The sequence below is a fragment of the Arachis stenosperma genome, chromosome 5 (assembly GCF_014773155.1).
Source record: "Arachis stenosperma cultivar V10309 chromosome 5, arast.V10309.gnm1.PFL2, whole genome shotgun sequence".
Lineage (NCBI taxonomy): Eukaryota > Viridiplantae > Streptophyta > Magnoliopsida > Fabales > Fabaceae > Arachis > Arachis stenosperma.
Window position 1 is genome coordinate 8,904,299 of NC_080381.1, and position 72,089 is coordinate 8,976,387.

The following is a 72,089-nucleotide window of genomic DNA, read 5'->3' on the forward strand; positions in this document are numbered from 1 at the left end:
AAACATAATATCAACATACAAATAATTAACTAAATTTAGGAGTCAAAAATAAGAATTTAGTACTAGAATAGATATTATATCAGAATCTAAGATAGTAAATTAAATATAATGAATAATCAAAATTTAAATATCCTCTAATATTTCTATTCATGTATATCGAACTATTAACGTAGATCATTATAATTAAACAAGATACGAGGTTCATTTAATAAATTAACATATGAAATAAAAGATCCAAATTAAAAAGAGATTTTTATTACATCTTTATCACAAGTTTATTATGAATAATAATGTTTTCTTTTATTACCTTTTTGCTTCTCATGGAGGTTTATTAGCAATTTCATATGCTGTCCTAATTTCTCTTTTTTTTAAATATTTGATTATAAAAACTAACTTAACTTTAGCAACCATAAAGACCGGTCAAGGTAACACATACACTGTGTAGTTATCTAATATATCCCATATTACTCTTAATTTTATGACATATGCTATTTTTTGTGTTTATTTTCAATTTTTGCATAATAAAAAATTCAGAGACTAAATCTTTTTAATTAATAATTTTTAATATTTTTTATTTTTTTAAAATTTCTTGTCATAAAATTAAGATTCAATTGATAAAAAAGGATAAATATACTTTTAATTCTCAATTAGAATACGTCTCACTTTCAGTCATCTCTTAATTTCAATTCTTATCTTCTTCGTACTTAGCTCTCATATATATACCCGCCATTATCATCAGTTTCATTCGGTCTTCTTCTTGCGCTACTATATTCTATTCTCTGTGCAAAATCACTTTTCTATTTTTCTGTTCAATTTTTTTTTTTTTTTTGCGCAGCCTCACCATCTTTTACTTTGCTTCGCGTTATCACTGTTACGGTTTTATTGTTACTGAAGTTTGCGTTTTTTCAAATCTATTTTCGAAACTCGTCTATTTCCAAGTTCATGTCTTCCAGATCCGTTCTCTTTTTTTTTATTAGATATGTTGTGGTGATATATTGATTAATATTTCTCGTGCCTAAAGGTATTGTTTAGATCTATTGTTTGAATATATATTATACATGATATTTAAATTTATAAGTATGTTAATTTTCGTTGACCAATGATGATAGAATTTTTTTTTCGATTTTGTTCAGTTCAGTATCAAGTTAAAAATAGGGTTGATTCTCTTATTTTGAAATTCTAAATTAAAATATATTGTGTAAATGTGTGTTCGGTCTGATGTAGAATTATTAATTTTGATTCTAGTTTGACTGATTTTAATTTTAATAATTTTAATAAATTTTTTAAGATGATAAATTAAATATATAAACAAATATATTATTTTTATTCACAATTAGACAATATGTGATGCTCATTTAATAAATTAACATATGAAATAGAAGACAAAAATTAAAAAAAAAATTGTTACATTCTTATCATGAGTTTGATTTGAATAAAAATGTTTTCTTTTTATTATTACTTTTGCTCCTGATACATTGCTCCTGATACAGGTTTATTAGCGATCTCATATAGTGTTGTAATCTTCTCTTTCTTTAAATATTTGGTAATGAAAACTAATTCAACTTTTGCAACCATGACACCATACTAGCTGTTACCTACTATGCCATTACTCTTTATTTTATGACTTATATATGCTATTTGTTCATTTTTAATTTTTTTACAATAAAAAATTCAGAGACAATCTTTTTATATCAATAATTTTTAATATTTTTTATTTCTTAAATTTTTATCATAAAATTAAAATTAAATTAATAAAAAAGACAAATATCCTCTTATTTAAGATTCTTTGCATTTCATTTCACATATACCCTCCCTTAATATATCATCAGTCTCATTCATTCTTTTTTAATTCTCGCATTATTATTCTATTATATTTTTCTATAAGGTTATTTTTCTGCTTTTCTTTTGCTCAATCCTTTTTTGGTTGATTTTTTTGTTTTATTTTGCCACTGCTTGTTTTGCATAGTCTCTATTGCGCCTTTATTTTGTTTTGCATTATTGTCACTATTACTGTTTTATTGTTATTGAAACTGGTATCTTTTTAGATATATTTTTGAAGCTCGTGCTATTGCTGAAGTTTATGTCTTTTAGATATGTTCTTCTGTCATTTCTTTTGCTATATCTATTGTGGTAAAATATTGATCAATTTTTTTGTGGCTAATAATATTGTGTAGATCAATTGTTTAAATATATGTTGTATATGATGTTTAAATTTGTATATAAGTATGTTAATTTTTATGTTGAGGAGTGATTATAGATTTTTTTAAGATTTTTTTTCAGTTGAGAGTATGGTTAAAAATATAGGGTTGATTCACTTACTTTAAAATTTTAAACTAAAATATATGATGTGTTTGATTTGTGATACCACTAAAAATAATAATCAACAAGGTCAAGAAAACAGGCAAAGACACAACACAAGGGAGAATGAGAGTTTTTACTACTCCTTCATCAACTTTTGGTACTGGTGGTAATAATAATTCGACACTATTTTTTGAAAGTTTTTCTTCCTCAGCTATTGTCCCTAGGAAAAACAAAGAGACTTCTATCATGCTCCCAATTAACAATAATAATCCTGCTGTTGAAATAATCTACATCAATGACGAAAAATCAGATCTTCAATTATTATTGTTAGAGGTCAATTTTAATTCTTTCTCTTCAATTTTACCAACAATAGAACAAATCAATCAATATGTCTCAAATCTTTTAACATTACAAAGAAATTTGAGAATCAACACTGCCAACAACAACAACCAACAAGATGGTGTGTCACTAATATTAAGAAGAAGCACACTTGCCTTACGTGAAGGATATGCTTCAATTCACTTTATAAGTTAGACTTCTCACTAGGTTCACATTGTTCATAGATACATAGATATACTAAAAGAATAAAAGAGATACAGTGTATTGACGAAAAAATCTCTAAAGTTTTCATTTTCTGGTTTACTGTCCACCAACTTTCTTATTCAATATATATTAATTCTTTTTTATGTAATCTCCTTATTTTTGTGAAAGATAGTGAACGATACATACATATAGTCCAGTGTAGTAGTGAGATATATGGGTGTCGATCCTTTTCATTAGTGTTTTTCAACTTTTTAAAAAAAATTTTCAATCTTTTTTTCTTTCTTGATATATATGTTCTCAACTCTTCATTTGTGTTTCTAATTTTTTAATATTTTTTTATCTTTATTAATAAAGATTAACTTTTCATTTAAAACACAATTTTTTGAAGGCTTTTAAAAATAAAGTATTATTTTTAAAAACAAATTATTTTAACATTATTTTTATACACGTTTTTTATGAAAAAAAGTTAGGTAAATCTATCTTAATTTTGGACAAAATCAAAATAGACCAACTCCAATTTAAATTGTAATTGAGTGAACATATAGTTTAATCTTTTAAAATGTTGTCATGGTAATGAATTGACTAAATCGTGTTTGATACATTTTTATTTATTCACAATAAAATAAAATAGTAAAAATACTAGTTAAAGTATGAAGGTAGAAGAAAAACTTTTATGAGTTAAATATATCAAATGAGAGAAAGTTTATAGTGATTAGAGTGTACAAGAAATAAGTGAGTGGATCCAATCTGAATTAAAATTGAGCGATAATTCTTTTAATTCTAGCATAAAATAAAAAAATCACCTGAATAATGCTAAAATCAAGAAAAGTAACTCGATTTTTTTTAAATCAGAAAAATTCTATCTGATTTACTCTAAATTTTAAAAAATATATTTAATAAATAATGTTAGAATTATTTTTTAAAAAAATATTTTATTTTACTTTATAAAATATTTTTGATTTAATAATCTAAAAATTTATTAGTATTTTTATTTATTTTTATTTTTTATTTACAGAAATACTACATTTAAATATCTCTCAAAATTGATTGTATGTCACATTTTTTTCGTTGACCATACATAAAATTAATGGTGTGAAATTATTAATTTTGATTTTAATTTGACTAAATTTAATTTTGATAATTTTAATAAATTTTTTTTAAGATGAAGAATTAAATATATTAAAAAATATATTATTTTTATTCACTTTAATTTTATGAATAAAAAATGTTAGAAAATCATTAAATTTTATTGTTTTAATTTTGACCATTACTTAGCCATCACACAATTCATTTTCTATAATTTTTTTATTCTACCAATTCAATAATATATTTATGACATATTTTTAAATATTAATAGCTAATTAATAGTCAAAATTTAAATAATAAATTTTGATATTTTCTAATATTTCTATTGATGTATATTAAATTATTGACGTAGATAATCACAATTAGACAAGATGCGAGACTCATTTAATAAATTAACATATGAAATAGAAGACCCAAATTAAAAAGAGATATTTGTTACATTTTTATCACTATGTAATTACCTAATATATCCCATATTACTCTTAATTTTATGACATATGCTATTTTTTCTGTGTTTATTTTTAATTTTCGCACAATAAAAAATTCAAAGATAAAATCTTTTTAATCAACAATTTTAAATATTTTTATTTTTTTAAATTTTTCGTCGTAAAATTAAGATTCAATTGATAGAAAAGACAAATATCCTTTTGATTCTCAATTAGGATACGCCTCACTTTCAGTCATCTCTTCATTTCAATTCTTATCTTCTTTATATTTAACTCTCACACATACACCCGGCCACCGTCATCATCAGTTTCACTCGGTCGTCTTCTCACGCTACTATATTCTATTCTCTGTGCGAAATCACTTTTCTATTTTTCTGCTCAATTTTTTTGCGCCACTTTTTGTTTTACATTGTCATCACCTGTTTTGCATAACTTTTTGGAAAGATGTTTATTATCTCTAGTACTCGGATGGCTATTCTAGATAGTATGGAAGATGTTCATTTTGTAACTCAATAGCCCATTGTACACATTGTACAAATAGTCCATTGACTCCCTAGCAGGACTCATTTTCAAAACTCGTCTATTTTTAAATTCATGTCTTCTAGATTTGTTCTCCTCTCTTTTTTTAATTAGATCTGTTGTAGTGATATATTGATTAATTTTTCTCATGCCTAAAGGTATTGTTTAGATCTATTGTTTGAATATATATTATACATGATATTTAATATTTATAAGTATGTTAATTTTAACGTTGACCAGTGATGATAATTTTTTTTTATTTTTTTCAGTTCAGTATCAAGTTAAAAATAGGATTGATTCTCTTATTTTAAAATTCTAAACTAAAATATAGTGTGAATGTGTGTTCAAAATATAGATTTAATTAATAGAAAAAGACAAATTTTTAATATTTTTTCTAACTAAAATATAGTTAGAAACAAAATATTTTTAATCAACAATTTTTAATATTTTTTATTTTTTTAAATTTCTTGTCATAAAATATAGATTTAATTAATAGAAAAAGACAAATTCTTTTTAATTGTCAATTAAGATACGCCTCTCACTTTCAATAGTCATCTCTCAATTTCAATCCTTATCTTCTTTGAATTTAGCTTTCACACATACACCAACTATCATTAGTCTCACTAAGTCTTCTTCTCGCACTATTCTATTCTATTCTCGGTGCTAAATTATTTTTTTGTTTTTTTGCTCAATTTTTTATTGCACCGCTTTCTGTTTTACAGTATCACCGCCTATTTTACATAATCTCACCGTCTTTTATTTTGCTCCGCGTTGCCACCACTAGATCTATTTTCGAAGTTCATGCTATTCTTGAAGTTCATGTCTTCCAAATCCGTTTTTCTCCTTTTTTTTTTATTAGATCTATTGCGGTGATATATTAGTTAAATTTTTTCGTGCCTAAAAGTATTGTTTAGATCTATTGTTTGAATATATATTATACATGATATTTAAAGTTGTAAGTATGTTAATTTTAACATGGACCAGTGATGATAATTTTTTTTTTCAGTTCAGTATCAAGTTAAAAATAGGATTGATTCTCTTATTTTAAAATTCTAAACTAAAATATAGTGTGAATGTGTGTTCAGTTTGTGATAAGAGTCAAGGAAAGAGGCCAAACAAAGCAGTACAAGGAAGAATGATGAGATCACTATTACTTCATCAATTTCTGGCACTGATAATAATAATGCGGTAATGTTTCTTCTTCAATTGCTGACCCTAGAGATCACAGAGAGGCTTCTATCATGCTCCCAATTAACAATAATAACGCTGGTGCTGAAATAATTCACATCAGTGACGAAGAACCAAATCTGGAATCATCGTTGTTAGAGGTCAACATTAATTCCGCCCCTTCAATTTTATCAACAACGGAACAAACCAATCAACCTGCCTCAAATCTTTTAACATTACAAAGAAATTTGGGAATCAGCACCGCCAACAACAACCACCAACAAGATGGTGTCTCACTCGATTTATCCTTACACCAGTTTGGCGGTGATGGTGGTGGCAGCTCTTCTACTATTGATGTCACCGATGGCGGCCCTGGTAGTGGTGGTGGAGGTGGAGATGGTCTCTTGAGGAGCGTTCTCAACAATACTTCTACTAGGCGCATCATGCCTATCAAAAGAACTGCACCTGATTATGCTCGCCGAGAGTTTACGGTGGGTGAGAGCTCAAGTGCCGGTGGTGCTGGTGGTGAATCTGTTGCTCAACCTATGGCAGCCCCCAAGCGCCGCCCCACCGCTAATGAAAATGCGGCGCTGCGCATTTCATCATCATCTAATACCTGCACTTGTACCCCTTCTCCCACTTGCGCTCTCCATGCTTCCGCCAATAATAATCTTTCTTCATCTTCCAGGGAACAACCCCATGAAACTGCTAACAACAACAACAACCCCCAAAATGTTGTTTGTGTTCCTTCCAGTTTGTCGCCAATTTCTGAGATGCAACGAGCTCTTCAGTCTGATAGCTTTCAAGTCCTTCAACCTACTACTACTACTACTCCTCCTCCTAACAACAACAACAACAACAACGCAACACTTGGTATTCTGCAACTTGATGATGGTTCCTTTATTTACCCGCAACCTGTTTTTGATAGTAGCCACCACCACCAACTCCACCATGGCCATCAGCACGCGCCAATTAATTCGCTTTACCACCATGGCCATCAACGTTATTTCTCCTCTGCTGACACTTCTCCATTCTGCCCAGCCTCAATCAATTACATGGAAAATCTTCCTCATCATCAGTACGCCGGTTCTTCGTCTTCGTCTCCTTCCCCTCTTCCTTGGAGCACCGTGATTAGGCCAAGGGCTATTCCCTCTGTGTCTCTCCCTCACCGAGTTGGAGGAAGTAATACAGAATCTGAAACCGGAAACAACTATCCATCTGGAAGGGGAATAATCACTGAGACTCACAATCGTGGAAACTCATCATCATCAACACAGCTAGTGGAAAGCCTTGTACAAAACGCTGGTACCCCTTCTGCATTTCAGCACCTGTCGGACGCTGCTCTTGCATGGATTGGAAGGCTGAACTCTCATGACGAGAATGTCATCATCTTCTACCACTGATAATACTCATCACAGGCCATTGCGAGCTTCTGCTATTGCTGAGACCTATAATTTGCCTACTTATTTTGCTGATGATTCAAGAAGGCTTAGAAGAGAGGTACATATATAATAATTAATAATGTTGTTTCAGTAATCTATCGCGAGTCGCTCTATTTATTATTTGTCATTTATTGAATTACTCTTTATAACAGATCCGCAGTGCCATTCAACATCTACCTAATGGAGACTCCGTTCGACTCGAGGTACGCTAGTTAGTTAGGGTTTATATATCTTAATATAAACAAGTCGTACTTCCCTCCATCCGCGGACAACAAAATTTGGAATTCGATAATATAACTTCTCGATCCATTTTATTCCATATAATCTTAATTTTTGTAGTACATATTCTGAACATCAACAAGATTTATAAAAAATCTGATAAAGACGCTCAATGGATTCTTACCAATAAACTTTGTTCCCGATAGTGTTTTTCTTTTTAATCGTGTTGTAGTGCACAAAAATTAGAAAACTCTCTTAACTAGCCATTGTGAATTTACCTCAATTCAACACTCCACGTTATGATCCTATTTATATAGCACACGCTTCAATGATAAATCGATTAAATCAAATCAATTTAATCATATGCATTGCTTTGCTAGTAAACTGAAACTATTAGACTCGATTTACCATGCTCTACTCCTTGTGTAAATCGAATCATATATATTCGAATTATATGATTTAACATCCAATGTAAATCGAATCGTGTTGATTCGAATTATATGATTTAACATTTTTTAACATAAATCAAATCATATTGATTCGATTGCCTTAAACTCTAATAAATCAAATTTATTTCGATTTACATAAAGTGAAAGTAATCGAAATAAGTTGCTTCGATTAACATAGAATTAGCTCATACACATAATATTTTTTATTTTAGAAGATCCATGTAATTTTGAAGTCCAATTCGTTTCTTTATATGATTTGCCCTTGAATTTACAAATGTATGTGTCTTGTTTATAGGAGCTTTTAATCCTCGATTACTCCATTTACAACTTGCTTGCCAGCATTGAGGAACTGGAGGATGCGAATTTGCCGCAATATGAGGTGAAAGCTATAAATGAATTGAGCTTATATTAGTTTGTGCTTTTGTAATACAAACAACTTTACTTGTTGGCTGGACGTCGATTACAATTTGCAAAAAATGATTTTGATAAGAACTTAGTCATCAAATGAATTGTGTTTTTTATTTGAAAGCTTTTATGATATGATCAATTTTGTTTAGATAGTATTGATAAAAGTTACTATTACATTTAATATTATTAAAACATACAATATATTTGAAAGATTATATAGTATTAAGTTAAAAAGCGGCTTAATTAGAAGTAGGCCAAAGTCCATTTTTGCTTAAAATCACTATTACTTTCACTTAATAGAAAATATTGTTTGGTGATCTAAATCCACATTGTCATAATGTTAGACCATAAAGAACGAAAAAATCGTAGAAGAATACTTGAACTTATGAGTATATGTATGAATGAAGCTTTGGGGTTTGGAAGTTAACTTGAGTACTTGATTTTGTCTAGAGGTAGTTTTCCGATTTTCATTCGATAAAAGTTTCTTGTATTTTTGTTTATTAGTGTTGAACAACAACGTATTCCCATGGATCGGATAAGAATTGTAAAAACGGCTATAGTACGGAGATTGAACTCTAAAATGACTTTATATTTGATTTTATTTTTATATCATTTGACTACTATCAAACTATTGAATTTGCAGCCTCTGGCAGACGGGCAGCGAGTGACGAACCCCGATTTAAGACTGACAGAAACCGAGGTTGCAGCATCTATTGGACGGGAAATTTTTCAAACTGTTGGTGAGCAGCCTCAGAACATTGATGCATGCGGCATATGTCTGGTGAGAGTGACACCAATTACGTTCCATTCTTTACAAAAGCTCACTCATTAAATAAATCTTTTATAGGTATAAATACATGTTAATTACATTTTTTTTTGGTTTAGACATGTTAATTACATTATCTATATTAAAAATATGTAATTTTAAAATAAACTGATTTGTGTTTCATAATTTTTTCAAAAGTAATTTTAAAAGAAAGTAACTAATTATCACTTGTCTCTCCCCAAAATCAAAATAATTTTTACAATTATACGTGCAAAGTGCGTATCGATCTGTGATCTATATATCTACCTCTTGATTTATTATTATTTAATAACATAGAATTTCTGTAACCATTTTCAGGAGGACTATGTTCACGGTGAAGAGCTTGGGAGATTGGATTGTGCGCACAGATATCACCTTTCTTGCATCAGGCAGTGGTTGCTCATCAAGAACAGATGCCCCGTTTGCAAGAAAATGGCTCTCACCATCATAGACTTGGAGGATGACGAGTAACATACATGAGTTTATGAAATTAGATCAAATCAATTTTAAATTGAAAAATTTCAATGTCTCAAATTTTTCTGTTAATTAAATTTTAATTTGATCTAATTTTATAAATTTATCATATTAATAGTCAATTTAGATCTTTATATGTTTGTTGTAATATCACTTAATGTGCCACATTAATAAATTTTAGCATCGTCAATAAAAAAAATAATAGAAGAACTAATGTGATTAATTTAAAATTTTTAATGTACGAATTAAAAAATCTTTTGAAAACTAATTTAGAGAACAATATATTCCAATGTAGTAAGATATATGGGTGCCGATTCTTTTCATTAGTGTTTTTTAATTTTTCAATTTTTTCCAATTTTTTCTTCTTCCTTGATATATATATATGTTCTCAATTTTTCAGTTGTGTTATCAATTTTTTAGTTTTTTTCATCTTTATTAAAATAGATTAACTTTTTATTCAAGACACACTTTTTTGAAGATTTTTTAAAATAAAATAAAATATTATTTTTCAAAACAAATTATTTCAATATTATTTTTATATCCATGTATTTTTTGGATAAAAAAAATCAGGCGAATCTATCAAAATTTTGAACAAAATTGAAATAGACCAACTCTAATTTAAGTTATAATGGAGTGAACTTGTAATTTAATCTCTTAAAATTTTATCATGTTAATGAATTAACTAGAATTCTATTTAATGCATTTTGATTCACTCACAACAAAAATAAAACAAAAATAAAATAACAAAGATATAAGTTGAAGTATAAAAGTAGAAGAAAAAATTTGATAGGTTAAATGTATCAAATGAGAGAAATTTTATAATGATTAGAGTACACAAGAATTAGGTGAGATGAGTCCAATCTGAATTAAAATTGAGCGGTAATTTTCCTAATTTCAGCATAAAATTGGAAGAAAGATACTTAAAAAATGCTAAAATCAGACAAACTTAATTCGATTTTTTTGAATTAAGAGAACTCTATCTGACATTCTAATTTTGTTAAAAGAAATATTTTAATAAATAATGTTAGAATTATTTTCTTTAAGTATTTTATTTTATTTATTTAAAAATATTTTTTGATCTAATAATTTACAAATTCATTAATATTTTTATTTATTTATATTTTTTATTTACAGATTATAACATTTGAACATCTCTCAATATTGATTGTGTATCATATTTGTTTTCATTGACCATTCATAAAATTAATGATGTAGAATTATTAATTTTAATTTTAGTTTGACTGATTTAATTTTAATAAATTTTTTAAGATATAAAATTAAATATATTAACAAATATATTATTTTTATTCACGATTAGACGAGATGTGAGGCTCATTTAATAAATTAACATATGAGATAGAAGACACTAATTAAAAAAAATTTGTTACATCCTTATCATTAGCTTGTTCTAAATAATAATGCTTTTTTTATTATTATTCTTACTTTTGCTTCTCATGCAGGTTTATTAGCAATCTCATATGGTGCTGTCCTAGCTAGCTTCTTTTTCTTTAAATATTTGGTCATGAGACATAACTCAATTTTTGCAGTCTTAAACAACCGTTAAAGTAACACATACATCATGATGTTGCCTATTATGTCTCATATTACTCTTGATTTTATGACTTATATATGCTATTTGTTCTTTTTCAATTTTTTTACAATGAAAAGTTCAGAAACAATCTTTTTTATCAACAATTTTTAATATTTTTTAAATTTTTTATTATAAAATTAAAACTAAATTAATAGAAAAAGACAAATATCCTCTCATTTAAAATTCTTTGCATTTCATTCTCAATCATCTTTCAGTCTTAATCTTTATCTCCTTTATGTTTTATTATTATTCTTTCAGATCTGTTTTTTTTTTCTCTTTTCTTTTTTTACTAGATCTATTGTGGAGATGTATTGATTAATTTTTTTGTGGCTAATAATATGTTTAGATTTATTGTTTAAATATATATTATATATAATGTTTAAATTTGTATATAAGTATATTAATTTTGATGTTGAAGAGTGATTATAGGTTTTTTTAAGTTTTTTTTTCAGTTGAGAATCAGGTTAAAAATCTAAGTTAATTCTCTTACTTTAAAATTCTAAACTAAAATATATCATGTGTTCGGTTTGTGATACCACCGAAAATAATAATAAACAGGGTCAAGGGAATAGGCAAAACGCAGCTGAAGGGAGAATGAGAGTTTTCACTACTCCTTCGTAAATTTGTACACAATAAAATTCAAAAAAGACATAAAACCTTAATAACTAATGAAATTCTAATTAAAATAGATATTAAAAGTTTCAACTAGCATTTTAAATACATATATTCATGTTTGCCAATAAATCTCATAACAATTTGTTGAAGATTATTAGGATGCATGGTTGAAAACTCATCAAAACCAAAAACAGAAGCTGCTTTCCACTTTTGAAGCTCACTTCATTTGTATGCTAAAGAAGATGATTGGGGTTCTTTCATTCTTTTCCTAACCCTAATTTAAGTCAATGATATCTGACACTAATTTAGATCTGCTCATCTTTGATGGCTGATCAGCACAGCAACTTGAACTCCTCTTTCTCCCAATAATAGATTCATCTTCTTGTTCCTTAGATTCTTTGAAGAGTGGCAACAATTCAAGTGAAGCAGTATTAGTAGTGTTAGTACTATTAAGCCTTTGATAGATTGAGCTTTCAGAAGATGTCAAAGAACTTTCAATTTCAAGTAAACACATGGTTCCTCTGTTCTGTTTCCTCTGCCCACAGCTGCAACTGAACCCTCGTCTTGTTTCTGTTAGTTCCGAAATCGGAGGAGAACCCGGGCTGCCATTGTTGATCATTCCTACAAGTGTTTCTTGTGCCTTGTGTAGTACTGATTGCAATTACTTCCCTTGTGCTTCAATCTTAAGCTGCAAATGTCTTTGCACCTGAAAAATCATTATCCATATTAATCTTTAACATATCCTTGTTATGCTTCCATTTTAATTTAGCTACCTACGTCAATTTGCTCATAAAGTTTCTTCTGCACTTCCATTTGCATTTGGAGAGCCTCAGCAATTTGCATGCTTCTGTTGAACACAACATTTGATCAATGAAATTTTTAATACCAATTACAAAAGCATTCAACTAGTTTGATCAATTTTCTAACTATTATAATTATTACTCAATCATCTCATTCTGTGTCCCAATACTTTCTTTCCTTCTGCTACAAGGACTTTCACTATTCTTCATTTCGATGCAATCTGCACCAAAGGGGAAAAATGATCATTCATCGGAAGAAGTTATAATAATTGAGAAACCATAACCAAGTTACCATCAGGTTTGTTGTTGCCAGAACAGATTTCAAGTTGTGGTTGGCTTTTCCCAAGTCTATATTTCTGCAATGACTAGAAAAACACAGAAAATATGTTGGTAAAAGAAAAGAAGTCCATGATATTTGGAATGAGTGAAAGCAAGAAGAAGAAAGGGAAATGCCTGTAAATGGCTCTTGAGATGAATTTGCAAATATTGTAGCTATGAAAGCAAACCTACAAAATTTGCAAAAAGAGAGAAGCAGAAAAAAAGAAGTGAACGTAATTGGAAGCATGGCGAAAAACTTAGCGCTAACTCAATTGAACTGAAAGAACTCCCAGCCAACTCCAACACCTACAATAACAATGAATCCATTGTGAAATTCCCAAATTGAGATTTCACCAACAATAATTAAATTCCAAGCCCTAAAATTGCCATCATTTAGTGATTAAAGCAGAGGCAGATAAATATATCATAACAATGAAACATTGTAGTGATTTTACAGGACCAGAATTAATTAGGCAGTAATTTCTCATCAAAGAAGAAAAAATTACAGAACCAAAATTTCTCATCAACTTCAGCCATAACAAAATAGAACAGAGCAAGGATCCAAGAAGACGTCGAGAGCAGAAGGCGACGAGAAAATTAGAAGCGAGAAGACCAAAAACCAGAAGCTTCAAATGCGAGCAGCGATGAACAGATGACGACGCGAACAGGGACGAACCCAACAGCGAGGCGAGGCAAGCAGCGACGAACACGATGGAGACGCCAACAGCGATCCCAGCAATGAGGAACACAGGCAATGACGAGGAAATCAAATAGAGAAGAGTAAATCGCGAGCAGTGACAAGGAATGCGAAGAGAAAAGAGTAAATTGCATATCAATCAAAATTCAAAGTGGTTGGGGTTAGGGTTTCTAATTGAACACGGTTGGAGTAGTTTTTTTATTTCAACAATTTAACCAAATTAAACCACTAGTAAGTAAAATTTGAGAGAAATTTTTGTCATGCCTGAGAGACTTGAGAGGAAGATGTGAACGACACCACGGCGGAGCAAAGCGAATGTTTCATAATGGTGTGAGCCGAAGATCGAAGATGGCGGAGTAGAGCAAAACGCGATGCCAGAAGAAACACATGACACGAGCAGAGCAGAATGGGATGTGAGCAGAACACGACTCGAGCACAGCAATGAAGAACACCATGACGGCGAGAGAGAGGAATGTAGAACGCGAGTCAATGTTGTGAAATTGCGGAAATTGAGCTAGGGTTGGGGTTAGAATTTTGATTCTAAAATGGTAGGATTTAAGTTCTGTTTCTAAGTAATAGACTAATAGTACTGAGGGCAAAAAACGTATTTAAGCCATGGGAGTGAAAAATTTACCGAAATCAGCCAAATTGAATTGCTAGACACCATTCAACTAGAACAAGATTATTATACAATTCGAATCTAATCGATTCGAATTATACTCTCATGTAGTTCGAAACAAATTAATTTGAATTACAAGGAATAGCATCAAGTAATTCGAAACAATATGTAACGAATTATAAAAGAGTAATTCGAATTAAGTTAATTCGAATTACTATGATAGGCTGAAATATCAGATAATTCGAAAGATATTGATTCGAATTATTGAGGAATTGTAATTCGAATCCAATTGATTCGAATTATATATATATAGTGCAAATTTAGATAATTCGAATTACAATGAACCGGAGCTGTATATATATGCTGTGAACTCATGTTGCTCTCAACAAAGAGGTGAGATGGCTAGTGAGGATAGTTTCCTAGTGCTGGTACATCACAGAGGGTCGATTAAGAGAAAAACTCGGTCCGGCGTTGACGATTGGGATTTTTGACGGTTCAGAATTTCTCAAATGAATTCTCGTTGTAAAGTATAGTTTCTAAACCAACAATAATCCTTTCGTACAAAAAGTTGTTTGTCACTAGTACAAACCCCTGAAATTTATAAACCGAAGTATTTAGACCTCGGGTCGTTCTCCCTAGGACTTACAATAAAGTGTCTTGTTATTGGTTGTGAATTATTTTGGGGTTTTAGATGAGAAACATGAATAGTAAATGGTAAGAAAACTTTATTAACAAAATGGTCTTGGCAAGATTTGGTTGTCAAGGGTCTTCATCATTATCACTAGCCACAAGTATGGTAGTTGCAAGGATTAATCCCACTTAGTCATCCTTAAATCAATTAACAAAGGAAAGTCAAGTGAGTTATATCAATCCTAGTCCATAAGTCCTAGCTTTCCACTAATTGGATTAATGAAGGCTAGAGTTAATGGCTATCAACTAGCAATCAATTGGACACTAGTGACTCAAGAAATCCTAAGTTACCTTCTCAAGCCAAGAACATAAAATCCTACTCTAACATCCTCTCAAGCATTTCATCAAACACTTGGAGGGTAATGAAAGAAAGCATTCTTATTTGTAAGAATAAAAGGAATCAACAACTAACAATTACAAAGAATTAACAAAACAACAATCAACAACATCACAATCACATGAATTACCTCAAATTGCATTATTAAAAGAAAACAAAAGAATAACACTAGATCCACAACAAAAATGAAGAATTGCAAGAATTAAAGTATATAACTAGAGAGAGAGAGAAGAGAAGAGTAAGAATTAACAAGTGAAAAGTAAATCAAAGCATGAATTAAACCTAGATCTAAGGAAGGAGATTAACCTAAACCTAATCCTAATTCTAGAGAGAAGTGAGAGCTTCTCTCTCTAGAAAACTAACTAAAATTCCTAAACTCAAACTAATGGTAACTAACATCTAACCTCTAACCTCTAACATCTAACATCTAACATCTAACATCTAACATCCCAAGTCCCTTTCAATCCTTGGCTCTTATATGCATTTTGGCGCCAAAAATTGGGTTCAGAAACCCTCTCAAATCGCCAGGCACGTGTTGCATCAATGAGGTCATGTGCCATCATCGGCGCGTGCGCGCATGGTACGCGTGCGCGTCCTTGGCCTGTTTCGCAATGTGCGCGCGAGCGCCTAGTGCGCGTACGCGTACATGGCCTGGATCAGCTCTTTTGGCTTTTAGTGCTTCTCTCCACTTGTATGCTTCCTTCCTTGCTTCCTTTGATCCATGTCCAGCCTATTTCAATCCTGTAATTACTAGCAAACGCATCAAGGCATCTTGTGGAATCAAAGAGAATTTTAGAGTTCATCAAAATAGGGTTTAAAAAGCATGTTTTTACACTTAAGCACAATTACGGGAGAGATAACAAAACCACGCTAATTTATAGGCTAAATGTGACAAAAGGTTATCAAAATACTTTAAATTCAATACAAGATAAACCCTCAAATTGGGGTTTGTCAACCTCCCCACACTTAAGCCTTAGCATGTCCTCATGCTAAAATAAGAAGGAACTAAGGGTTATGACATTTATTTGGATGCAACTAAACTATGTGAGTCCTATCTAAATGCAATTATTTAAAGCAAATGCAAATGCTTAGCTCAAACAAATCAATTCCCAAGAGAACATGTGTAAGCATAATAGCTAGGCAATAGGAATTAAGTCCAAACCACAATTGTATTGAATTATCAAAAAGAGTTCAAACTTGCAAGAATATAGATAATATGGGTGAACACATGTGATTGAACTTTTGAACCCTCACCGGATGTGTATCCGCTCTATTCACTCAAGTGTTTAAGGGTTAATTCACTCAATTCTCTTCTAATCATGTTTTCCAAAATTTGATTTTTCTTCTAACAATCAACACTTATTCAATGCATGCATACATTCATCATGAGGTCTTTCATTTAGGTTGTAATGGGGTTAGGGTCAAGGTAGGATCATTTATGGTTAAGTGGACTAGGATTGAATCTTTGATTAGCATAGACTTTCCCACCTAACCTATTTAATGACCTATACAAATGCAAGCTATCCTAACTACCCATTCTTCACTTTTTCTTACATACTCATGCATTCCTATTTGATTCATAACACATATGCATTGATTCCTTTTTATTGACTTCACTTTGGGGCATTTTGTCCCCTCTTTATTATATATACTTTTTTTTTTCTTTTTCATCATCATATTTTTTCTCTTTTCTTTTCTTTTCATTCATTTTTCTTTTCTTTATATACTTTTTTCTTTTTCTTCTTTCAAACTACATATAAGAACATCAATGCATAAGGTCTTTACATTTAATCAATACATGAATATGTACCCAATTCCTAAACATGAAAATGTACTACCCCTTTTATCCTATCCAATGTTCCCAAGCCTCACCAACTTGAATAATAAACACTCTCACCAGCCTAGGCTAATCAAAGATCCAAACAAGGACTTTTGTTGGTTTTTCGCCTTGGGCTTGTAATGTGCTAAATTGAGAATAAGTTGGTTAAACATAAGCTCAAAATTGGCTAACAATGGAGTATAAAAGGGTTGGCCATTTGGGTAAGTGGCTAATGAAGTAATGGCCTCAATCATATAAATGCATAAATGCAAGAAATAATCGGATATATAGAATCAAGCAAATCAAGGATTACAATCATAGAAAGAGAATAAATTCACACAAGAATGGAAAATAAGTGGTTATAAAGTGTAACCACATCAATAGGCTCAAGTCTCACAAGCTTGTGTTCTTAGTTCAATACATGCTTCACAAAGTATGAAATTCAAGCAAGTTTTCAAAAATTCTCTTTCAATCAATTGGGTTAATGCCCTATATTTAAACTTCTTGAAAAATCTCAATGTTTGACTAAGCATTGTTGTGATTGAAAAGTTCAAAATTTTCTTAGTTCACCCTTTTCTTTTTCATTTAAAACCAATATATCATGCAAAAGGGTAGCTAAATATTTGCAATTCGAGTATGATTCTAATCACAACTACAAACTAAAAACAAAGATAAACAAAATGTATAAAGAAGAATCCAACTAAAAGTATGGAATCTATCATCCAAAACATCTAAAAATATCCAAAAGCATCAAAATATCTAAAATTCAAAATAAGCAATAAAAGTATCCAAATCAAACTAGAAATGCATCAAAATATATACAAAGTGTGCAGAATAAGATAACTAGGCTGAAAAGTTCACCGGTTCCCAAATAATGCTACCGGTGCCCTCCCCACACTTAAAACCAAGCATCGTCCTCGATGCTAAACCGGAGGATCAGTGGGAGGTACAACGGCAGGCTCTGGCTCGGGCTGCGGAACCGGCTCCTCCTGAGTCTGTGGTGGCACTGTAGTGTCCGGGGCATCAGGCTGGGCTGGTGCCTCTGCCTCCTCCGGATGGTCCTGCTCATCGGAAGCCGGAGAATCGGGAAGCGGAGGTAGCTCAGCACCCAAAGAAATCAGTGCCTGGTCCATCCGATCCAAACGGCGTCTGACATGGCGTCTCTCACGCTCTAAGAATCGGAAAAGACGCTGGACCAGGAGATAAGTAGGCTCAGGGACTGCTGGAGGAACAGTAGATGATGAAGGAGCTGCAGCTGTAGAGGATGATGGGGCAGCTGTAGGGGCAGAAGGTGAAGGCGTCCCCACGACAGCTCTGGCCCGAGATCGGCGTCTGGCAAGTGGCCTCTCATGTACCCAACCACCCCAGGGAATAGTAACCTCCCTGTCATCAGCATCAGGGGGTGGTGGTCGCACATCCTCATCCAGCCATGGGACGTCAGCTAGGGCCGCCATACTCGTGACCAATGTAGGAAATGGTAGTAGGCCACGAATATGCGCCCGCCACATACACTGCCTGATCAGCCTAGGGAAAGAGACCTCCTTCCCCTCCATGACACACCCAATCAGTAGAAGCATCTCCATAGGAATCTCAGAGAAGTGGGTGGTGGGAAGGACGTAGCAAGCAAAGATCATCTGCCAAGTCTTGGCCTCCCTAGTCAGATGAGTGAACAACAACCCCTTCGGCTTGGTGTTGCCCGCATCCATAATCCATGTGGCATTTGGTATCCCAATAACAGTCCTGAGTGCCTCATAATCAAATGTCATGCTGTGTATGGCTAACTCAGCCTGCTGATGGGCACACAGCTCATCCGGGACATGGCGACACTGTAGCGCCTCCTCAATAGCAGTCTCAGTAATCATAATCTTCCTACCCCTCACCTGAACCGAATCCAATGTCGGACGGAAGAAGTTGCAGTAAAATTCCTTCACCCAAGTAACATTGATATCCCCCAAATCCCGGTCAACAAAGTCTATACCCAAATCGACGATCCGACCGGAAATAGAACGTCTCACATCCATCGGGAGAAGTAGCTTCTTCTCAATGTTGAGCTTTGTAGTCCGATACTTTGAAAATCGGAGCTCACAGTAGAGATTAGGGAATTTGTCCGGATTGGTGGAAGGTAACTGCTGATTTTCTTTTTCTTCCTCACTTAACGGGTTCTTAGCATAATGCTTGTAGGTGGATGGAATAGCAGGGGTAGAGTGTTTTCTCTTTCTTGAGGTAGTGGCTACGGCTTTGCCTTTGTCTGACATCCTGAGAAAAAAATATGATAGGATATATAAGACATTTAGCATTTAACAAAGAAAGCATGTTCAGGAGACAATTATCAAAGAACAATCATGATGTTGCAATGAATATGCCAAAGTGAACGAGTAAACCAAAAGAAATGACAAACTTCATTAAAATCAACAACTCATATTCAAAAGGCAATAGTATCATCATATGCTTTAAAAGAATTGTTAAAAATTGGTTAAAGGTGCATGGAAGTTAGTTGGTTAAAGGAATTAGTAAGTTAGAAAAGTAGATTAGTGCTATGATGATATTGATGCTTAATGAAGAGAGAAGTTGTGGTTCATGTTCACAATGAATAATGCAAATCCGGGAAGTCAATGAGAAACGGTATTTTGCCCAAAATTGGATTAAAACCAAAATAAACTAATTTCCTTGAAATTCGGGCAGCATTCCGGCTTAAAATTGGACGTTCCTGGATAGCAGAGTGTCACAATAAGCATGGAAAACAACATCAATTAGGCAAAGGGACAGTGATGTAGCATTCAGGCAACATGAATTGCATAAAAATCAGTCCAAAAGTCAGCATGTAACATCCAAATAGCACAGCAAAAAGCATGAACGGAGCACTTATCAGGCCTAAAATCCTCTATCCAGCCCTAGCTACCTAACCGCAATTATTTCTAACTAACCTAACATGCAAAATTTGAATTTAACTGACTAACCTACAATTAGACTAACTAACATGCATGAACACTAAAAGGAAAAACAGAAAAAGAAAAACAGAAGCGGAGCCGGAACCTGGGGGCAGAGAAACTGAATGTGGAAGAGGAATGGGGATTAGGGCAACAGAACCAGGGGTTGCGCCGCCGTAGACGGTGGCGGTGTAAGCTGCCGGCACGGTGGTTCTGCCGGAGGAATGAGGGACCGAGGGGGAACGAGACGTTGATGATGAAGCGGAGAACGAGAGGAATGAGCGGGAAGGGAAAAGAGGTGGTGAGCCGCCGGCAGTGAGGTCGGAGTAGCGGCGGAGGGGTCGGTCGCGATGATAAGCGGGAGGAGTGAGAGAGAGGGTGTGAGCGAGTGGTGGTGAAAGAGGGAGAAGAGAAAGGGTTGGTGGGAACAGTGGCGGAGGTAGGTGGAGCTGCGGCGGCCGGCACTGCTGCTGCGACGGACGTTGGAGGAGAGAAGAGGAAGAAGATGAAATGAGGAGGGGGAGAAGTGCGCTGCGGCGCAACGCTCTTCGCGTATTAGGGCTCCCATCTTTTGAATCGGCGCAAGCGCGCACCATGCGCGTCCGCGCCCATTGAGTAAACTAGAGATCTGCGCGTGCGCGTAAAGCGCGCCTGAACGTGGATGAGCAAAATGGGAAAGGACGCGTGCGCGTACAACACGCGCGCGTGCATGGAGTTGGGCTATAGGCATAGAGTTGGCCCAACTCAGGCCTAACTCTCTGGAGAATGGCCTGGAAGTGGCGTTATCGGATCGGCGCGCACGCGGCATGTACGCGTCCGCGCGAATCGAGAGGAATGGAGATCCACGCGTGAGCGTGCAGTGCGCTCTAGCGTGGAATGGCAGAAGAGGTATGGGCGCGTGGGCGTAAAGTGCGCGCACGCGTATAGTTGATTGGGCCTGAGGCTTAGAGTGGGCTTGAGGCACGCCCAACTCTCGGGTCCGTGGCCTAGAGTGGTGGCAGCACGCATGGATGCGCGCGCGGCGAGTGCGCGCTCGCGTAAATTGTTAAGGTATGCATTGGCGCGTCGGCGCGATGTGCGCGCTCGCGCATACCGAGTTGGGCCTGGGGCTTAAAGCTAGCCCAGAGCTGGCTTAACTCTCTGGAATGTGGCTCGAAATCTTGCGGCAGCAAATCGGCGCGGACGCGGCAAGTGTGCGTCCGCATGAATATCCATGTTCTGAGATTCATTTTTTATAAACCCCTGAAAATTTATAAACCGAAGTATTTAGACCTCGGGTCGTTCTCCCTAGGACTTACAATAAAGTGTCTTGTTATTGGTTGTGAATTATTTTGGGGTTTTAGATGAGAAACATGAATAGTAAATGGTAAGAAAACTTTATTAACAAAATGGTCTTGGCAAGATTTGGTTGTCAAGGGTCTTCATCATTATCACTAGCCACAAGTATGGTAGTTGCAAGGATTAATCCCACTTAGTCATCCTTAAATCAATTAACAAAGGAAAGTCAAGTGAGTTATATCAATCCTAGTCCATAAGTCCTAGCTTTCCACTAATTGGATTAATGAAGGCTAGAGTTAATGGCTATCAACTAGCAATCAATTGGACACTAGTGACTCAAGAAATCCTAAGTTACCTTCTCAAGCCAAGAACATAAAATCCTACTCTAACATCCTCTCAAGCATTTCATCAAACACTTGGAGGGTAATGAAAGAAAGCATTCTTATTTGTAAGAATAAAAGGAATCAACAACTAACAATTACAAAGAATTAACAGAACAACAATCAACAACATCACAATCACATGAATTACCTCAAATTGCATTATTAAAAGAAAACAAAAGAATAACACTAGATCCATAACAAAATGAAGAATTGCAAGAATTAAAGTATATAACTAGAGAGAGAGAAGAGAAGAGTAAGAATTGATAAGGGAAAAATGAATCAAAGCATGAATTAAACCTAGATCTAAGGAAGGAGATTAACCTAAACCTAATCCTAATTCTAGAGAGAAGTGAGAGCTTCTCTCTCTAGAAAACTAACTAAAATTCCTAAACTCAAACTAATGGTAACTAACATCTAACCTCTAACCTCTAACATCTAACATCTAACATCTAACATCTAACATCCCAAGTCCCTTTCAATCCTTGGCTCTTATATGCATTTTGGCGCCAAAAATTGGGTTCAGAAACCCTCTCAAATCGCCAGGCACGTGTTGCATCAATGAGGTCATGTGCCATCATCGGCGCGTGCGCGCATGGTACGCGTGCGCGTCCTTGGCCTGTTTCGCAATGTGCGCGCGAGCGCCTAGTGCGCGTACGCGTACATGGCCTGGATCAGCTCTTTTGGCTTTTAGTGCTTCTCTCCACTTGTATGCTTCCTTCCTTGCTTCCTTTGATCCATGTCCAGCCTATTTCAATCCTGTAATTACTAGCAAACGCATCAAGGCATCTTGTGGAATCAAAGAGAATTTTAGAGTTCATCAAAATAGGGTTTAAAAAGCATGTTTTTACACTTAAGCACAATTACGGGAGAGATAACAAAACCACGCTAATTTATAGGCTAAATGTGACAAAAGGTTATCAAAATACTTTAAATTCAATACAAGATAAACCCTCAAATTGGGGTTTGTCAGGCGTGAAGTTCACTGATAAAGATCCCTTATGTATTATCGTGAGGCCAACAACCACCTACGATGCTCTTGTTAGCTCTGTGCTGGAGAAGCTTGGTCTCGAAGGAGTTAAAAGGGTTAAGAAGTTTTTCTATCGCATTCCAACAACGGTGCTCCATGACACCGTGAAGTATGATTCTTTCACGATCGGTAGTGATGAGGACTTGCAGGTTATGTTTATTTGTCGCAGGCAGTTTCCCGAGGTAAGGAGACCAGAGTTGTTGGCAAAGTTGGTTGATGTGGTATATAGCTCTGGTGGTTCGAACCGGAATGCCAATACTATAGCCGCGGTTGCCGGCTCGAGCTCGAGACCTGTGGTTGCTTCATCCTCCGTTCCTGTGTATGAGCCACCGATGCAGCCTGTTGCCTCCCCTTCGTTTGCCGTTGATCTGAGCGCCAATGCTGGAGACGAGGTTAGATATGGGGAACATCTTCCCACCGAAGTGCATTGTCCTACACCCGCTGGTGTTGGTGAGGATTTGTTTGATGATCCAGATGACGATGACGTCGAGCCGGATATGATCGCTGATGACAGCGGCGATGATCTTGGGACTACTGATACGAGAAGGGCTACAGGTGGATCTAGTTCAGGAACACAGCAGTACCCACCCCATTTTTCATCGTTGGACCTAGATGCCATGCGGCAGGACGAAAATCCTGTACAGGCCTCTGGATTTGGCGCTAGAGATACCGAAGGGTCTGCCGGTATGACCGAGTTCCAGGTTGGTCAACAATTTCAGGATAAAGATGAGGCGCTGTTGAGTGTGAAGACGTACAGCATCCGCCGAGGGGTCCAGTACAAGGTCGTTGAGTCTGACTACCGCAGGTATGTGGGAAAGTGTTCTGAGTTTGGGAATGGGTGCACATGGTTGATTCGGTTGAGTCTCCGACAGCGGAAGGGGATCTAGGAAGTGAAGCGATACAACGGACCGCATACCTATCTCGCCACCTCCATCTCCAGCGACCATAGGAGTCTGGACTACCATGTGATAGCGACATTCATTATGCCGATGGTTAGGGCTGATGCCGCCGTCAACATCAAGGTGCTTCAAAATGCCACGGCCGCACACTTTGGGTTCAGGCCAACGTACAGGAGGGTATGGATGGCGAAGCAGAAGGGCGTTGCCGTCATATATGGGGACTGGGATGAGTCGTACAACGAGCTCCCTAGGTGGGTTTTAGGAGTTCAGCTGACGATGCCTGGCACTGTAGCCGTCCTAAGGACTTGCCCTGTTCGAGTTGGGGGACAGCATGACGAGTCTCAGGCTTATTTTCATAGGATGTTCTGAACTTTCCCCCTTGTATCGAGACATTCCGTCATTGTAAGCCGTTGGTGAGTATTGACGGCACCCATCTATATGGCAAGTATGGGGGAACGTTGCTAGTCGCGATTGCACAGGACGGAAACTCCAACATACTCCCCGTGGCATTTGCACAGGACGGAAACTCCAACATGCACCGGTACAACCATGCTAGTGCCGCCGACCCCCAACTGTAGCGACCCATCTCCTCAAGCCGAGCAACATAGGGTAGCCATTTGATGTGTATACGATTGCCGGACTTGTCGGCAAACAGCTGCGTGCCCAATAACATCATGATATAGGCACGGGCAAAGCGCCTAACTGTCTCCTCATCAGCCCCGTCTGGACACTCTCCAAATGTCTCCTGGAACCAGGTGCAGTTGACTGCGAATTTCTGCACCTGGTTCTCGGGAGGTACAACACCGAGCAACTCACGGAACCACTGCCAAGCTGGCCTCCCACCCTCAATGTAAAGGTGGAAGTCTGTCAGGTAACCACTGACGTAATCTCCGTCCACTGGCAACCCCAGATGGTATGCGACGTCCTGAAGCGTGATGGTGCACTCTCCGAACGGCATGTGGAAGGTGTGCGTCTCAGGCCGCCACCTCTCGACGAATGCGCTGACTAGGGGCTCGTCTAGTCGGAACCATCTGTCGTTCAGTCTCGCAAGATGGTACAATCCGGCCATCTACAAGTACGGAACGTACCTTTCATCAAGACGCATCCCCTGCTGCCGCCTAACGCTGGATATGCAACGACGAGGCTGGCCAGTACATAAACTGCATAATTAGAACAGATGCACAAACCAGTAACATATACAATATATTTTCATAAGGAACCAGAAAATAAATCGTTCAACATAACATATATGAAACAAGCGAGCAACATTTTATTCTCAAAAAACGCTTACAAAAAACAATTTCACTAAAACCACTATCCAAAACCGTTCACTAAAACCACTATCCAAAACCGTTCACTAAAACCGCTTGCTTAAACCGCTAACACTAAAATAAACTGCTATAAAAAACCATTAACAAGATCCACTAGCCTACACCACCATCCTAAACCACCATCCTTAACCGCTAACCATCACTAAAACCACTATCCAAAACCATTCACAAAAATCGCTTACAAAAAACCATTTCAAAAACCACTAACAAAAACCACTGGCCTAAACCACTTGCTTAAACCGCTAACACTAAAATAAACCGCTATAAAAAACCATTAACAAAAATCACTAGCATACACCACTATCCTAAACCACTATCCTAAACCAATAACAGTAACATAAACCATTATCAAAAACCATTATCAAATACCATTATCATAAACCGCTTTCATCAACCACTAACAAAAAACACAATCAACAGCGCAACATCTTAAACCACTAACCTCGTCGTTGATCACACCGGCGATATGAGCAACTCCATCCAAACAATAAAGCCTCCCCGGATCGTCCCCCATCGACTGAAAATGCCGCTCTGGTCTTACTCGGCCCGAATGTTGGTCGTTTTCTCTGGGATTTGGTGGGGTTGGAGAATGACAAAGTGATTCGAATGAACTAGGTTCGAACTCCTTATATAGCCGAAACCCTTGTAATTCGAATCAACTTGATTCGAATTACTTAGTGGAACGAAATTCAATTAATTCGAATCAACTTGATTCGAACCTCTCTCTTGTGCACTTATCCATCTAATTCGAATTAATATCACTCGAACTAGCCTTTCATAATTCGAATTTATTTGTTTCGAATTACTAGGGTGGATTGCATGCTTAATTCGTTTTGTATTGATTCGAATTAGCTTATAGTTGTTTTTGAGAGTAGTTCGAATTGATTCAATTCGAATTACATGTAAATTTAATTCGAATCTTATTGATTCGAATTATATATAAATTGGTCCTGGTGGATTCAGGTATGGAAGTTTGATTTGGCTGATTTGGGTTATATTGGCTCTCTCCTTGGCTCATTTGGGTTTTTTACCCTAGTAGTGAGGAAGGTGATGAATCAATTATTGCTGGTGTTTCCTTTCCCGTTTTTGGTTTAGGAGGGAAAGTAAGTTCTGTTAAAATATTTGGAAGAAATTAAAATTTTGATGAAAATGATTTAAGCAACGGTTACAACAAGAAGTTTATTATGTATTTAAAAGCAACTCTTATAAAAGGGTGAATATCAGTGAAGCTGGGCTATGTTACTAGCATCATCTCAGTTGTTGCATTCAACTTCATAGTACAAGATCCAAGTGGAATGTGGTGTTTCCTTTGCAACTGTTGGCCCAATCATGTTAATCTTACATTCTGGACAATTCCATGGTCCTTCTGGTATAGGCATTTTCATAACACCAATACACCTAGAGTGATAACTCAGAATTGTTTTAATATATAACTATAGTTCTATTATAAGAAGAAACAACACTTATGAACCAGAAAAATAGAAGAAAAATGGAATCACTGATAAACAATTGAAACAAAGTTTCCTCTAACATATATCAAGTACAAATTAAAATTAAACTTCATTCAAATTCACACAAAAATTGCCATAGAAAAAGCAATAAAACAAAATAAAGTAATTAGAATCTGAGTTTGGAAAGAAGCAATCAAATATATATACAAGAGATAGGGTGAAAATGACACCTAATAGAAAAGCGGATTGCGCGGCGGCGGGGGAAGCGGGTTGCGCGGCGAAGATGAGCGGACGAGAGAGACGGAAGAGGGAGAGGAAAAGACAATAGCAATAGTGGTTGAAAGAAGAGCAAAATCCTAACAGAACAAATGGCTCACTTTGAATCTGAGATCAAAATTAAAAAGAAAAAATGTGTAAAAATTAATAAACATAGGGGTCAATTTTTAATTATTATTTTTTAAAAAAATAAAAAATAGGGTTCAATTCATAATTATTTTTAGGTGAGTTAATGATACTCCCATCTCAAATGTGGAGTAAGGAATCCGTGGCCAAAGTAATATGTGAATATTATAGAGGTTGTTCGTTTAATTTACTAAAGCAACGTTTTTATTTTTTTTTTAAATCAATTAAAGAGAACGTGAGTTATTCGGTGAGTTCTAAAGGGAGAATTTTAGTATACAGAGCCAAAGTTGGTACAGATTTAAAGATTTGTCTACACCACACTTTCTAAAGCCACACTTTAAACCGTAACTCTTCATAAAGAAAAGCGTCACCTAATGGAAAAAAGTAAATTAGAAGATTTAAGAGAAGAAATAATCAAGTTATCAAAATTAATAGATCAAAAATTAATGATTTTAACTAATGTTAATTGTAATGACACCGAATTCTTAAAATCAATACAAAATAATTTTTCTCAAAATCTTTATTTTACTATAAGTTTTATTGAAGGACTTCAAAAACCTGAAAAAACTTATTTTTCACACGGAATTTCTAAGAAATGTTATCATGGAAATGATTCCCCACATCTTTATCATACTTTTAACCCACAATTAAATTCTATAGTAGATATGCTTGAAGAAATATTAGTATCCATAAAATTTCAAAGAAATAAAGAAAAAGAGAATCCCAAAGAAGAAAAACTTCAAAATATAATCAACATAACAGATCTAAAAGTAAAACCACCACTAAAATTATGAATATTGAAGAAAAATTAGAAGAAGTTACAATGCTTTTTAAACAATTAAAAATGGCTCAAGAAAATAATATTATGGAACAAGGATTTCAAATAGAAGAAGAATTAGTAAATTCTGAAAACATAGAAAATGAAGAACACATCCTAGATTATTCAAGTGACGAAGAACCAGCAATTCCAATACAAGTAAAAAATGAAGCTGGAACATCTAAAGATAACCAATCTCAATATAAATGGGAAACAGGTTTTGATAATTATGCTTTTAAAAAAGGGTTTATAAATAAAGATTCAAAATATACAAAAATACCATCAAAATACGTTCCTAAAATCCAGGAAATGGAAGGAGAAAGAATGCTTGATTTAGACTGTAAAAAGAATGAAAAAGAAATTTTCGAAAATTGGTTGAATTCCTTTTTCTTAGAAGCTTTTACTAATCCAAAGCTTAGCGAATTGTCTGGAAGAGATATTTGGAATTACATAGGATTTCATACTAAAGGAACTATAAGAGATTATATGACATCAATAGAAAATCAAATAATAGAAGATTTAGCAACAAAAATAACAGCTTATGATAAGATATTATATATAATGATGATTCTATATAAAGAATTTTTTGAAAAAAATATTATAGATCATAAAAACAAGAAGTCTATAATAAAGAATATCAAGAAGCAAAAAACCATTTAGCTAATATCCAGATATATGATCTATGTAATGTGGAATCTTATATATGTGAATATAGAATACATTATTACAAATTAAAAGAAGAAGATAAAAATCATTATCTTAGTATGTATATAACAAAACTTCCATATCCTGCTAATGAATTTATAATGGGAAGATTTATAAGAGAAATAAATAGAGGGACAATTGAAAATAATTTTGGCGGAGCAACCGCTGCAATAAGAGAGGAAATAAAAGAACGTTGTATGCAAGAAGCAACTCAAAAAAGATTTGCAAATATAATTAGAATCTGCTGTCAGGATAATGAAGAGATACCCCAAAAATATGGGCTTAATAAAAATTTTCAGAGAAAGAGAAAATATCAATTTAGAAAAAGAAAATACTATCCAAACTGGAGAAAAAAGAGGTATTTTAGAACAAGAAATAACAATAAAAATAAAAGGCAAAAAAGTGACTATTGCCCAAATAAAAAAGAAAACTGTAAGTGTTGGTATTGCCAAGAAGAAGGACACTATGCAAATGAATGTCCGAAAAAGAAGGATAAAAAATATCTTACTAAACAAATAGAAATTGCTAAGTCTTGTTTTATGGAACCTTTAGAGGAATCTGATGATAACCTAGACTATATTTTTGAATATGTCTCAGAAACAGACTCAGAGACTGAGTAATAATGCCACATTTATTACTATAAAAATAACAGAAAATTTTATAAATGCTTTTATAGATTCTGGAGCAACACAATGCTTTGCTAGTTCAAATATAAAACTTGATTGGAAAAAATTAAAGAAACCATTAAGAGTTAGAATAGCTGACAAATCAATACATAAAATTGACCAAAAAACATAGATGACTAAAATTTTTATTCAAAATTATAGGTTCATTGTTCCATCTATATATATGTTAGATTCTGGAATGGATTTTATCATAGGAAATAACTTTTTAAAACTATATCATCCATTCATTCAAGAATTAACATACATAGTTTTAAAAGCTCCACATGATTCTTTAATAAATCAAAAATCAAAACGTATAAAAATACCAACTACTACTATAGATAAGATCTTAAAATTTAAAATATTTTCTATATTAGAAACATGTTATTTAAATTTATACTTTCAGATAAACATTAGAAAAAAAAATCTTGAAATAAAGATAGAGGAACTTTTGGATGAAATTTGTGCTGAAAATCCTTTAGATATTAAAAATACAAATAACGAATTAGTAAGCATTAAATTAAAAGATTCTACAAAAGAGATAAATGTTCCAAATAAAATTCCTTATTCCGCAAGAGATAGAGAAGAGTTCTCTTTATAATGTAGAGATCTTTTGGAAAAAGGAATTATAAGATTAAGTAAAAGTCCTCATGCAGCTCCAGCCTTTTACGTCGAAAATAATAATGAAATTAAAAGAGGAAAACGAAGAATGATTATTAACTATAAGAAGATGAATGAAGCAACTATTGGTGATGCTCATAAACTTCCAAGAAAAGATTCTATTTTAGAAAAAATAAAAGGAGCGACTTGGTTTTCATCTCTTGATGCAAAATTAGGATATTGGCAACTTCGTTTAGACGAAGAAACAAAGAAATTAACTGCTTTTACTTGCCCAACAAAAGAATCAACAAGTGTGTTACTCTATGAATGGAATGTATTACCATTTGGATTAAAACAAGCTCCAGGTATTTATCAAAGATTTATGGAAGAAAATCTAAAAGAATTAAATGAATTTATTTTAGTGTACATTGATGATATACTAATTTTTACAAAACAGGATAAAGAAGATCATCTTCAAAAATTATTAATAGTTTTAGAAAGATGTAAAGAAAAAGGACTAGTTCTTAGAAAAAAGAAAGCAAGAATAGCAAAACAAGAAATAGAGTTTCTTGGATTAATTCTATCCACTCAAGGAAAGCTAAAACTTCAGCCAAATGTCCTAGAAAAGGTAAATTTATTTCCCAATAAAATAGAAGATAGAAAACAATTACAAAGATTTTTAGGATGTATAAATTATATTTCTGATCAAGGATTTTTAAAGAATATAACAGAATACACTAAAGGCTTATTTCCAAAAATAAGTACTAAAAAAGAATGGAAATGGGATGAAAAAGACAGTATGCAAATTCAAAGGATTAAAGAATTATGTGAAAAACTTCCAGAACTTTATATTCCAGAAGAAAATGACTACTTAATAGTAGAAACAGATGCTTCAGACATAACCTGGTCAGGATGTCTAAAAGCTAAGAAAGCTATAAAAAGTTTGGAACAAGAAAAAGAATCACTAGATTCTAAATATTCCCCAAAGGAATTACTTTGCAGGTATATTTCAGGAACTTTTACTCCAACAGAACGGAGATATACCACTCATGAAAAGGAAACTCTAGCAGCAATTAAATCTCTTAAGAAATGGAAAATTGATTTACTACCCAGAGAATTTACATTAAGGACAGATTCAAGTTATCTAACAGGTTTCGTACGATATAATTTAAAAGTTGATTATAATCATGGACGATTGGTAAGATGGCAATTATTTTTGTTACAATATCCAATAAAAATTGAATATATTAAGGGTGACAAAAATGTTATTGCAGATACATTAACAAGAGAATGGAGTTCGTCTACAACGCATTAGATCAAGAAATTCAGAAATACGAACAAGAACTCGAAAAATGCAAGCATTGTCAGCAAATAAGGACACAGATCCAATCCCTCAAGAAAGCCATCGAAGCAATGAAATCAACACAACAACCAAAACCATCAGAGTTCAGCCAGCTAAGCGTGGTGGACAAATCAGGTGAAGAAAAAATTCCAGAAAATAAAACAATTGCTGAAATTATCAAAAAATCCACCCAAGATAAAAAATATTATGTAATTTATAATGGCCCCATGAAAGGAGAATATGATGCCTGGGAAAAAGCAGCACCATTTACACATCAATCAAGGATAATTCATAAAGGAGGATTTTTAACACTAGAAGAAGCAAAGGAATTTTTCAGGGAATATGAAGCTCTTCATCCAGAGCAAACTCTAAAAAGAGCAGATAAAGCTCCAATTCAAACCCAGAGAACAGGAATAATAAGAAACATTCCTACAAGGGCTAAAATCAAGGAAAAGAAAAGGGTCTGTAGATCAAATCTCAGAGAAACCCTTAACATAGTCCTAAATTGGACTGAAGAAAAAAGGGCAATCTTGGGATATTATCCTATTGCCAAAGAACAGTTAACAAAGCTGGTTATATTTCCAGAAGCTTCCCCATCTGACACCTATCAGTTCTTCCAGTATAGATTAATTGATACAATTTTAATTTTTAATGATTTGAAAATTATTAGTGAGTTTCCTGCAGGATTTGTTGATGCAGTAAAGAGATTTAAAAATATGATTGACAACGTAAATCCAAGGGATATATCCCTAAAATTTACGAATAGTCAACCTATTTTTAATGAAGAAGAAGAAGGCTTGGTTCCAGCACATCAAGTAATCTTCATGTCCGTCTTCCCAGGAAATTTTCAACCAATTGATCAAGTTCAAGATTTAACAATCTACAGTCATGAAGGAAGACTAGCCAGCACACTAGCAAGGGTCTTCGAAAGAACTCAAAAGATAACAAGGGAATCTCACACAAGAATCAATTATAAAAGCAGAAATACTTTGCTTGTGTCTAGTAAAAGGAATTGAAGAAAGAGAGATGAGACTCTTAGTGGAATTTGAATCAGCATTCTACAACTTATCTGGACTCTTAGAAAAGCTCCCCGAAGGGATAAAGAGGAATCTCTGCTATTTGATAAAAGACAGAGAAGACCACAAGTGCCAGCTATGTGTCTCAGAGTTATCTGAAGAAAGCAATAATGAAACGGAATCAACCCACATGATAAAGGAAGGAGACAACGCATCTGAAGGCCACATAATGAAAGAAGAGGACAGCACATCTGAAGCATCTCTCAACATTATTGCATAGTGACGTAAGCGCTTAGGTCATAAAGCACCAACAATGTAGCTGGTTGGTGCACGAAATTGCAATAACACTTTTTGCAATCCCGCACAACTAACCAGCAAGTGCACTGGGTCGTCCAAGTAATACCTTGCGTGAGCAAGGGTCGATCCCACGGAGATTGTCGGCTTGAAGCAAGCTATGGTTATCTTGTAAATCTTAGTCAGGATATCAGAAATTATCAGAGTTGAGTGTAAAAAGCAAAAGAACATGTAATGGTTACTTGTATTGCAGTAATGGAGAATAGGTTGAGGTTTAGAGATGCTCCATCTTCCGAATCTCTGCTTTCTTACTGTCTTCTTCATCAAACACGCAAGTCTCCTTCCATGGCAAGCTCGTGTAGGGTCTCACTGTTGTCAGCAGCTACCTCCCATCCGCGCAGTGAAAGCTAATGCACACACTCTGTCACAGTGCTGCCAATCACCGGTTTGGTCCCCTCCCCTACCGGAATAGAATCACTCTTTTGCGTCTGTCACTAACGCCCAGTAGGTTACAGGTTTGAAGCACGTCACAGTCATTCAATCATTGAATCCTACTCAGAATACCACAGACAAGGTTTAGACCTTCCGGATTCTCTTGAATGCTGCCATCAGGTCCTGCCTATACCACGAAGATTCCGATTAAAGAACCCAAGAGATAACTACTCAATCTAAGATAGAACAGAGGTGGTTGTCAGGCACGTGTTCATGGTTGAGAATGATGATGATTGTCACGGATCATCACATTCATCCGGATTAAGAACAAGTGTTATCTTAGAATGGAAGCAAGCATGATTGAATAAGAAACAGTAGTAATTGCATTAATCCATCAAGACACAGCAGAGCTCCTCACCCCCAACCATGGGGTTTAGAGGCTCATACTGTGGGAAAAACGTGTACAAAATGTTATGAGGTCATAAGGTCCGGATACAATGTCAAAAGATCCTATAAGTAGTAAACTAGTGTCCTAAGGTTTACAGAAATGAGTAAATGACAGAAAGATCCACTTCCGGGCCCACTTGGTGTGTGCTTGGGCTGAGCAATGAAGGAATTTCGTGTAGAGACCTTTTCTGGAGTTAAACGCCAGCTTTCATGCCAGTTTGGGCGTTTAACTCCAATTTTTATGCCAGTTCCGGCGTTTAACGCTGGAATTTCTGTAGGTGACTTTGAGCGCCGGTTTGGGCCATCAAATATTGGACAAAGTATGGACTATTATATATTGCTGGAAAGCCCAGGATGTCTACTTTCCAATGCCGTTAAGAGCGCGCCAATTGGGCTTCTGTAGCTCCAGAAAATCCACTTCGAGTGCAGGGAGGTCAGAATCCAACAGCATCTGCAGTCCTTTTCAGTCTCTGGATCAGATTTTTGCTCAGGACCCTCAATTTCAGTCAGAAAATACCTGAAATCACAGAAAAACACACAAACTCATAGTAAAGTCCAGAAAAGTGAATTTTAATTAAAAACTAATAAAAATATACTAAAAACTAACTAAAAGATACTAAAAACCTGCTAAAAACAATGCCAAAAAGCATACAAATTATCCGCTCATCACAACACCAAACTTAAATTGTTGCTTGTCCCCAAGCAACTGAAAATCAAAATAGGATAAAAAGAAGAGAATATACTATAGACTCCAAAACATCAAAGAAACATAGCTCCAATTAGATGAGCGGGACTAGTAGCTTTTTGCCTCCGAACAGTTTTGGCATCTCACTCTATCCTTTGAAGTTCAGAATGATTAGCATCTATAAGAACTCAGAACTCAGATAATGTTATTGATTCTCCTAGTTAAGTATATTGATTCTTGAACATAGCCAGTGTATGAGTCTTGGCTGTGGCCCAAAGCACTCTGTCTTCCAGTATTACCACCGGATACATACATGCCACAGACACATAATTGGGTGAACCTTTTTAGATTGTGACTCAGCTTTGCTAAAGTCCCCAATTAGAGGTGTCCAGGGTTCTTAAGCACACTCTTTTGCCTTGGATCACAACTTTATTCCTTTTCTTTCTTTTCTCTTTTTTTTTCGAATTTTTTTTTTGTATTCACTGCTTTTTCTTGCTTCAAGAATCAAATTGATGATTTTTCAGATCCTCAATAACAGTTCTCTTTCTCCTCATTCTTTCAAGAGCCAACAAATTTAACATTCTTAAAACAACAAATTCAAAAGACATATGCACTGTTCAAGCATTCATTCAGAAAACAAAAAGTATTGTCACCACATCAAACTAATTCAACTAGTTTCAGAGATAAATTTTGAAACCCTGTACTTCTTGTTCTTTTGTGATTAAAGCATTTTTCTTTTAAGAGAGGTGATGGATTCATAGGACATTCATAGCTTTAAGGCATAAACTTAAATTTTATTAATTATTAACTAAGAACAAGACTCAAATATAGATATAAGATGAAACTAAAAATAAAAATAAAAATAGAAAATAAGACAAGAAAAACGAAAAAATTAGGCTCCTAATGATAGAGGTTTTCACAGAGTTAGGACTCAACAACCTTGATTTTGAGAAGTGGATGCTCCTTCAGCTTGAGAGGAGAACTTTTGGCGCTTCATCTCTTGGATTTCACGCCCCTGCTTCTCTTGCTCCTTCCATTGTCTTCTTGGTGATTGGATGTTCAATGGGTATGAATTCATCTTCTTCTATCTTCACCCCAGCCTCTTTACAGAGCAAGGAGATCAAGCTTGGGTAAGCCAATTTGGTTACAGTGGAATTCCTATTTGCAATGGTGTAGATCTCACAAGCAATCACATGATGAACCTCCACTTCTTTTCCAAGCATAATGCAGTGAATCATCACTGCTCTCTTGATGGTGACCTCAGAACGGTTGCTAGTGGGCAATATGGAACGCCCAATAAAGTCTAGCCAACCTCTTGCAATTGGCTTGAGGTCTCCCCTCTTGAGTTGGTTTGGGACACCCTTTGAATTGGTTATCCACTTAGTCCCAGGGAGGCAGATGTCCTCTAGAACTTGATCCAACCCTTTATCTACTCTCACCATCCTTCTATTGAAGGAATCAGGATCATCTTGTAGTTGAGGTAGTTTGAAGATTTCTCTTATTTTGTCCAGATGAAAGTACATAACTTTCCCTCTGACCATGGTTCTGTGGGTATGGTAAGCGGTTTCAGTCATTCTTTGCTTATCTGTTAGCCACAGATTTGAGTAGAATTCCTGAACCATGTTCCTTCCAACCTTTGTCTCAGGATTGGTCAGAACTTCCCAACCTCTGTTTCGAATTTGCTCTTGGATCTCCGGATATTCATCTTCTTTCAGATCAAATTTAACTTCCGGGATCACTGACCTCAGACCCATTATTTTGTGATAATGGTCTTCATGTTCTTTGGTTAAGAACTTCTCTTCATTCCAAAGATTCTTTGGATTAGTCTCTTTCTTGCCTCTTAAATTGGTTTGTTTTCCCTTAGGAGCCATGATATTGATGAATCTTGGCTTAGTGATCACGGAAAAGCACACCAAACTTAGAGGTTTTGCTTGTCCTCAAGCAAAAAGAAAAGAAAGAAGAGAAGAGAGAGAGAGAGAGAGAAAATTCGAATGGTGTGAGGAAGGAGGGGTGAGGAACGTTCATTTATAGAGTGGGGGGGAGGAGAATTTCGAAAACAAAAGAGAGATTTGAAAGGAAATTTGAAAAGATTTTGAAAAAATTTGAGAAAAGGGTGAGTTTTTGAAGAAGATTTGAGATTATTTTGAAATAGATTTGAAGAATGGTTTTGATTTGTGAAGATTTGAAAGTGATTGATGAAAGGTTGAAGTGCATTTATGTAGAAGATTATGGGTAAAAAGAGGAAAGTTTGAAAAAATTTGAGTTGAAAACAAAAATGTGGTCCCCCCACCTTTCTGGCGTTAAACGCCCAGAATGGCACCCATTCTGGCGTTTAACGCCCACTTGGCACCCCTTTTGGGCGTTTAACGCCCAGCCAGGTACCCTGGCTGGCGTTAAACGCCAGAAAACCTTCCTCACTGGGCGTTTTTCTGAACGCCCAGTGATGTTGCACACCTGGCGTTAAACGCCCAGAATGGTACCCATTCTGGCGTTTAACGCCCAAAATGGTACCATTACTGGCGTTAAACGCCCAGAATGGTACCCATTCTGGCGTTTAACGCCCAAAATGCACCTTACTGGCGTTTTTTCGCCAGTAAGCTCATTTTCTCTGCTTTTTGAGCTGAATCCTTCTGTAACTCTGTGAATTCCTTCATTTTTGATACTTGCCTCTGTAAAAACAATTCATACAACTTCCTAACGACTGGGTTGCCTCCCAGTAAGCGCTTCTTTACTGTCCTTAGCTGGACTTTCACTGAGAATCATTCAAGTCTCAGTTTTGAGCACTCCTGCTCAAAATTTCCTTCAAGATAATGCTTGATCCTCTGTCCATTAACAATGAACTTTTTGTCAGAATCGATATCCTGAAGCTCAACATACCCATATGGTGAGACTCCTGTAATCACATACGGACCCCTCCATTGGGATTTGAGTTTTCCTGGAAACAACTTGAGCCTAGAGTTAAAGAGCAGAACTTTTTGTCCTGGCTCAAAGACTCTGGTTGACAATCTCTTGTCATGCCACTTCTTTGCCTTTTCCTTATAAATTTTTGCATTTTCAAAGGCATTGAGTCTGAACTCCTCTAGCTCATTTAGCTGGAGCAGTCTTTTCTCACCAGCTAACTGTGCATCCATGTTTAGGAATCTGGTTGCCCAGTAGGCTTTGTGTTCCAGTTCCACAGGCAAATGACAGGCCTTCCCATACACCAATTGATATGGAGAGGTTCCTATAGGAGTCTTGAATGCTGTTCTGTATGCCCACAGAGCATCATCCAAGCTCTTTGCCCAATCCTTTCTTCGGGCCATTACAGTCCGTTCCAGGATTCTTTTTAGCTCTCTATTAGAGACTTCAGCTTGCCCATTTGTCTGTGGATGATATGGAGTGGCCACTTTATGGCTGATTCCATATCTAACCATAGCAGAGTACAGCTGTTTATTGCAGAAATGAGTGCCCCCATCACTGATTAGCACTCTGGGGACGCCAAACCTGCTGAAAATATTTTTCTGGAGGAATTTCAGCACGGTCTTGGTATCATTAGTGGGTGTAGCAATTGCTTCTACCCATTTAGATACATAGTCCACTGCCACCAGAATGTAAGTGTTTGAGTATGATGGTGGGAATGGCCCCATGAAGTCAATTCCCCATACATCAAACAGCTCTATCTCTAATATCCCTTGTTGAGGCATGGCATATCCATGAGGCAGGTTACCAGCTCTTTGGCAACTGTCACAGTTACGCACAAACTCTTGGGAATCTTTATAGAGAGTAGGCCAGTAGAAGCCACATTGGAGGACTTTAGTGGCTGTTCGCTCACTTCCAAAATGTCCTCCATACTGTGATCCATGGCAGTGCCATAGGATCCTCTGTGCTTCTTCTCTGGGTACACACCTGCGGATCACTCCGTCAGCACATCTCTTAAAGAGATATGGTTCATCCCAAAGGTAGTACTTGGCATCTGAAATTAATTTCTTTCTCTGCATGTAACTGTACTTCTTGGGTATGAACCTCACAGCTTTATAGTTTGCAATGTCTGCAAACCATGGAGCTTCCTGGATGGCAAATAATTGCTCATCTGGGAAAGTCTCAGAGATCTCAGTAGAAGGGAGGGACGCCCCAACTACTGGCTCTATTCTGGACAGATGATCAGCTACCTGATTCTCTGTCCCTTTTCTGTCTCTTATTTCTATATCAAACTCTTGCAGAAGCAATACCCATCTGATAAGCCTGGGTTTTGAATCCTGCTTTGTGAGTAAGTATTTAAGAGCAGCATGGTCAGTGTACACAATCACTTTGGATCCTACTAGGTAGGATCTAAACTTGTCAATGGCATAAACCACTGCAAGTAATTCTTTTTCTGTGGTTGTGTAATTCTTCTGTGCATCATTTAGAACACGGCTGGCATAATAAATGACATGCAGAAGTTTATTATGCCTCTGTCCCAACACTGCACCAATGGCATGATCACTGGCATCACACATTAATTCAAATGGTAATGCCCAATCTGGTGCAGAGATAACTGGTGCTGTGACCAACTTAGCTTTCAGGGTCTCAAATGCCTGCAGACACTCATTATCAAAGATAAATGGAGTGTCAGCAGCTAGCAGATTACTCAGAGGTTTGGCAATTTTCGAAAAATCCTTGATAAACCTTCTGTAAAATCCTGCATGTCCCAGAAAGCTTCTGATTGCCTTAACATTGGCAGGTGGTGGTAATTTTTCAATTACCTCTACCTTTGCCTTATCCACCTCTATTCCTCTGCTTGAAATTTTGTGCCCAAGGACAATTCCTTCAGTCACCATAAAGTGACATTTCTCCCAGTTTAAAACCAGATTAGTCTCTTGGCATCTTCTCAGGACAAGTGATAGGTGGTTAAGACAGGAGCTAAATGAGTCTCCATATACTGAAAAGTCATCCATGAAGACTTCCAGAAATTTCTCTACCATATCTGAAAAGATAGAGAGCATGCACCTCTGAAAGGTTGCAGGTGCATTGCACAGACCAAAAGGCATTCTCCTATAGGCAAACACGCCTGAAGGGCAGGTGAATGCTGTTTTCTCTTGGTCCTGAGGGTCTACTGCAATTTGGTTGTAGCCTGAATAGCCATCCAAAAAGCAGTAATAATCATGGCCAGCTAGTCTTTCTAGCATTTGGTCTATGAATGGTAAAGGAAAATGATCCTTTCTGGTGGCTGTATTGAGTCTTCTGTAGTCAATACACATGCGCCACCCTGTGACTGTCCTTGTAGGAACCAGTTCATTTTTTTCATTATGAACCACTGTCATGCCTCCCTTTTTGGGAACAACTTGGACAGGGCTCACCCAGGGGCTATCAGAAATAGGATAAATAATCCCAGCCTCTAGTAATTTAGTGACCTCTTTCTGCACCACCTCCTTCATGGCTGGATTTAGCCTCCTCTGTGGTTGAACCACTGGTTTGGCATTATCCTCCAACAGGATCTTGTGCATGCATCTAGCTGGGCTAATGCCCTTAAGATCACTTATGGACCACCCAAGAGCTGTCTTGTGTGTCCTTAGCACTTGAATCAGTGCTTCCTCTTCCTGTGAATTTAAAGCAGAGCTTATAATCACTGGAAAAGTGTCACCCTCTCCCAGAAATGCATATTTCAAGGATGATGGTAATGGTTTGAGTTCAGGCTTGGGAGGCTTATCCTCCTCCTGAGGAATTTTCAAAAATTCCTTTACTTCCTCTAGTTCTTCTTGATCAGGTTGAGCATCTTTGAAGATGTCCTCAAGCTCTGATTCTAGGCTTTCAGCCATATTGATCTCTTCTACCAGAGAATCAATAATGTCAACGTCCATGCAGTCTTCTGGTGTGTCTGGATGCTGCATAGCTTTCACAGCATTCAACTTGAACTCATCCTCATTGACTCTCAGGGTTACTTCCCCTTTATGTACATCAATGAGAGTTCGTCCAGTTGCTAGGAAAGGTCTTCCTAGAATGAGAGTTGCACTTTTGTGCTCCTCCATTTCCAGCACCACAAAGTCAGTTGGAAAGGCAAATGGCCCAACCTTGACAATCATGTCCTCTATTATGCCTGATGGGTGTTTAATGGAACCATCAGCGAGTTGGAGGCATATCCTGGTTGGTTTGACTTCTCCAGTCAACCCAAGCTTTCTGATAGTGGATGCAGGTATTAGATTTATGCTTGCTCCAAGATCACATAAGGCTATCTTGGTGCAGGCACCTTCTAATGTGCAGGGTATCATAAAGCTTCCAGGATCTTGAAGCTTTTCTGGTAAGCTTTTCAAAATGACTGCACTGCATTCTTCAGTGAGAAACACTTTTTCAGTTTCTCTCCAATCCTTCTTATGGCTTAAGATCTCTTTCATGAACTTAGCATAAGAGGGTATTTGCTCAAGTGCCTCTGCAAACGGAATCTTTATTTCAAGAGTCCTTAGATAGTCTGCAAAGCGGGCAAATTGCTTATCCTGTTCCGCTTTGCGGAGTTTCTGAGGATAAGGCATCTTGGCTTGATATTCTTCAACCTTAGATGCTGCAGGTTTATTCCTTACAGAAATGGTTGAAGAGGCCTTGTTAGGGGGATAATCATCAGAACTCTCAGGTGCCTGATTCTCCTTGGGCGTTTGAACGCCAGGAGTGGATGAAGTTTGGGCGTTAAACGCCAACTTCTCCCCCTTTTCTGGCGTTTGAACGCCAGAACTGGGCAGGTAATGGGCGTTTAACGCCAGCTTTCCTCCCTGTTCTGGCGTTTGAACGCCAGTATTGGGCAAGGAATGGGCGTTTAACGCCAACTTTCCTTCCCTTTCTGGCGTTTGAACGCCAATACTATTCCTCTCTGGGCTCTTACTGTCCTCAGAAGGATTTTGAACAGTGGCTTGGTCATCCTCTGTCAACTGTTCCTTAATTGACTTCTTGCTCTTTTGAGCAGTGGCATTCAGTGTTTTCCCACTCCTCAGTTGAACTGCTTGACATTCTTCTGTTATTTGTTTAGATATTTGCTGTTTTGCTTGATTCAACTGCAGTTCTATGCTCTTGTTAGCAACCTTAGTATCATGGAGCATTTCTTTAAATTCTGCTAACTGTTCTGTCATCAGGAGCAATTGTTGATTAAGCTCATTCATCTGTTCTTGAGGATCAGGATCATTGACTACTGCCATGACCTCTTCTTGTGGAACGAATTCCTTGCTAGAATATAAGTATTGGTTTCTAGCAACAATGTCTATAAGCTCTTGAGCTTCTTCAATTGTCTTTCTCATGTGTATAGATCCACCAGCTGAATGGTCTAAAGACATCTGAGCTTTTTCTGTAAGCCCATAGTAGAAGATGTCTAACTGTACCCACTCTGAAAACATTTCAGAGGGGCATTTTCTGAGCATACCTCTATACCTCTCCCAGGCATCATAAAGGGATTCATTGTCCTCTTGTTTAAAGCCTTGGATGTCCAGCCTTAGCTGTGTCATCCTTTTTGGAGGGTAAAAATGATTCAGGAATTTTTCTGATAACTGTTTCCATGTCTTTATGCTTGCTGTAGGTTGGTTATTCAACCACCTTTTTGCTTGATCTTTTACAGCAAATGGAAACAGTAACAGTCTGTAGACATCCTGATCTACCTCTTTATCATGTATTGTGTCAGCAATTTGTAAGAACTGTGCCAGAAACTCAGTAGGTTCTTCCTCTGGAAGACCGGAATACTGGCAATTTTGCTGCACTATGATAATGAGTTGAGGGTTTAGCTCAAAGCTGCTTGCTTTGATGGGAGGTACACAGATGCTACTCCCATATGCAGCTGTATTGGGGTTGGCATAGGACCCCAGAGTCCTTCTGGACTGGTAAATTCCACTTAAGTCCATAATGGACAAAAGGGAAATGATAACAATTGCAAAGAGATAAATTTTGTTTATTTTTAAAGTTTTTTTTTTGAAATAACCGAAAAATAAAAATAAAAACAAAAAGGAAATTTAAAATAAAAATTCGAAAATCAAAAGGAAAATAAAATAAGATTTCGAAAATTAGAAAGAAAATAAGATCAAAGCAAATTGAGAACTGAATCAATTAGTAAAGAAAAAGATTTTGAAAACAGCAATTAAGAAGATATGATTGAGAAAATTTTTATGAAAAAGATTTGATTCTTAAAAAGAGGAAAGAGAAAAACACCAAAAGACACCAAACTTAAAATTTTTGAAAATCAAACACTAATTTTTTTGAAAATTTTAAGAGAAAAACACAAAGAGGACACCAAACTTAGGACTTTTATGAATCAAAAAGGGACTAAGACTATGCAAAAACGAAAATTTTAAAAGAAAAACAAAAGCATGCAATTAACACCAAACTTAGAATATAAAACTAGACTCAACTAAAAGACCCTAAACCAACAAAAATAAAACAGTCCTAATCTAAGCAACAAGACAAGCCGTCAGTTGTCCAAACTCGAACAATCCCCGGCAACGGCGCCAAAAACTTGGTGCACGAAATTGCAATAACACTTTTTGCAATCCCGCACAACTAACCAGCAAGTGCACTGGGTCGTCCAAGTAATACCTTGCGTGAGCAAGGGTCGATCCCACGGAGATTGTCGGCTTGAAGCAAGCTATGGTTATCTTGTAAATCTTAGTCAGGATATCAGAAATTATCAGAGTTGAGTGTAAAAAGCAAAAGAACATGTAATGGTTACTTGTATTGCAGTAATGGAGAATAGGTTGAGGTTTGGAGATGCTCCATCTTCCGAATCTCTGCTTTCTTACTGTCTTCTTCATCAAACACGCAAGTCTCCTTCCATGGCAAGCTCGTGTAGGGTCTCACTGTTGTCAGCAGCTACCTCCCATCCGCGCAGTGAAAGCTAATGCACACACTCTGTCACAGTGCTGCCAATCACCGGTTTGGTCCCCTCCCCTACCGGAATAGAATCACTCTTTTGCGTCTGTCACTAACGCCCAGTAGGTTACAGGTTTGAAGCACGTCACAGTCATTCAATCATTGAATCCTACTCAGAATACCACAGACAAGGTTTAGACCTTCCGGATTCTCTTGAATGCTGCCATCAGGTCCTGCCTATACCACGAAGATTCCGATTAAAGAACCCAAGAGATAACTACTCAATCTAAGATAGAACAGAGGTGGTTGTCAGGCACGTGTTCATGGTTGAGAATGATGATGATTGTCACGGATCATCACATTCATCCGGATTAAGAACAAGTGTTATCTTAGAATGGAAGCAAGCATGATTGAATAAGAAACAGTAGTAATTGCATTAATCCATCAAGACACAGCAGAGCTCCTCACCCCCAACCATGGGGTTTAGAGGCTCATACTGTGGGAAAAACGTGTACAAAATGTTATGAGGTCATAAGGTCCGGATACAATGTCAAAAGATCCTATAAGTAGTAAACTAGTGTCCTAAGGTTTACAGAAATGAGTAAATGACAGAAAGATCCACTTCCGGGCCCACTTGGTGTGTGCTTGGGCTGAGCAATGAAGGAATTTCGTGTAGAGACCTTTTCTGGAGTTAAACGCCAGCTTTCATGCCAGTTTGGGCGTTTAACTCCAATTTTTATGCCAGTTCCGGCGTTTAACGCTGGAATTTCTGTAGGTGACTTTGAGCGCCGGTTTGGGCCATCAAATCTTGGGCAAAGTATGGACTATTATATATTTCTGGAAAGCCCAGGATGTCTACTTTCCAATGCCTTTGAGAGCGCGCCAATTGGGCTTCTGTAGCTCCAGAAAATCCACTTCGAGTGCAGGGAGGTCAGAATCTAACAGCATCTGCAGTCCTTTTCAGTCTCTGGATCAGATTTTTGCTCAGGACCCTCAATTTCAGTCAGAAAATACCTGAAATCACAGAAAAACACACAAACTCATAGTAAAGTCCAGAAAAGTGAATTTTAATTAAAAACTAATAAAAATATACTAAAAACTAACTAAAAGATACTAAAAACCTGCTAAAAACAATGCCAAAAAGCATACAAATTATCCGCTCATCACTGGTGCAAGATAATAAACAATGACGTAAGCAATGACGTCATAAGAAGGGTAAGGATGGGAATTGTCCATCAGACTCAACCATTATAAATAGGTTGCTTAGGCAATTGTAGAGATCATCAAACAATAGAAAGCAGGAGGCTAAGAGTACTCATATGCTAGGAGAGCAAGGAGGAAGCTGCCGAGGCGATTCTATAGTTTGAAGAAGAATTCCCTTAGGAAAAACCAATTCTAAACTCCCCTCTGGAGTTAGTATCTACAATCTCCCCTCTGGAGATAAAAACATCTTATGTAAAATATACTAAATAAAGGAAGTTTTTCGCCAGAAAGGTACGACTTTATCCTAAACTCTTAGTTATGAATTATTTAGAAAGCTTAGAATTAACGGAAGAATTTGATTATTATAGATTAACTGCTTTATTAGATAATGAAAAACAGGCTGTTCTAAAAACAGAATTAAATCTCAAATCAAATGAAAATTTTAATAAACAAAATCTTTTAAAAGAAGTTTTTAATAGAAAAAATATAATATACTATGGAAAAATTCAACTTGAAGCCCCTATAAAGATAAAATCCGCCAATGGAGAACTTGAAATAGCTTTGATAAATGATGAAGAATTGAGTAAACAGATTGAGAAAATTAAGGATCAACAAAAAAGATCTAAAATTGGATGGATTCATATTAGTACTATACAAGTCTTAATCAAATCTACATATATGAAAGGAATTAATTCACCAATAAGTTTAGCAATCTGTGATAAAAGAATTACTGATGACCCAATAGATCAAATAATTGGAATTGTTCATGGAAACTTGGCAACCGTAAATGTTAAATTCAATGCCCATCTTGGATACGCTATACCTTTATCAACTGAAAACCTTGGAAGATCTATAAGTTTGGCTTATAAATTTCATAGAAAGAATCTAATGGAACAAGACGATGAACCTTTTTCAATTACATATGCAATAAATTATGCTTTAACAAATAGCCATCATAGTATAATATTTAAAAACAGAGAAAGAATTTATGTTGATGAATTATTTCAGAAAATTGTAAAAACAGAAATACCAAAATATAAAGCTATTGAAAATCCAGTTCTATTATTAAAAGAACCATCAGAAAAATTAGTTTCATCGAATTTTCAAATAAGAGAATCTAAAATCAATAGCCCTTTAAGTTTATCCAAGTTAAAGATTAAAGAAGAAAATTCTGAAATAAAAGAATTAATAAAAAAAGTTAAAAAATTAAATGAAACCCTAAACATTAAATTATGACAATAAATAAAGAAAAAATATATGTAACTTATCAAGACAAGAAACAAGAGCTCTTTGAAAGAGAAAATCGGTTGAATTATTTACAGTTTTCCGAAATAAATCAAAGAGCATTTGGAACTCTAAAAATAATCTATGACAAATTAAAAAGAGAAGTTGAAGAGTTAGAAAAATTAATAGAATCTTTAAAAAATAGTGATGAATCGATGATAGAATTTGCAGAAATTCTAAGATAAATAATGAAGTATACAAAGATTGAAAGACCAGAAAACAAAATAAAAAGAAAAAGGACGAAAAAATTAAAAAGTAAAATAAAAGAGTATAAAAGGGAATTAAATAATCTTCAGTTCGAAATTAATGACCTTATAATAAAAAGGATAGAAATAAAAACAAATATAAACAAGTTGGAGCTAAACTTAAAAAATATATAAATGCCTGAAATACCATATTATGACATAAAAGAATTAAAGCTGTTGAAAGAAAAAATGGAGGATGAAGTTGAAAAATTAAAAAGATATTTAGAGACAACAGAAAGTGTAGAAATAAAAGAAGTTTTTGAGGATTTGAAAAATTATATTAAAGAAAAAGACAAACAGATAAAAGACTTTATATATAATAATCCATGCAAAAAAGAATATTATAAACTAAAACAAGATTGAAAAACTATAAAAATGAAATCAGAATTAGTAATAGTAATAGTCAATACTTTTGATTATGAAAATTGCAAATTATAAAGTACCACTGGTGGACGAAATTGTATCTCTTTATAGAATATGATAATAGAATATGGTCCAAGATCAACTTCGTTCAACTGACCAGCAAGTGTACTGGGTCGTCCAAGTAATACCTTACGTGAGTAAGGGTCGAATCCACAGAGATTATTGGTTTGAAGCAATCAATGTTTATTTTATTTGTCTTAGTCAGGATTTCAAGAAAATTGTTTGGGCTACTTGAACAACAGAGTTATTTGTTTATAAAGGATTATGGAATATATTGGAATAATAAAGAGTACTAGCGTTACTTGTTGTGCAGTAATGGAGAATATGTTGGAGTTTTGGAGATGCTTTGTCCTTTGAATTTCTACTCTTCCTTGAAGTCCTCTTCTCACACGCCTGGTTCCTTCCATGGCAAGCTCTTTGTAGGGTGTCACCGTTGTCAGTGGCTACTTCCCATCCTCGCAGTGAAAGCTAATGCACGCACTCTGTCACAGTACGGCCAATCACCGGTTGGTTCCCGCTCCTACTGGAATAGAATCCCTCTTTTGCGTCTGTCACTAACGCCCAGCAGGTTAAAGTTTGAAGCACGTCACAGTCATTCAATCCCGGAATCCTACTCGGAATACCACAGACAAGGTTTAGACTTTCCGGATTCTCATGAATGCTGCCATCAATCCAGCTTATACCACGAAGATTCTGTTGGGGAATCTAAGAGATATTCATTCAATCTGATGTAGAACGGAGGTGGTTGTCAGGCACACGTTCATGGGTTGAGGAAGGTGATGAGTGTCACGGATCATCACCTTCTCCACAGTTAGGCGCGAATAAACATCTTAGATAGGAACAAGCGTGTTTGAATGGAAAACAAAGGAATTGTATTAAATCATTGAGACGCTGCAGAGCTCCTCACCCCAACAATGGAGTTTAGAGACTCATGCCGTCAAAAGTATGTAATTCAGATCTGAAAATGTCATCAGGTACAAGATAAGTCTGTAAAAGTTGTTTAAATAGTAAACTAGTGACCTAGGTTTACAGAAAAATGAGTAAACTAAGATAATTGGTGCAGAAATCCACTTCTGGGGCCCACTTGGTGTGTGCTGGGGCTGAGACTAAAGCTTTCCACGTGTAAAGGCCTTTCTTGGCGTCAAACTCCAGGTTTTGACGTGTTTTGGGCGTTCAACTCCGGATCATGACGTTTTTCTGGCGTTTAACTCCAGACAGCAGCATGTACTTGGCGTTCAACGCCAAGTTACGTCGTCTATCCTTGCGCAAAGTATGGACTATTATATATTGCTGGAAAGCCCTGGATGTCTACTTTCCAACGCCGTTGAGAGCGCGCCAATTGGACTCCTGTAGCTCCAGAAAATCCATTTCGAGTGCAGGGGGGTCAGGATCCAACAGCATCAGCAGTCCTTTTTCAGCCTAAGTCAGATTTTTGCTCAGCTCCCTCAATTTCAGCCAGAAAATACCTGAAATCACAGAAAATACACACACTCATAGTAAAGTCCAGAAATATGATTTTTGCCTAAAAACTAATATTATTTTACTAAAAACTAACTGAAACATGCTAAAATCTACATGAAATTACCCCCAAAAAGCGTACAAAATATCCGCTCATCACAACACCAAACTTAAACTGTTGCTTGTCCTCAAGCAACTAGATGAATAAAATAGGTTCTAACAGAAATTAAGAAGTAATATATTTTAGAGTTTTAAATGAAGCTCAGATTCTTATTAGATGAGCGGGGCTTGTAGCTTTTTGTCTCTGAACAGTTTTGGCATCTCCCTGTATCTTTAGAATTTCAGAATAATTGGCATCCTTAGGAACTCAGAATTCAGATAGTATTATTGACTCTCCTAGTATAGTATGTTGATTCTTGAACACAGCTACTTATGAGTCTTGGCCGTGGCCCTAAGCACTTTGTCTTCCAGTATTACCACCGGATACATAAATGCCACAGACACATAACTGGGTGAACCTTTTCAGATTGTGACTCAGCTTTGCTAGAGTCCCCAGTCAGTGGTGTCCAGAGCTCTTAAGCACACTCTTTTGCTTTGGATCACGACTTTAACCACTCAGTCTCAAGCTTTTCACTTGGACCTTCATGACACAAGCACATGGTTAGGGACAGCTTGATTTAGCCGCTTAGGCCTGGATTTTAATTTCCTTAGGCCCTCCTATCCATTGATGCTCAAAGCCTTGGATCCTTTTTACCCTTGCCTTTTGGTTTTAAGGGCTATTGGCTTTTTCTACTGCTCCTTCTTTTTTTTTTTTTCTATTTTTTTTTCGCCATTTTTTTTTCGCAAGCTTTCTTTTTCACTGCTTTTTCTTGCTTCAAGAATCAATTTCATGATTTTTCAGATCATCCATAATATTTTTCGTGTTCCTCATCCTTTCAGGAGCCAATATTCATCAAATTCAAAGTACAATTTATGCACTGTTCAAGCATTCATTCAGAGAACAACAAGTATTGCCACCACATATAATTAATTATAAATTTTATTATTAAAAACTCGAAAAATATAGATTACTTCTTTATTCTAAAATAAAATCTACTACTTTATTCATGCCTGATGATGATGAGAAAAATAAACTATAGCTTAATTGGAAATAAAATCAAAATAGACATACTAATTACTACTAAATATCTCCTAAGGTGAATTTAAAAAAATGCTATCACTAAGTTAAAGCAGGAAAATTAAAGGGAAAGAAAATTGGAACTTAGCAACCTGTTGTTTTGAGGAGTAGGTGCTTCTTTAAAATATGTGGTGCTTTTTCATGGATTAATCCTTTGGCGCTTTAGCTCCCTTAGATTCACATCCTTGCTCTTCCTATTCTCTCAGGTGCCATGATCTTAATGAGCTTTAGCTCAGTGATCATGGCAAATCACACCAAACTTAGAGGTTTGCTTGTCCTCAAGCAAAAGAAAGGAAAGGAGAGGAGTAGAAGGAAAGGCATTTTCACATAAAGATAAGATGAGTTAAAAGATATGAGAATAAATTAAAAATATTTGAAAAAGAATTGGATTAGAAAAAGATATAATTTAAAAAAAGAAAAGATATGAATCAAAATTTAAAAGATAGAATTGAATTTTAATTTTGAAAAGGATTTTTAAAAGGAGTTAAAGATGTGTTGGAAACAAATTTGAAAAGATGATGGATTGAATTGGAAAGCCATTTGTTCTTTTGGGTTAAGATAAATCTAAAAAAATTTGCAATCATTGGATTTTAGAAATTAGGATAAACTTTTTGGAATTGAAAGTGATAATTTAAAAAATGTTTATGCAAGAAATCATGAATTGAAACATAAAATTTTGAAAAATTGCAAAGAAAAACGAAATTGTACCTCCTCCCACCATCCTGGCGTTAAACGCCCACATGGTGCATGGTTTGGGCGTTTAACGCCCACATGTTGCTTCTCCTGGGCGTTCAACGCCCATGTGATGCTTCTTCCTGGCGTTGAACGCCAGGAGGTCCTTCTTTACTGGGCGTTTTTCGAAACGCCCAGAATGCTAGCAGATTGGCGTTAAACGCCCAGAAGGTGCATCTTTCTGGCGTTTAACGCCCAGAAGATGCTTCTTCTTGGCGTTTAACGCCCAGAAGGCTACCCTTACTGGCGTTGAACGCCCAGTGGGTGCTTCTTTTGGGTGTTTAACGCCCAAAGTATTTCTTACTGGCTTTTTCATGCCAGTAAGCTTCCAAATTTCCCTGTAACTCTGTGACTTCAACCAATTGCTATTTCACCTTTTGAAGATACTTGGACTCAAACCTGTAAAGAAAATCAATACGAATAAAATTAAATTTTGTGATTGGCTGGGTTGCCTCCCAGCAAGCGCTTCTTTAATGTCTTTTAGCTGGACTGAGTTTTAATCAAGTCTCAGTTTTGAGCATTCTTGCTCAAAATTGCCTTCAAGATAATGTTTGACTCTTTGTCCATTAACAATGAACTTTTTGGTAGAGTCATTATCCTGAAGCTCTATGTATCCATATGGTGATACGTTTGTAATGACATATGGGCCTCTCCACCGGGATTTTAATTTCCCAGGGAATAATTTGAGCCTAGAATTGAATAGCAGAACTTTCTGCCCCGGCTCAAAGACTTTGGATGACAATTTCTTATCATGCCATCTTTTCGCTTTCTCTTTGTAAATCTTTACATTTTCGAAAGCATGGAGTCTAAATTCCTCTAGCTCTGATTCGAGACTCTCAGCCATATTGACCTCTCTTACCAGAGAGTCAATTATATCAACACTCATGCAGTCATTTGGGGTGTCTGGATGTTGCATGGCTTTAACAACATTCAGCTTGAACTCTTCCTCATTGACTCTCAAGGTTACTTCCCCTTTTTGGACATCAATGAGGGTTCGGCCAGTTGCTAGGAAAGGTCTTCCTAGAATGAGAGTTGCATTCTTGTGCTCCTCCATTTCCAGCACCACAAAGTCAGTAGGAAAGGCAAATGGCCCAACCTTGACTATCATGTCCTCAATCACGCCTGATGGGTATTTAATGGAGCCATCAGCAAGTTGAAGACATATCCTGGTTGGTTTGATTTCTTCAGTTAAACCAAGCTTTCTAATAGTAGATGCAGGCATTAGGTTGATACTTGCTCCAAGATCACATAAAGCTTGCTTGGTGCAAGTGCCCTCTAATGTGCATGGTATCATAAAGCTCCCAGGATCTTTAAGCTTCTCAGGTAAGCTTTTCAGAATGACTGCACTGCATTCTTCAGTGAGGTAAACTTTTTCAGTTTCCCTCCAATCCTTCTTATGACTTAAGATCTCTTTCATGAACTTAGCATAAGAGGGTATTTGCTCAAGTGCTTCTGCAAACGGAATCTTTATTTCAAGAGTCCTGAGATAGTCTGCAAAGCGGGCAAATTGCTTATCCTGTTCCGCTTGGCGGAGTTTTTGAGGATAAGGCATTTTGGCTTTGTATTCCTCAACCTTAGTTGCTGCAGGTTTATTACCTACAGAAGTGGGTTGGGAAGCCTTTTTAGACGGGTTGTTATCAGCACTTGTATGTGACTGATTCCCCACTGGTATTTGAATGCCAGTGGTGGGAGCTGGAGTGGCGTTAGACGCCCCTTCCTTGTTTGTTACTGGCGTTTGAACGCCAGCTTTGTCCCTTTCTGGGCTCGGACTGTCTTTAGGAGGATTCTGAGTATCCACTTGTTCATTTCTCGGTTTCCTGCTGCTTTGAAGTGAGGTATTTAATGTTTTCCCACTTCTTAATTGAACTGCTTTACATTCTTCTGTTATTTGTCTTGACAGTTGTTTTTCTGTCTGCTTTAATTGTACTTCCATGTTCCTGTTAGCCATTCTTGTTTCCTGTAATATTTCCTTGAATTCGGCTAGCTGTTGAGTTAGAAAGTCCAATTGCTGATTGAATTCATTAGCCTGATCCACTGGACTGAGTTCTGCAGTTACTGTTTTAGCTTCTTCTTTCATGAAAGATTCATTGCTTAAGTACAGATGTTGATTTCTGGCAACTGTATCAATAAGCTCTTGAGCCTCTTCAATTGTTTTTCTCATATGTATAGATCCACCAGCTGAGTGGTCCAGAGAAATCTGAGCTTTTTCTGTAAGCCCATAGTAGAAGATGTCTAATTGCACCCATTCTGAAAACATTTCAGAGGGACATTTTCTTAGCAACTCTCTGTATCTCTCCCAGGCATCATAAAGAGATTCATTATCTCCTTGTTTGAAGCCTTGGATGCTTAGCCTTAGCTGTGTCATCCTTTTTGGAGGGAAATAGTGATTCAGGAATTTTTCTGACAGCTGTTTCCATGTTTTTATGCTGTTCTTAGGCTGGTTATTTAACCACCTCTTAGCTTGATCTTTTACAGCAAATGGAAACAGTAATAGTTTGTAGACATCCTGATTTACTTCCTTATCATGTACTGTATCAGCAATTTGCAGAAATTGTGCCAGAAACTCTGTAGGTTCTTCATGTGGAAGACCAGAATACTGGCAGTTTTGCTGCACCATGATAATGAGCTGAGGATTCAGCTCAAAGCTACTAACTCCAATGGAGGGTATACAAATACTACTCCCATATGAAGCAGTAGTGGGGTTAGCATATGACCCCAGAGTCCTCTTGGACTGTTCATTCCCACTTGCTTCCATACTAGATCACAAGGGATAATTTATATGTTGATAATTATTTATTTTATAGTTGTGGAATAAATAAAATAAATAAAAAAAGAAGGAATATATAAAAATATTTTGAAAATATTTTATGAAAATAAAATTTTTTTTTTAAAAAAAATAAAATAAAAATGAAATAAATAAAAGAAAGCGAAAATATTTTGAAATTGAAAATTGAATTTTTATATAAAATTTTCGAAAAAGTAGTTCAAAATTAGTTAGAAAATAATTTTTTTTGAATTTTGAATTTTATGGTGAAAGAGAGAAAAAACACACAAAAGACACAAGACTTAAAATCTTTAGATCCAATGCTCCTTATTTTTCGAAAATTTTTGGAGGGAAAACACCAAGGAACACCAAACTTAAAAATTTTAAGATCAAGACACAAGAAAAACTCAAGAACACCTTGAAGATTCACAAGAACACCAAGAACACAAGGAAGAACACCAAACTTAAAATTTTTAGAAAACTTTGATGAAATTTTCGAAAATATGAAAGATTAACAAGAAAACACCAAACTTAAAGTTTGGCACAAGATTAAATCAAGAAAAACTATTTTTGAAAAAGGATTTTAAAAAGAAAGTGCCCAATTGCCAAGAACATAAGCCAACACTATAACCAACTGAATTAAAAATGTAATGTATTTTAAAGATGTATTATTTTTATGGATAAAATAAAATTTTTTTTTTTTTAAAAAAAAACTAATGTTTTGAAAAAGCACAAGAAAAACAAGAAAAGACACAGAACAAGAAAAATTAAAGATCAAACAAGAAAAATAAACAAGAACAACTTGAAGATTAAGGAAAAATAAAGGACACTCACACGAAAATTCCAAAGAAAGATATAAAAGATGCAATTGACACCAAACTTAGAACAAGACACTAGACTCACGAAGAATTAACAATTAATAAGAAAAAAAGTAATATTTTCGAAAAATATTTTTGAAAAGGGAATAAAAGACTCAAATTTAATGACTCTGTAACATCAATACTATATTCCTAATCTAAGAAATAAAATAAGCCTTCAATTGTCCAAACTCAATAATCCCCGGCAACGGCGCCAAAAACTTGGTGGACGAAATTGTATCTCTTTATAGAATATGATAATAGAATATGGTCCAAGATCAACTTCGTTCAACTGACCAGCAAGTGTACTGGGTCGTCCAAGTAATACCTTACGTGAGTAAGGGTCGAATCCACAGAGATTATTGGTTTGAAGCAATCAATGTTTATTTTATTTGTCTTAGTCAGGATTTCAAGAAAATTGTTTGGGCTACTTGAACAACAGAGTTATTTGTTTATAAAGGATTATGGAATATATTGGAATAATAAAGAGTACTAGCGTTACTTGTTGTGCAGTAATGGAGAATATGTTGGAGTTTTGGAGATGCTTTGTCCTTTGAATTTCTACTCTTCCTTGAAGTCCTCTTCTCACACGCCTGGTTCCTTCCATGGCAAGCTCTTTGTAGGGTGTCACCGTTGTCAGTGGCTACTTCCCATCCTCGCAGTGAAAGCTAATGCACGCACTCTGTCACAGTACGGCCAATCACCGGTTGGTTCCCGCTCCTACTGGAATAGAATCCCTCTTTTGCGTCTGTCACTAACGCCCAGCTGGTTAAAGTTTGAAGCACGTCACAGTCATTCAATCCCGGAATCCTACTCGGAATACCACAGACAAGGTTTAGACTTTTCGGATTCTCATGAATGCTGCCATCAATCCAGCTTATACCACGAAGATTCTGTTGGGGAATCTAAGAGATATTCATTCAATCTGATGTAGAACGGAGGTGGTTGTCAGGCACACGTTCATGGGTTGAGGAAGGTGATGAGTGTCACGGATCATCACCTTCTCCACAGTTAGGCGCGAATAAACATCTTAGATAGGAACAAGCGTGTTTGAATGGAAAACAAAGGAATTGTATTAAATCATTGAGACGCTGCAGAGCTCCTCACCCCCAACAATGGAGTTTAGAGACTCATGCCGTCAAAAGTATGTAATTCAGATCTGAAAATGTCATCAGGTACAAGATAAGTCTGTAAAAGTTGTTTAAATAGTAAACTAGTGACCTAGGTTTACAGAAAAATGAGTAAACTAAGATAATTGGTGCAGAAATCCACTTCTGGGGCCCACTTGGTGTGTGCTGGGGCTGAGACTAAAGCTTTCCACGTGTAAAGGCCTTTCTTGGCGTCAAACTCCAGGTTTTGACGTGTTTTGGGCGTTCAACTCCGGATCATGACGTTTTTCTGGCGTTTAACTCCAGACAGCAGCATGTACTTGGCGTTCAACGCCAAGTTACGTCGTCTATCCTTGCGCAAAGTATGGACTATTATATATTGCTGGAAAGCCCTGGATGTCTACTTTCCAACGCCGTTGAGAGCGCGCCAATTGGACTCCTGTAGCTCCAGAAAATCCATTTCGAGTGCAGGGGGGTCAGGATCCAACAGCATCAGCAGTCCTTTTTCAGCCTAAGTCAGATTTTTGCTCAGCTCCCTCAATTTCAGCCAGAAAATACCTGAAATCACAGAAAAATACACACACTCATAGTAAAGTCCAGAAATATGATTTTTGCCTAAAAACTAATATTATTTTACTAAAAACTAACTGAAACATGCTAAAATCTACATGAAATTACCCCCAAAAAGCGTACAAAATATCCGCTCATCAACCACCAACTAAATCTATACAAATTATAAACTTATTCAAAGCAAAATATGAAAAATTAATAGATTACATTCTAAAAATTGGTATCAGAGCCAAGTTAACGGTTAAGGGTAACACTTTCTCTTTAAACAACACTTTTAATAACACGCTTTTTCAGCCACAAAAAGACAAAAATCTGTACAGACACATCTGTACACTAGATGGTCCCGTTCTAAAGATTTGGTATCAAATTATCGAAATACACAGTATTTTAACGGAGTTTGATTATTACCGTGTAAAGTATTAGAGACTGAAAATGTCAGTGAGTGTGGATGATTGGATGGTGTGGTACTTTCTAAGATTGTTATATATTCTTTGTTTAAAATATTTTAAAATTTTGCTTAACTATTATGTAAATTCGCACTACAAAACAAATATAAATTGAAAAGGCTTCTGCTAGCTAAAATTACTGTTTTTCATTTAAATATAATATATTAAGTATTTTTATATTTAGTTTTTACACAATATATTTTAATAAATAATTAATTATTAAATACTGATATAATTGGTATTTTTCACTCTACTAAAATGGTTATTCTAACTTTTTTAGGTTTATTCTCTTGTTAATTAAAAATAAACAATAATAATAATTTAGTAATTTTATAATTAAATTTTAATCTTAAGTTCCTCAATTAGCGTGTAATGATTAATAAAAGTAATATAAGCAGGAGACAATAAAAATTTAACTATAATATATATTAATAATATAAAAAAAATTTATATTATTACTCAAGGTCCTTTTATTTAATCAAAATTTTCTATTTATTAATTTAAATAAGAATACAAAAAATTATCATTTTGTACATTAATCTCATATTTTTAGTTTGCGAAAGTAATACATTTTATTTTCAATTTTTATGGCTGCAATGAACTACAAATTTCCTTTCATTTTCATATTTTTGTTTTAACAAAAGATTTTACAAATATAATTTGTGTAGTGTCTAACTATAAAAATGAGAGTAAATACACAAATTAATAAATTTATATTTTGTTATTTAAATAAAAATCATATTACTCAATCACTGATATTTATTTTTGTGTATAATGTAAATAAAATTAGCTCAAATAACATAACATTATTTATAATTTTATATAAATAAATTATAATTTATATATCAAAAATTATCAATTATATATATATATATACACACTACAAAAAAAAGTATTTTTTCGACGCCAAAAATTGACGGCTATTTCTGCCGTCGATAATTTTCGACGGCTTGCTGTTGATATTATTAAAAAAATAATTAAAAATAAAATATTAAAATCAACAGCCTTGTCGTCGATATTTTTATGATGCATTAATTTTTTTATTATCGTCATATTATCGATGCACCAGAAGTCGAAAATAAAATTGATGAATATGGTGCCTATTTTATTATTTAAAATATCGACAACATTGCCGTCGATAAATTTGAACGGTCTAGATTGCATTCTAATTAGATTTATTATAAAAAATTTAACTAGATTTTTATTCATTCAATAAAATAAACAAAATCATTATAATTTAGATATGATAAAAATAAAAACATTACACCTTAACAAATATGAATATTTAATTATGTAAACGACCAAATTTTTAGTAGGTCTAAATACTATTAGTTATTAGGTGCTACTTCTCAGTAAACCTATAAAATTCTAGACTCTATTATATATACACGCAAAAACTTACCGTGTTATTAGATTCGTATATGTTAGTTGGATTTTATATGTCTTATAGTTTTAATGTTAAAATTCAATCACAAATAAATCATCACAAAATTTTTAAGAATTAATTATGTGAAAAAATACGGTGTTATACTATATATATAAACTTATATATTATTATTAATTAAAATGATAAAATATAATATGTATATATAAATATTGATTAATTATTAAAATTTAATATAATATATTAAAAATAATAGATTTAATATTGTATGTATTGCCAGATTAATAAAAATAGTTAATTTATTATCTATATTTTTTTTAAGTTATAAATAAATATTTTTAATTATTTAATAAGATGACCCTTAAATAGTCTTTTAAAATAATGAGAATACTGTTAAATAAAAATTAAAGCAATTCAGACTTTTAGTAAGCTAGCACAGTAATGCTTCATACTTTTACGAAAGCTATTTAATTTGTCCAATCCTTTAAGAGATAACTCCGTTTAAAAGTTTTTATTTTTGTTGGACCCACATGATAACACTTGTCTATATTCTAGTGGATATTTGAGCATTTCGGCAAATTCTTAATCACAATCTTTAGGCACGGAAGAACTCACCTTATATTATATATCGATCTAACTGAATTATCACTTGTTTGGTCTAATTTGATTGTTAGCTTTCATCTAATATTTATTTGTTTCTAGCCAATTTCAGCAGCTTGTCAAGGTATCAAAAGTTGATGATGCAATCTTAATTAGTTTGGAAACTTTTACCAATTTGTAACTGAGTTAAAATTGCACCTGTCAAAGTCTTTTTGTATTAAAAACAAATTGAGTATAGAGCGAGGTCCAGGTTTTTTTTCTAGCTAGTTAGGGACTCGCTTATTATGTTTTGTAGTTTAATTTATATATAATCAATTTAATTCTTTTGCTTATTATTTTGAGTATCTGAATAATCTGATAGTTTTTTTTCATATATTTGAAGGGTGTGTATATTTTTTTTAATAATTAGCCTGTCAACGTCTTCTTGATTCAATATTTAACCATTTTTCTTCTTTTTCTGAGATTGAAAATACAATTTTGACTATGGAGTCCCATGCAAAACTGCAGAAGCTGGCTAACCATTTGATTTTTTTTTTTGACATATACACAGGACACTAGTAACTGAAATTTGGTTTATCATGCATGTATTGATGCTAAAATTTACTAACACTTTTTTATGCTATATCTTTTCATTACCTGATCAGTTGATCTATTCATAATATACTCTTTTTAATGTAAAAAAAAATTAAAAAATATAGTTTTTTTTTTAAATAAAATTTAGAGGCAAAAAAAAAATTTAACAATTTAATTCTTCATATAAATTTACCTTCTCTTAAATTTTTTGTTTCGGATAATTTTTTTAGACTGATAAAGACAAAAAGATATAGTAATACAGTTTAAAATTAATAGTTAAATTAATAGTATGCTTTTGGTAAATGATATATCATGAATTTGAGTTAAAGTTAAGGTTTTAGGATTGTGAATCATTTATATTTATGCTTGAAAACCATTGTAAAACTGAAACAAACATATGCACAAGACAAGACTAGGCCTTTCATAGTAAAAATAATTGCTTGGCCTCTCAATTTGTGACATACGTGGATGTCTCACAAGTCATGCATTTTTTTTTCTTGGAAAGTGTAGAAGTTATGTTTAAGTGCTAAAAAAATTCAATAAAAAATTTCATTCGCCTTCCAATTTCTATGTTCTTCAATTCAAATCATATTGCTTATGTTTCTTAATTTGTTCACTTATTATACTACTAGTAACTTAGTTTCAATATATGAATTAGTCATATATGAAAATCTTGTTTGGCAGCTTACTTGCTAACTAAACACAAAATCAAGTAAGAAAAAGGTTTAAAACTCCTTTATTTTATCCTCCCTATATTAATGGAAATAAGTTCTTTTTTATTATTTATTTATTTTGACCAATGAAAAAACTTAACGAGTTACTGCAGCAAGTATAACTTGCAAAGTTCCAAAAGCAAGAAGCTAAATAAGCATAGTTTATCTTATAGCCTTATTTTGTTGCATATGTATTGCATCATCAAAAGCAATTTTGCTCTTTTCTAACATATTTATTTCGTTTGCTAGTTGATGACAAGTCATCTTATGCTAGTTTCACAAGCATTTTCATTTGTTTCATTAGGTTTTATGCACTTTCTTGCACAATAAGTAAGTGGTTGGAGTGGAATTTCATGATTATTGTGATTCAATCAAACATCATTTATTTTATACAAAATCATGAGATTTATGCAAGAATTAAGTGATTAGAATGAATGATGCAAATTCTTATGATTTTGGTGAGACTTTGATTGCTTGTTTGGTTGATTTTAGGTGAGAAAATGAAGAGAAGGAGGAGCACTGCAGAATAGCGTTGCGTTCAAAGAAAGAACGCCACGCTCAGTAAGCGACGCGCACGGGCACAGGACGCTTACGCGTCAGGGACAATTTTCGAAGACCCACACGTACGCGTGCATGACGCGTACGCATGGAAGTGCTTGGCGCTCATTTTCAAAGAGAGCGCTACGTTCCTTTACTCAGCGTTTTCGGGCAAGATTCAAAAATGGAGGCAAGGTTTTGCAAATTACACGCACGCGTGACTGGCGCTGAAGCCTGAATTGAGATTTTGTTACCCACGCGCACGCGTACATGACGCGCACGCGTGGGGTAGCGTTCATTAAGCCAACTAGCGCTCAATAAGAGAACGCTATTGAAGACGCACACGCGTACATGACGCGTACGCGTCGATGAGCAAAAACGCAAAAGGATGCGGACACGCAGGTGACGCACACGTGTGGATGAATGAACGCTTCGCTCACTTAGAGAACGCAACGTTCCACTGGAAGCTGCAACAAAGTGCCATTCTAATCCACTTCTCCACAGCCCAAAAAGCCCATTTCAAATACGGGAAGCCAGAATTGGAAAGTGTATAAATAGATAGGAATTTAATTTCATAAGAGAGCTCTCTTTTAGTTTTCATTTTTTTAGAATTTTAGAATTGGGGATCAGATTTGAGTTTTTCTTTCTATTTTGCTTTCTCTTTTCTGCAATTGTTACTTTCTGTTTTGGGTCTTGTGACTTCGGATTGAAGAATTCTTCTGAATTTCTTCATCTTGGAGTTCTCTTTCACTTTTCCTTTGATAACTTTATGAATTGAAGATCTGATTATAGTTTTCTTTCTGTTTACCTTTCTTCTGAAATTTCTTCTTTTCTGTTTTGTTAAGAGAGCAATTGAGATCTTAGTTTTCTTTCTATTTCGTTATTCTTCTGCAATTGTCAATTGAGATCTTAGTTTTCTTTCTGTTTTGTTATTCTTCTGCAATTGTCTATTGAGATAATAGTTTTCATTCTGTTTTAATTCTTCTGCAATTTCACTTTTCTGTTTTGGGTACTGAAGTCCTGAGTTAAATTTTGTCATATGAGAGTTCTTTAGTTTACTGCACTTCACATTTTCTAGTTCGGTTTCGATTCCCAGTATCCAGATCCCTTTATTTTTCATGCAATTTAAGTTTCCTGTCAAATTAGATTCAGCAATTTAAATTTCTTGTACTTTAAGTTTCAGTTATTTACCTTTCTTGAAATCTATGTTTCAGCTCTTTTAATTTCTTGCACTTTAAGTTTCTGTAATTTACTCCTTCAGCAATTAAGATTCTGCCAATTTACTTTCTGCATTTTATTTTCCTTGCAATTTCACTTTTGTTAGTCAAATTTCGCTCAAACCATCAAATATTCGCTTAACTAAATTCATCACCATACTAAAGTTGCTCAATCCATCAATCCATGTGGGATCGACCTCACTCATGTGAGTTATTACTACTTGATGCGACCCGGTATACTTGCCGGTGAGTTTGTGTGGAAATTGTTCTTTCTCTCATCAAGTTTTTGGCACTGTTGCCAGGGATTGATTTAGATTGACAATGATTAAGTAGGGTGATAATCTAGATTAAGCATTTTTCTTTGTTTTTGTTTAAACTAACCTTAATCCTACTCTAGCAGTAGAGTGAAATTGTTTTTGGTTTCTGGTTTTGTTTGTATTTTATGCCAGGGGAAGAAGAGGTGAACCCACCTCTTTTGATTCTGAGCCAGAGAGAACATTGTTGAGATTGAGAAGAGAAGCAAGAGGGAAGGAAGTTATTGGAGAAGAAAACTCAGAAGAGGAAAACCAAGAGATGGAGCGAAATCCCACTAATCCACCCGAAGAGGTGGCCAACAACAATGGCCCACCTCAGAGGAGAGTTCTAGCTTCTTAAACCTTCCCCAATCCAAGGTACTATGGGAGTAGCATACTCACTCCCAATATTCATGTAAGTAACTTTGAGTTGAAGCCTCAACTCATTACTCTGGTGCAGAACAATTGTTCCTATGGAGGAGGTCCACTTGAAGATCCAAACCAGCACCTATCCACCTTTCTAAGGATTTATGAAACTGTCAAAACAAACGATGTGCATCCAGACATATACAAGCTGCTGCTATTTCCATTTCTCCTGAGAGACAAGGCCTCTCAATGGCTAGAGACATTCCCCAAGGAGAGCATTAACAATTGGGAAGATCTAGTGAGCAAATTCCTAGCCAAGTTCTATCCACCCCAAAGGATCATCAGACTAAAGACAGAGGTACAAACATTCACCCAATTGGATGGAGAGTCACTGTATGATGCCTAGCAAAGATACAAAGCCTTAATCAGGAAATATCCACTAGAAATGTTCAGTGAATGGGATAGACTTCAAAACTTCTATGAAGGATTGACACTGAGAGCTCAAGAGGCCCTTGACTATTCAGTAGGAGGCTCAGCGTAACTCATGAAGACAGCTGAGGAAGCCCAAAATCTGATAGACACTGTAACCAACAACCACTACTTCTATGGTCATCAAAGGCAACACCAACCAGCTCAAAGGAAGGGTGTGTTGGAGCTGGAAGGTGTGGATACCATTTTGGCACAAAATAAGTAATGCACCAACAAATCCAACAGCAGATGGAGATGATGGCCAAGAGGATTGATGGTCTTCAAATTGCAGCAGTGAACACTACAAATCAATCACCAACTGGATGGAGGCAAAATGAAAAATATCTATGAAGAGCAGCAGCCAGAGCAAGTTAACTATATGCACAACCAAGGTGCTGGCCAAAATGAATTCCATGGTGACACTTACAACCCTTCTTGGGAAACCACCCCAATTTGAGGTGGGGAGACAACCAGAACCAGAATTCACGGCAAAGGAATTCAAACTCAAGCAACTCCCGCACAAACCACCAGAACCATCAGCAAACTAACCAAAATCTATATAGAAAACCACAAAACAACTATCCCGATTCTAACTTCTATCCACCCCGCAGCCCATCAATTAACCAAGCCAATTTCCACTAACCATTCTCGTCCCACAATCAACCACAACCACCCCAAGAGTCCCAAAAAATATGCAATCTGGAGATGATGATGGAGAAGATGATGAAACATCAAGAACTAGCTAATAAAAACCATGAAGCTTCACTGAGGAACCTGGAGAGACAAATAGGCCAATTGTCCAAACAACCAGAGAGACCAACCAATACCTTTCCAAGTGACACCATTCCAAACCCCAAAGAAGAATGTAAAGCAATCCGACTGAGGAGTGGAAGAACATTAGAGGATGATAGAGTTGGCAATAAGAAGAAAGTGGCAATTGAAGAAAAGAACCAAGAAGAGCTTAAAGAGAAGGATGAAGAACCACAACCTTCAAAGAAGGGGAAGCAAGTTGTTGAGGAACATTCACAAGAATAGAGGAAAGAAGTGAAGCCTTACACTCCTTCTCTTCCATACCCTCAAAGAGTGCAAAAGGAGCTAAAGGATCAACAATTCCCCAAGTTTTTATAAGTTTTTAAGAAGTTGGAGATCAACATCCCACTTGCTGAAGTATTGGAGCAGATGCCTCTATATGCTAAATTCCTCAAAGAGCTCATCAACAAAAAGAGAAGCTAGAATGAAAGGGAAACAATGTTCTTAACCCAAGAGTGCAGTGCATTAATCCAAAAAGGACTCCCACCAAAGCTCAAAGATCCTGGGAGTTTCTTTCTGCCTAGCACCATTGGCAATATGTCTATTGATAAGGCGTTATGTGATTTAGGATCAAGTATCAATTTGTTGCCCTTATCTATGATGAGAAAGTTGTCTATCGAAGAAGTAAAACCTCTAAGGATGACCTTGCAACTAGCTGATAGATCAATGGTGATCCCTAATGGAGTGGTTGAGAATCTCCTAGTCAAGGTGGGAAAGTTTATTTTCCCATCAGACTTTGTGATTTTGGATTTGAATGAAGAGGGAGGTGATTCTATCATACTAGGAAGGCCTTTCCTAGCCACAACAAAGGCAATCATTGATGTAGAAAAGGGGGAAATGACTTTGAGAGGACATGATGAAAAGATCATTCTGAATGTCTTTAAAGAAATGCAGCATATTGTTGAAGAGAACAACTATATGAGAATTGAAAATGAAGACTTAAACTGGAAGGAAAAAGCCAAGAAGGCACTCATCAACTCACCTTTGAAGCAAAAGATAGATAGTGGAAAAGAAAAAGAGGGTAAGGAACATGTGAAGGCTGAGAAGAGAAGGCAGGAAGAGATTGAAGATTTGATCAATGGAAAGAAAGTCTCTGACATAAAACCTGCCACTAAGAAAGAAGAGCCACCGAAGAAAGAAAAAAAGAGCAAGAAGAAGGTTCCAAAAGGGTGGAGAAACAAAAAGATACCAACTGAAGGATTCTCAAATGGGGACAAAGTAAGATTGATCTACCAGCAGTTAGAGACAGATCCACAAACTGATGATTATTACACTGTCAATAAGATACTCTCACTGGAGCATATGGAGATCAATCATCAATGCACAAGAAGAAGGCTCATAGTGAGAGGGGACAAGCTGAGGCACCATAATCATCAACCACCCTAACAAGGAACCAATGTCAAGCTAATGACGATAAACAAGCGCTTGTTGGGAAGCAACCCAACCAGAGGTAGTTTTCTTTTCCTAACTATTTCAATAAAAAGGTTAAATAGATTTCTCTGCATTACAAGGAGCCAAGTTTGGTGTTGCACACCAAAACAAGTTAAGGGTGAAAGCAGGATGTTAAGTTTGGTGTTCCACCAAAAATCTCATTTAAAAACACATTTCAATCCTCTGCATAAATAGTCACTAGCTCCAAACAATCAGGAAAACTACTCAACTATTGTCTGTTTTCTAGTTTTTAGTTTTAATCTCTGTAACAAAGGCACAAGGTTTCATGTATATAGTTGATTTGTTGTGTAAGAGGCATTGGCTAGGGACTAAGTTTGGTGTTCACACACCAAAGTAAGTTCAAAAGCCTACCAACATTCATGCATATTAACCATTCTTCAAGTGCTTGGGAAACAAGCAACTTCCACTACCAATGCAGAAAACTATTCAACTTTTTGGAAGGATTGTATATCATCAACAAGAAAAGCACAAAAGCTAAGAAGGACTAAGCAAAAAGATGCCAAAAGGTTATATTGTTCCTCAACTATTCATGCCTAGAAGTGCTAATTGTGATGAAGTTTGTCTTTGTCTGCATTTTGTTGGTTTACTATCTCTTTTATTATTCAATTAGGTGATCTAGCCAAAGTGTCTGCCTCATTTTCATCTACTTAAAAATCTGTCTTGTTCCTCCTACATAAATAAGAGAAAATATTGAAACAGAAAGTAATTGTCCAATATGGTAGGAATAATGATAAGGTTCAGTGGTGGTAATTGCTTGATTAGCTGATAAGCTCAATAATAAAAGCTACAAGATAGAATGTCTTGGTGCGCGAAATTGTGATCACTACACAACTTTGCACAACTAACCAGCAAGTGCACTGGGTCGTCCAAGTAATACCTTACGTGAGTAAGGGTCGATCCCACGGAGATTGTTGGTATGAAGCAAGCTATGGTCACCTTGTAAATCTTAGTCAGGCAGACTCAAATGGGTATAGATGATGAATAAAACATAAAGATAAGGATAGAGATACTTATGTATATCATTGGTGAGAGCTTCAGATAAGCGTATGAAGATGCCTTCCCTTCCGTCTCTCTGCTTTCTTACTGTCTTCATCCAATCCTTCTTACTCCTTTCCATGGCAAGCTTATGCAAGGGTTTCACCGTTGTCAGTGGCTACCTCCCATCCTCTCAATGAAAACGTTCCTATGCTCTGTCACAGCATATGGCTAATCATCTGTCGGTTCTCGTTCAGGCCGGAATAGAATCCATTGATTCTTTTGCGTCTGTCACTAACGCCCCGCCTGCTAGGAGTTTGAAGCACGTCACAGTCATTCAATCATTGAATCCTACTCAGAATACCACAGACAAGGTTAGACCTTCCGGATTCTCTTGAATGCCGCCATCAGTTGCCTATACCACGAAGATTCCGGTTAAAGAATCCAAGAGATAAACACTAGAGCCTTGTTGCTTGTAGAACAGAAGTGGTTGTCAGTCACTTTGTTCATAAGTGAGAATGATGATGAGTGTCACGGATCATCACATTCATCAAGTTGAAGAACAAGTGATATCTTGGAACAAGAACAAGCAGAATTGAATAGAAGAACAATAGTAATTGCATTAATACTCGAGGTACAGCAGAGCTCCACACCTTAATCTATGGTGTGTAGAAACTCCACCGTTGAAAATACATAAGAACAAGGTCTAGGCATGGCCGTGAGGCCAGCCTCCCAATGATCAAAAGATTCCAAGATCTCCAGATGAAAATACAATAGTAAAAGGTCCTATATATAGAAAACTAGTAGCCTAGGGTGTACAGAGATGAGTAAATGACATAAAAATCCACTTCCGGGCCCACTTGGTGTGTGCTTGGGCTGAGCAATGAAGCATTTTCGTGTAGAGACTCTTCTTGGAGTTAAACGCCAGCTTTTATGCCAGTTTGGGCGTTTAACTCCTAATTAGGTGCCAGTTCCGGCGTTTAACGCTGGGAAATCTGAGGGTGACTTTGAACGCCGGTTTGAGCCATCAAATCTTGGGCAAAGTATAGACTATCATATATTGCTGGAAAGCCCAGGATGTCTACTTTCCAACGCCGTTGAGAGCGCGCCAATTGGGCTTCTGTAGCTCCAAAAAATCCACTTCGAGTGCAGGGAGGTCAGAATCCAACAGCATCTGCAGTCCTTTTCAGTCTCTGGATCAGATTTTTGCTCAGGTCCCTCAATTTCAGCCAGAAAATACCTGAAATCACAGAAAAACACACAAACTCATAGTAAAGTCCAGAAATGTGAATTTTAATTAAAAACTAATAAAAATATACTAAAAACTCAACTCAAACTACTAAAAACATACTAAAAACAATACCAAAAAGCATACAAATTATCCGCTCATCACAACACCAAACTTAAATTGTTGCTTGTCCCCAAGCAACTGAAAATCAAATAAGATAAAAAAAGAGAATATGCAATGAATTCCAAAAACATCTATGAAGATCAGTATCAATTAGATGAGCGGGACTTTTAGCTTTTTGCCTCTGAATAGTTTTGGCATCTCACTCTATCCTTTAAAATTCAGAATGATTGGCTTTTTTAGGAACTTAGAATCCAGATAGTGCTATTGATTCTCCTAGTTAAGTATGATGATTCTTGAACACAGCTACTTATTGAGTCTTGGCTGTGGCCCAAAGCACTCTGTCTTCCAGTATTACCACCGGATACATACATGCCACAGACACATAATTGGGTGAACTTTTTCAGATTGTGACTCAGCTTTGCTAAAGTCCCCAATTAGAGGTGTCTAGGGTTCTTAAGCACACTCTTTTTGCCTTGGATCACAACTTTATTTCTTTCTTTTTTTTTCTTTTTCTCTTTTTCCCTTCTTTTTTTTTTCCTTTTTTTTGTATTCACTGCTTTTTCTTGCTTCAAGAATCATTTTTTTTATTTTTCAGATCCTCAGTAACATGTCTCTTTTTTCATCATTCTTTCAAGAGCCAACATTCATGAACCACAAATTCAAAAAACATATGCACTGTTCAAGCATACACTCAGAGAACAAAAGTATTGCCACCACATCAAAATAATTAAACTGTTATAAAATTCAAAATTCATGCAATTCTTTTCCTTTTCAATTAAGAACATTTGTTTAAGAAAGGTGATGGATTCATAGGACATTCATAACTTTAAGGCATAGACACTAATGATCATAAGACACAAACATGGATAAACATAAGCACTAAAATTCGAAAAACAAGAAAATAAAGAACAAGGGGATTAAAGAACGGGTCCACCTTAGTGATGGCGGCTTGTTCTTCCTCTTGAAGGTCTTATGGAGTGCTTGAGCTCCTCAATGTCTCTTCCTTGTCTTTGTTGCTCCTCTCTCATGAGTCTTTGATCTTCTCTAATTTCATGGAGGAGGATGGAATGTTCTTGGTGCTCCACCCTTAGTTGTCCCATGTTGGAACTCAATTCTCCTAGGGAGGTGTTTAGTTGCTCCCAATAGTCTTGTGGAGGAAAGTGCATCCCTTGAGGTATCTCAGGGATCTCATGATGAGAGGGGTCTCTTGTTTGCTCCATCCTTTTCTTGGTGATGGGCTTGTCCTCATTAATAAGGACGTCTCCCTCTATGTCAACTCTAACTGAATAACAGAGGTGACAAATGAGATGAGGAAAGGATAACCTTGCTAAGGTAGAGGACTTATCCGCCACCTTATAGAGTTCTTGGGCTATAACCTCATGAACTTCCACTTCTTCTCCAATCATGATGCTATGGATCATGATGGCCCGGTCTAGAGTAACTTCGGACCGGTTGCTAGTGGGAATGATTGAGCGTTGGATAAACTCCAACCATCCTCTAGCCACGGGTTTGAGGTCATGCCTTCTCAATTGAACCGGCTTCCCTCTTGAATCTCTCTTCCATTGTGCGCCCTCTTCACATATGACTGTGAGGACTTGGTCCAACCTTTGATCAAAGTTGACCCTTCTAGTGTAAGGATGTTCATCTCCTTGCATCATGGGCAAGTTGAATGCTAACCTTACATTTTCCGGACTAAAATCCAAGTATTTCCCCCGAACCATAGTAAGCCAATTCTTTGGATCCGGGTTCACACTTTGATCATGGTTCTTGGTGATCCATGCATTGGCATAGAACTCTTGAACCATCAAGATTCTGACTTGTTGAATGGGGTTGGTAAGAACTTCCCAACCTCTTCTTCGGATCTCATGTCGGATCTCCGGATATTCACTCTTTTTGAGTGAAAAAGGGACCTCGGGGATCACCTTCTTCAAGGCCACAACTTCATAGAAGTGGTCTTGATGCACCCTTGAGATGAATCTCTCCATCTCCCATGATTCGGAGGTGGAAGCTTTTGCCTTCCCTTTCCTCTTTCTAGAGGTTTCTCCGGCCTTGGATGCCATAAATGGTTATGGAAAAACAAAAAGCAATGCTTTTACCACACCAAACTTAAAAGATTTGCTCGTCCTCGAGCAAAAGAAGAAAGAAGAGAGTAGAAGAAGAAGAAATGAGGAAGAAGGGGGGTGGCGTAGTGTTCGGCCAAAGAGGGGGAGAAGTGGTGTTTAGGTTGTGTGAAAATGAAGGGGTGAAGAAGGGTATATATAGGAGAGGGGGGCTTATGGTTCTGTCATGTATGGGTGGGTTTGGGAGGGAAAGTGGTTTGAATTTGAAGGGTGAGGTAGGTGGGGTTTTATGAAGGATGGATGTGAGTGGTGAAGAGAAAGATGGGATTTGATAGGTGAAGGGTTTTTGGGGAAGAGGTGTTGAGGTTATTGGTGAATGGGTGAAGAAGAGAGAGAGTGGTGGGGTTGGTGGGGATCCTGTGGGGTCCACAGATCCTGTGGTGTTAAGGAAGAGTCATCCCTGCACCAAATGGCATGCAAAATCACGTTTTGAGCCATTTCTGGCGTTAAACGCCGGGCTGGTGCCCATTTCTGGCGTTTAACGCCAGGTTCTTGCCCTTTTCTGGCGTTTAACGCCAGTCTGGTGCCCCTTTCTGGCGTTAAACGCCCAGAATGGTGCCAGACTGGGCGTTAAACGCCCACCTGCTAGCCTTACTGGCGTTTAAACGCCAGTAAGTTCTTCCTCCAGGGTGTGCTGTTTTTCTTCCTGTTTTTCATTCTGTTTTTGCTTTTTCACTTAATTTTGTGACTTCTCATGATCATCAACCTACAAAAAACATAAAATAACAAAAGAAAATAGATAAAATATAACATTGGGTTGCCTCCCAACAAGCGCTTCTTTAATGTCAGGAGCTTGACAGTGGGCTCTCATGGAGCCTCACATTTTCTCAGAGCAATGTTGGAACCTCCCAACACCAAACTTAGAGTTTGAATGTGGGGGTTCAACACCAAACTTAGAGTTTGGTTGTGGCCTCCCAACACCAAATTTAGAGTTTGGCTGTGGGGGCTCTGTTTGACTCTGATTTGAGAGAAGCTCTTCATGCTTCCTCTCCATGATGACAGAGGGGTATCCTTGAGCCTTAAACACAAAGGATTCTTCATTCACTTGAATGACCAGTTCACCTCTATCAGCATCAATCACAGCCTTGGCTGTGGCTAGGAAGGGTCTGCCAAGGATGATGGTTTCATCCATGCACTTCCCAGTCTCTAGGACTATGAAATCAGCAGGGATGTAATGGTCTTCAATCTTCACCAAAACATCCTCTACAAGTCCATAAGCTTGTTTTCTTGAGTTGTCTGCCATCTCTAGTGAGATTCTTGCAGCTTGCACCTCAAAGATCCCTAGCTTCTCCATTACAGAGAGAGGCATGAGGTTTACACTTGACCCTAAGTCACACAGAGCCTTCTTGAAGGTCATGGTGCCTATGGTACAAGGTATGGAAAACTTCCCAGGATCTTGTCTCTTTTGAGGCAATTTCTGCCTAGACAAGTCATCCAGTTCTTTGGTGAGCAAAGGGGGTTCATCCTCCCAAGTCTCATTTCCAAATAACTTGTCATTTAGCTTCATGATTGCTCCAAGGTATTTAGCAACTTGCTCTTCAGTGACATACTCATCCTCTTCAGAGGAAGAATACTCATCAGAGCTCATGAATGGTAGAAGTAAGTCCAATGGAATCTCTATGGTCTCATTTTGAGCCTCAGATTCCCATGGTTCCTCTTTGGGGAACTCATTGGAGGTTAGTGCACGCCCATTGAGGTCTTCCTCAGTGGCGTTCACTTCCTCTCCTTCCTCTCCAAATTCGGCCATGTTGATGGCCTTGCACTCTCCTTTTGGATTTTCTTCTGTGTTGCTTGGAAGAGTACTAGGAGGGAGTTCAGTAACTTTCTTGCTCAGCTGTCCCACTTGTGCCTCCAAATTTCTAATGGAGGACCTTGTTTCAGTCATGAAACTTTGAGTGGTTTTGATTAGATCAGAGACCATGGTTGCTAAGTCAGAGGGGTTCTGCTTAGAATTCTCTGTCTGTTGCTGAAAAGATGATGGAAAAGGCTTGCCATTGCTAAACCTGTTTCTTCCACCATTATTGTTGTTGAAACCTTGCTGAGGTCTCTCTTGATTCTTCCATGAGAAATTTGGGTGATTTCTCCATGAAGAATTATAGGTGTTTCCATAGGGTTCTCCTAGGTAATTCACCTCTTCCATTGAAGGGTTCTCAGGATCATAAGCTTCTTCTTCAGATGAAGCATCCTTAGTACTGCTTGGTGCATTTTGCATTCCAGACAGACTTTGAGAAATCAAATTGACTTGTTGAGTCAATATCTTGTTCTGAGCCAATATGGCATTCAGAGTATCAATCTCAAGAACTCCTTTCTTCTGACTTGTCCCATTGTTCACAGGATTCCTTTCAGAAGTGTACATGAATTGGTTATTTGCAACCATTTCAATTAGCTCTTGAGCTTCTGTAGGCGTCTTCTTCAGATGAAGAGATCCTCCAGCAGAGTTATCCAAAGACATCTTGGATAGTTCAGAGAGACCATCATAGAAAATACCTATGATGCTCCATTCAGAAAGCATGTCAGATGGACATTTTCTGATCAATTGTTTGTATCTTTTCCAAGCTTCATAGAGGGATTCTCCATCCTTCTGTCTGAAGGTTTGGACTTCCACTCTAAGCTTACTCAATTTTTGAGGTGGAAAGAACTTTGCCAAGAAGGCATTGACTAGCTTTTCCCATGAGTCTAGACTTTCTTTAGGTTGTGAGTCCAACCATGTCCTAGCCCTGTCTCTTACAGCAAAAGGGAATAGCATAAGTCTGTAGACCTCAGGGTCAACCCCATTAGTCTTGACAGTGTCACAGATTTGCAAGATTTCAGCTAAGAACTGATGAGGATCTTCCAATGGAAGTCCATGGAACTTGCAATTCTGTTGCATTAGAGAAACTAATTGAGGCTTAAGCTCAAAGTTGTTTGCTCCAATGGCAGGGATAGAGATGCTTCTCTCATAGAAGTCGGGAGTAGGTGCAGTAAAGTCACCCAGCACCTTCCTTGCATTATTGTTGTTTTCGGCTGCCATGTCTTCTTCTTCTTTGAAGATTTCTGTTAGGTCCTTTACAGAGAGTTGTGCTTTAGCTTCTCTTAGTTTTCGCTTCAAGGTCCTTTCAGGTTCAGGGTCAGCTTCAACAAGAATGCCTTTGTCTTTGTTCCTGCTCATATGAAAGAGAAAAGAACAAGAAAGTGTGGAATCCTCTATGTCACAGTATAGAGATTCCTTGAGGTGTCAGAGGAACAGAAAAATAGAAAGAAGAGGTAGAGGAATTCGAACTTAATTAGATAGAGTTCGAATTGTGCATTGAAAAGGAGTAGTACTCCATAAATAGAAGGATGTGGGAAGAGAGGAAGAAATTTTCGAAAATCAAGTGAAATATTTTGAAAACATTTTTTGAAAAACTTTAATTAATCTTCGAAAATCAAGAGTGGGAAAAAAAATCAAGTAATTTTTGAAAAAGATTTTTGAAATTAGAAATAAAAAAGATATGATTAAAAACTGTTTTGAAAAAGATGTGATTAAAAAGATATGATAAAAAAATTATGCTTTTTAAAAAGATATGATTGAAAAGATATGATTTGAAAACAATTTTAAAAAGATTTGATTTTTAAAAATTAATGACTTGCCTAACAAGAAAAGATATGATTCAAACATTAAACCTTTCTCAACAGAAAAGGCAACATACTTAAAATGTTCAATCAAATCATTAATTGTTAGTAAGTATCTTTGAAAAAGGAAAGAAATTGATTTTGAAAACATTTGATTGAAAAGATATGATTTGAAAAAGATTTGATTTTGAAAAACTTTGAAAACTTGAAAAAAAATTGATTTTGAAAACAAAATCCTCCCCCTTGTGCCATCCTGGCGTTAAACGCCCAGAATGGTATCCATTCTGGCGTTTAACGCCCAAAATGCTACCTTTTTGGGCGTTAAACGCACAACCAGGTACCCTGGCTGGCGTTTAAACGCCAGTCTGTCCTTCTTCACTGGGCGTTTTGAACGCCCAATTTTTTTCTGTGTAATTCCTCTGCTGCATGTTCTGAATCTTCAGTTCCCTGTACTATTGACTTGAAAATAGAATCAAGATCACATAAACAATGCATGCAAGACACCAAACTTAAAATTAGACACTAGACTCAAACA

The 72,089-nt window shown here is 36.0% G+C and overlaps 2 protein-coding genes across 2 annotated transcripts; both read left to right on the forward strand.

The window, feature by feature from the left end:
• Window positions 1-6,136: 6,136 nt before the first annotated feature.
• Window positions 6,137-9,856, forward strand: LOC130980367 (E3 ubiquitin-protein ligase MBR2-like). The gene is made up of 7 exons (XM_057904057.1): window positions 6,137-6,815; window positions 7,104-7,392; window positions 7,481-7,562; window positions 7,657-7,707; window positions 8,468-8,551; window positions 9,224-9,361; window positions 9,704-9,856. The coding sequence occupies exons 1-7, from the start codon at window positions 6,137-6,139 to the stop codon at window positions 9,854-9,856; spliced, it is 1,476 nt and encodes a 491-aa protein (XP_057760040.1).
• An 11,561-nt stretch (window positions 9,857-21,417) lies between these two features.
• Window positions 21,418-24,228, forward strand: LOC130980368 (uncharacterized). The gene is made up of 3 exons (XM_057904058.1): window positions 21,418-21,463; window positions 22,904-23,765; window positions 23,958-24,228. Exons 1-3 carry the CDS (start codon window positions 21,418-21,420, stop codon window positions 24,226-24,228), a joined length of 1,179 nt encoding a protein of 392 aa, XP_057760041.1.
• The last annotated feature ends 47,861 nt before the right edge of the window (window positions 24,229-72,089 follow it).

What these genes read in the sequence shown, in the direction of transcription:
- LOC130980368 (XM_057904058.1), top strand. Translation starts at nt 21,418, where the DNA reads ATGTGGCTCGAAATCTTGCGGCAGCAAATCGGCGCGGACGCGGCAA. An exon ending in AATCGGCGCGGACGCGGCAA is followed by an intron (nt 21,464 to 22,903) that starts GTGTGCGTCCGC and finishes GGGGTTTGTCAG; the next exon opens with GCGTGAAGTTCACTGATAAA. An exon ending in GTTGAGTCTGACTACCGCAG is followed by an intron (nt 23,766 to 23,957) that starts GTATGTGGGAAA and finishes GCCGATGGTTAG; the next exon opens with GGCTGATGCCGCCGTCAACA.
- LOC130980367 (XM_057904057.1), top strand. Translation starts at nt 6,137, where the DNA reads ATGCTCCCAATTAACAATAATAACGCTGGTGCTGAAATAATTCACATC. An exon ending in TGTTGTTTGTGTTCCTTCCA is followed by an intron (nt 6,816 to 7,103) that starts GTTTGTCGCCAA and finishes CATTCTGCCCAG; the next exon opens with CCTCAATCAATTACATGGAA. An exon ending in GAGACTCCGTTCGACTCGAG is followed by an intron (nt 7,708 to 8,467) that starts GTACGCTAGTTA and finishes TCTTGTTTATAG; the next exon opens with GAGCTTTTAATCCTCGATTA.